General features: G+C 40.0%; 1 protein-coding gene across 1 annotated transcript; it reads left to right on the top strand.

Moving 5' to 3' along the window:
* Positions 1 to 15,355: 15,355 nt before the first annotated feature.
* On the top strand, positions 15,356 to 46,260 carry LOC122451224 (phosphatidylcholine transfer protein-like). Its single transcript, XM_043483917.1, has 6 exons — positions 15,356 to 15,487; positions 38,197 to 38,311; positions 41,830 to 41,909; positions 43,306 to 43,477; positions 44,468 to 44,535; positions 45,617 to 46,260. The coding sequence occupies exons 1-6, from the start codon at positions 15,356 to 15,358 to the stop codon at positions 45,680 to 45,682; spliced, it is 633 nt and encodes a 210-aa protein (XP_043339852.1). The 3' UTR covers positions 45,683 to 46,260.
* Positions 46,261 to 72,089: the final 25,829 nt, after the last annotated feature.

Genomic DNA, 72,089 nt, shown 5'->3' with positions numbered 1-72,089 from the left:
TTTATCTTTTCTTTCTCCTTGATCCCTCCAGGGACTGGAAACTCTTAGGTTTCCAGAAACTTTGAAAATCAAATAAATTAGGAAAAGAATCTCCTAACAGGCTCAGCGATCTCAAATTATTTTGGGCCTTTGAAAAGGGAGAAATTGACTCAAATCTGTAGTTAATACAGGTGAAATCTGTGACAAGGCTTTGGCATGACTTTCTTGGCCTTACGAGGCCTTTTAAAAATTCAATCTGAATTTCCGTATGAAAAGTTTTACCAAAGCCAGTTTCTAAAGGCCTGTATGATTACACATGTATAAATCATCAGGCCAAGTTTATTGAAACCAGAGTTATTTTGCAAACAAATTAGTCTTGTTTTGGTAGAAACGAAGGTAATTTTAGGGAGAAAAAGATTATGTTTATGTGGAAAGGAAATTCAAGTTGTGTTCATTGAAATCTTCATTTACTAAGACTTACTTCCCAGATAGCTCTGCTGTTACATTGTTGTAACTTTTAGTTGAATTATTAAAAGGACACTCCAGTTTGTTTCTGAAATGTCATTTATTAATATGTCTTTGGATGAAGATCTGGTGCCCCATGACCTGCAACCAGGGGATTATTCATACTGGAAAAGGTATGATTTAAAGGACTATCTCCAACCTAGATGGAAGGATTCTTATCAGGTACTCTTCACTAGCTCATGCATATTTAATCTGAAGGAAATTGAGGCTTTGATTACTGCTTTCACTTAGAGAGGGACCTTACAATGTACTGTACTATACACAGGCTACTGATCTCAAAATCACCTTAAAGCAAAGCTCACACAGAGGGCAAACTACCAGACAGGGTGGTAGGAAGAAGTAGACAGATGGTCTAAGATACCGAAGCAGCCCTGAAGACTGATTACTTTGGTAACTGCTCGTGCTTGCTTATGAAATGAATGCATTTCAGGATCTTATGTACAGACAAAAGTTAGTTGCTGCTGCTGCTGCTAAGTCGCTTCAGTCGTGTCCGACTCTGTGTGACCCCACAGACGGCAGCCCACCAGGCTCCGCCGTCCCTGGGATTCTCCAGGCAAGAACACTGGAGTGGGTTGCCATTTCCTTCTCCGATGTGTGAAAGTGAAAAGTGAAAATAAAGTCGCTCAGTCGTATCCGACTCTTCATGACCCCATGGACTGCAGCCTATCAGGCTCCTCCATCCATGGGATTTTCCAGGCAAGAGTACTGGAGTGGGTTGCCATTGCCTGAATTGTTGAGTTTATGGCCAATTACTTATTTCCAGTACTTCTAGATTAACTTGAGTGGGCTTCTTCACTCAAGGCTGTTAATGGATGACCCTTAGGAAATTATTCTAGAAGGAAGAAGCTATAGTTCTTTTGACATTGATATTGAATGAGATTCTCTCATTTGGCCAGTCAATCATAGCTGCTCTGATCATTGTCATAAATATAAAAGACCCTCCTCTTTATGCTGAGAACAGTTAAACAATAGTAAATATGACCAGCTTAATAGCATGAAGAAATGTGACTGGGTGCTTTATGAACAATGCCAAGATATCATTTCCTTCAAAGATAAGGAATGGTACTGAATATATTCAAGTCAGATGACCTGTGGATATACTGGATGGCACCTAATGGAAGTTCTTATCTTGAGTTCTTACTTATAACCTTACAGATACTACTAACTCTATTACTTATATTCTGCCTATTTTGTACTCTGATAAAACAATGATTAGGCGACTTGAAGCAGTTGATGAGACATATAGTTCTATATAAGAACAATAATAGTAATAGTGTAACTTTAAATATGGGAAGAAGCAACCAGAGGGAGTCATTTTCTAGACTGTAATGCACTAGTGAGACAGGTGGTCCTGAGACTAAGTGGTTGATAGGGCCTAGTGCAGCAACAGCACACTGAGAGGCCTAAGAGTGAAACCTTGGCCTGACCTAGGAACAAGCAATCCTAGCACTCAGACACAAAATACTCAGGAAATGCCTCCTAGGCTATGGTCCAATTTGTGACCATGAGAGGGCACTGCCAACTAAACCTTGGCACTTGCAACCTGTCACTACGAGTATGATGTCACTAGCCACTGCAGTTGGTGACCTTCCGCTCACCCTGAAAGGAGTTCAGGGCAGAGGTCAGGAATAAGGCACTCTTTTTTACTGAGAAATTCTGGCAGAACAGGCCTTCGGATATCCAGATATTCTCGGCAGAAGATTTCATCAGACCAATTTCTTTCATCCTCTCCTATCTAGACAATCACTGAAGTCTTCAACAGACACATCTGCTCCTCATGACTAATAGTAACATTTTCGTGACTGACAGGAACCTTCTGCCAACATGTGTGCTTGATCACATGTACCCTCCTTCACTAAAATCACATGCATACTGACCTCCCCTTCCACAAGCTCTTCAGAGCAGTTCCTCACAGTGATCTGAGTAACTTTCTCCAGGGCTACAGTCTTCATTTTGCCCCAAAGAAAACTTAACTCACACCTCTCATGCTCTGTATTTTTTTTCAGTCAACACCTTCAGACCAAAAATGTTAAATAAAATGTTCTCATTTTTGATAAGCAGCTCTACCACAATCTCTGATAGTCTACATAATTTAAGGCAGTAAAATCATTGCTCTAAGGTCTCTTGAGGGTTGGGTCAAAAACAATTCCAAAGTTTTCTGCATCCCTAAGTTTCCCCTTTCAATGGAGGATCATTTTGAAAAGTACACATAAAGGAGTATGACAATCTAAGTCGTGGTGTGTGGCACGTGCTCTATCACTAAAAGAAAAGCAAGATTCACCATAAAGCTTTGTGTCCACTTGTCAAATAAAGCTAGTTTTAGCTTAGTTTAATTAAAATAAGCATATTTTTATATTTTTCAGCATTAAGTACTTTTATTTTACCTGTGTTTGTTGAAAGTCATATAACTTCATATTATCTCTATCACAGAATCCATAGCAAGAAAGATAACAAGCTGGACTTCCCTGGTGGTCCAGTGTTTAAGAATCTGCCTGACAACACAGGGGACGTGGGTTTTATCCCTGTTCCAGGAAGATTCCCCATGCCTCTGCTCAACAGGGCATGTGCACCATGACTACTGAAGCCTCTGTGCTCTCGAGTTCATGCCCTGCAACAAAAACATGTGTGCTGAGTGTCTCAGTCATGTCCGACTCACTGAGACACTGTGGACTGTAGCCCACCAGGCTCCTCTATCTGTGGCATTTTACTGGCAAGAATCCTGGTGTGGGTGGTCATTTCCTCCTACAGGGGATCTTCCAGACGCAGGGATTCAACTCATATCTTCTGTGTCTCCTGTGTTGCAGGCGGGTTCTTTATCCACAGAGCCATCAGGCAAACCCATAGCAAGATAAGCCACTGCAATAAGAAGCCCACATGAACTGCAATGAAGTGTAAACTCACTCACCACAACTAGAGGAAGCCTGTGCAGCAAGGATTTCCACAATTTTGGGGGGACTTCCTAGTCTACATAATTGTGTGGAGTCAAATCCCTGTGATAAAGTTGAATTTGGATGAAGATTAGTCAAAACACAGAGAGAATTTCCTTTAAAATTTGGGGAAGTAAAAGAACTAGATTCAGTCAAAGCACAGAAGTTAAGTAATAATAGTGAAGGTTTACTTACCACTTTCAAAATGCCAAGCACACTCTGAACATTTCACTCATTAGAATGTTTCATCCTAACACATCTGTTAAGTATAAAGCCTGTAATAGAGCAGGGAACTTTATCTTGTTCCCAGCTATACACTCAATATATAGAACACACACAATTTTCAACTCTCTGCTGAATGAATGAATGAATCAAAAGTGGAACAACACGCTAAAGCCCTAGGATCTCAATCTGACCTTATGGCAGAACGATGGATATAAAAATATGCACTTTATCTCACATTCCACTTATTTCTTAACAAAAGAGTGAGATCTTAGAACAAATAAACTTTTAGAATTTTTAACAAATATATATATATTTTTTTGCCTTTTAGTTATTTTTTGCTTAGTTTTATTGATTAAAAATAAAAAAAATGATTCTGCATTCTGTTTGAACACCTTTGGAGGACGTATAATGACTGTCTAAAAGTTGACACATTAGAAGTCATCATTTTTGTAAATGGGGGAGGAGAGAGGCAAAACATTTCAAGAAAAGAAGTTTTTCATTTGCAGGCCAGGATGCTGGAAGTTAAGAAAATCTGATTCCCTCAGGGGCAGGTATGGAGGTTGGTGGGGGTGGGGAGCAGTTATCAAACCCATTTTCTCCTACCTATTTCACTTGATTCCTCTCTAGTGGTTCATAAACTGAGAAGAAGCCAATGAAAACCAAGCACGCCAAAAATGGTACTTAGAGCTCATTGAAGGATACACAGCAACTTTTCTTCTATGTCGAAAGCTTGGGAGGGGCCAGATCTGTTTCTAAGTGGTCCTGGTTTCTGCTTACCAATGAACACGGAGTTTCATTTTCCCAGGGAGAGTGAATAAACTCTTTCTTAGGAGCCTAATTTCAGGTCAGTGTTGAGTAATTGTTGGATTGCTGAAAGCATCCAAATAAGAGCTCCTGTTGGCTTCCAGCTACTTCAAGCTCTTGTAAACAGTATTTGTTTTCCATCACAAGCTAGGAAATGTGAATGTGCAACTAAGGTGCCAGCTCCCTGGAGAGGAGTGCAAGGAGGCTGTTTTCTCATGTCTCATTTTGGTTTATAACATGCTGCTGCTGCTGCTGCTAAGTCATTGCAGTCGTGTCCGACTCTGTGCGACCCCACAGACGGCAGCACACCAGGCTCCCCCATCCCTGGGATTCTCCAGGCAAGAACACTTGAGTGGGTTGCCATTTCCTTCTCCAATGCATGAAAGTGAAAAGTGAAAGTGAAGTCACTCAGTCGTGTCCGACTCTTCGCAGCCTGCCAGGCTCCTCCATCCATGGGATTTTCCAGGCAAGAGTACTGGAGTGGGGTGCCATTGCCTTCTCCCTGGTAGGGTTGAATAATCACTAAAGCTCCATGTCTTCCCATCCGATTATATTCCACTAATTTATGAAACACCCAGCAACCCGCTGGAGGACTAGGAGGTCAACCAGATGTTTCCTGATGCAAAGTCAGAGCACTTGCATCTCATGAGAGGGGAGGACTGATGGGCACACCCCTCCTGACATCACGGGGTGAGGCGGCCTGCAGGAGGTCTTCAAAGTAGAGAAGCTTGGCCAGGGAAAAGTTCAGTTGGCAGTTCTGAGCTGGGATTAACTCTCCCAGATAACTAGGAAGAAGGACTCAGCAATTTAAGCGTGTTTATTCTCCAGGAGGAGTTAGGCCCTGCACTCTCTGAATGTCGCAGGGCTCTAGGAGAACCTACGCCACAGCTCCCCGGGCACAGTCAGGATCACATTCACCATATTCCACCCCCCACCCCTCTTGTCTGTGCTGGACCTAGCGACCTGCTTGTTAAGAGCAGACCATGCTAGAATTGGTGTAAAGAAAAGCAACAGTGATGGGATGTCATCCAGAGATTAGACCACGAAAAACTGTGATGTCCTTCTTGCTCATTTTCTCTCTCTGGAGCTTCTCACTTGCTCTGATGAAGCAAATCACCATTTGTGATTTGGAGAGGGATGTGACAAAGAACCGAGGGTGGTCTTTTGACCGGCAGCCAGTCAGGAGCTGAGACTCTCTGCCCAACAGGCTGGGGGGAACTGCGTCCTGCCAGCAGTCTTCTGAGTGAGACTGAAGAGAATCCGTCTCTGTGCTGTCTGGCTTTGCAAGGACTGTGGTCCCAGAGGACCCCTGACTGCAGCCTTGAGAGATGCTGAGCCAGACACCAGGACCAGCTCAACCACACCCAGACTCCAGACGCACTGAAACTCCGAGATAAGAAATGTTGTTTATAGTCAATAAATTCTGGCTACTCAGTGATAGGCGACTCACTTCAGTCAGGTCTCTGCTCAAGTGTCTCCCTGTTTAGAGTAGTCTCTTGCCTCCTGAACCAAGGAGGCCAGCAAAACTGATCCCCCATTATCCTCTCTATCCTTGCTCATCTTCATTTTTCCTTATGGAAAATTATTGCTACTTACTTTTATATTACATATTTATTGATTAGCTGGCTTCCCTACTAGAATGAAAATCCAATGAACACCATGTCTGTCATTTTCTTGGTAAATAAGATGAATATATATTTGCCCCAATGCTGCTTAAATATATTCATCAAATATTTATTACAGGGCTAATATATACCAGGTCCAGTGATTATAGATTCCCTGGTATCTAGGTCAGTAAATGTCTAAGTAGATGTAGATAGACGGTAGATATCTCTACTGGCCTTAGTTTTGCTCTCAGAAATAATAAAGAACATATCAATTCTGTTCCACAAACCCAGTTCTAATTGTTCTGTTAACTCTACTTTTTGGGGTATAAGATCTCGTTATTAAATTTATTTTGTATGCTGTAGACTTATTTTGGAATTTAAGCATGGGGATCTTACTTTAGTATATTTTTTATTTTAATTGAGTTTGGTTGATTTTTAATGTGTTAGTTTCAGGTGTACAACAAAGTGAATCAGTTATACATGCACACACTCTTTTTTAGATTCTTTTCCCATATAGGCCACTGTACTGAGAAACGTTCTCTGTGCTATACAGTAGGTCCTTATTAGCTGCGTAATTTATATATAGGAGTGTGTATGTGTCAGTCTTAGCCTTCTAATTTATCCCCCCCATAGATGCTGAAAGTAAATCTACGTCACATTGTAGACGTTTAATGGATGTTTGATGTTTCCTCATTCGGTGTTCACTTTTGCCATTGAGATTCTGTTTCAACTCTCTGCTTCCTTAGAGGAGATGTGGGAGCTACTGCTGAGGCTCACTGTCTCCTGGCTTCCACTGGGATGGGGCGGGCTCATGGTGCCATTAACAAGACCCCCAGGGACCATCTCTCGCATCCCCAGACTGATGAACCACAGTCTGTCTGCCTGAAGCTCCCATGGTCACTCTTATCTTAAGACAGAGTCCTCTACCCCTGTTGTATGTGTGTGCACTGTCAGTGGTGGTTAATTGACCTGGCTACTTTCCTATTCTCATAAGATACACTGAGATAGACAACCTCTGAATGTGGATCATCTATGTTGCTCCATTTTTACAACTGACTTCTTTAAAGAGTCCTGACCTCTAGCTTTCTCTGCAAGCTTTCATCCATTTGTTGTCTGTTTCTGGACCACAAAGGATAACAATTCTTATGTTGAAAAACTTCTGTATATAGTTATGTCTGTATAAAAATATAAAATATGACTATATTTATATTTTACATACACATATGTATATGTACAGGTAGTCAACTTAGCTCCCATCTTGAAACTATTATCTCTACCTCACTTTCCATTGGCCCTTCAAGTATTTGAAGATCTTTACCACATCATCCCATATTCTCACTTTCGATGTCTAAAATTATCGTTTCTCTAATGACTCTATCTCCAATAATTTTGTTATGTTTTAATACCAAAACTCCCTTCTCTATTCCAGTAGATACGTTAGAGTTCATTCAATAGCACTATATGGCTGCCAACGTGAGAGGAATAGAGTACAGTGGGACTATTCTTCCTCATACTCTATTTTTCTGTTAGTGCTAAGTCTGATTTATCTTTTTTAACCATATATTTATACAACTAGCTCATAATAATCAAGTTAGTAGAGGAGTGTGCTATTCCTTGTCCATATTTTAAACATTAAAGTCTGCCAAGCAATAGCACACTCCTTTACTTCAGAATGAAAGACTTCACACTAGTCTCTACTGAGTTTTACCATGTTAGTTTTAACCTCTCACACCCTTTTGAAGAATGTCAGTCTATGCAAAAAGACTTCAGTTCGGTTCAGTTCAGTTGCTCATTTGTGTCCGACTCTTTGTGACCCCATGGACAGCAGCACACCAGGCCTCCCTGTCCATCACCAACTCCCAGAGTTTACTCAAACTCATGTCCATTGAGTCAGTGATGCCATCCAACCATCTCATCCTCTGTCATCCCCTTCTCCCACATTCAATCTTTCCCAGCATCAGGGTCTTTTCAAATGAATCACTTCTTCTCATCAGGTGTTTATTCCTGTCTTTACTAAACTGTCAATCCTCTGATATATTGATCCCTGGTGAACTGCTATTTCTTTAATCTATATGACATTTTTTCCTCTCATTAACTTATCAAAAGGCATACTATATTAGCTTTTTTAGATGTAAAGCCCATTTTTTACTCACTGGGATTATGTCATCCATTTATTCAATAAAGGTGTATCAAGGGTCAACTCTGTGCCAAGAGCCAAGATGGACATTGAATACACAGAGATCAACAAACAAACGTAATTCTTGACCTCATGAAACTTAAGCTTATTATTCACAGTTTTAGAACTGTTTGTTAGATAATACTATAATTTCTAAGTTTTTTATATTCAGAATTTTACTTTTTTTAAAGTACCAATCTTGATAAAGCAAAAACAGTGCAATGTTAACTGTAGAATTTATGTGGTGGATAGTTGGGTTGTTCACTGTATATTTCTTTCTTTTTGTTTAACCCCTCAGTCATGTCTGCCTCTGTAACTCCTTGAACTGTAGCCTGCCAGGCTCCTCTGTCCATGGGATTTCCCAGATGAGAATACTGGAGTGGCTTTCCCATCTCCTTATCCAGGGGCTCCTCCCCATCCCGTGGGGAACCTATATCTCTTGCACTGGCAGAAGGATTCTTTATTGCTGAGCCACCAAGGAAGCCCCATATTTCTTTCTCCTTTTATATATATTTGAAATTTTTCATAATAAAGTTTTGGGATAAATTTTACTTTTCTTTCGCAAGCCATGGAATTGTGCATTTCCTTTTTTGAAACTCCTTAGATAGCTTTACTTGCTTTTTATGAACTTCAGGGTACTACAGCCTCTGTCTCCCGGGATTCCTGGTAAAATTGTTACATAACGTAAAGAACACTCAAAGTAAAGATGGACTATGACTCAAACTAAGAACCTAGCATGAACTGGCTCTCTGCCCCTTGACAAATCACTTAATGTCTCTGAGCCTCGATTTTCTGCATCCCTAAAATGGGATAATATTAACAGTCTAAGCTGTTTGAAAAATAAGTAAAATTATGTACATAATCACTTAGCATATTTAAAATGCATCTACCAAACTTCTGCTACTTTCTGAACTTATACACCAGGCACATAACCATCATTTCCTTCTTTACAAATCTGAACTAAGCAGTTAATATCCATTCAAGCTTTCTTCTTCCTTTACCCTTTGAAAAATAAAATTCTTAGAAACTCATATTTTTAATGTGTTGTTAGATGATTTGGTTCACAAATATGGTGTCAGAAGAGGTAAAATTTTCTATCACTTTCAGTTCAGTTCAGTCACTCATTCTTGTCCGACTCTTTGCGACTCCATGGACTGCAGCACGCCAGGCCTTCCTGTCTACCACCAACTCCCAGAATTTACTCAAACTCATGTCCATTGAGTTGGTGATGCCATCCAACCATCTCATCCTCTGTCAACCCCTTCTCCTGCCTTCAGTCTTATACTTACCTACTGCACTTCTAACTGCTGCATTTCATTTCTTTAGGTATGTTCTATAATTTGTTTAATCACTCTCGTGTTGTGGGCTTTTAGGTGGTTTCTTCTGCTTTAAATATTTCTGCAATAATTCTCTTGTGTCTGTATGTACATATATATACACAGGCAAGAGGAGACATGCACGCTAGACAGTGAAGGACAGGGAAGCATAGCAGGCTGTAAGTCATGGGGTTGCAAAGAGTTGGACATGACTTAGTGATTGAATAACAACAATATGTGTGTGTGTGTGTGTGTTAATGTGTGTGTATATATATATATATTTATATGAGCCCTCATTAAAGATTTTTCTATCAATTCCTAAAAGTAGGATTTCTTCTGTCACAGGTTATATGCCTTTTAAACTATGAACAAAACTGACAAAAATACAGAGAATGTGAAAAGTTTTAATAGAAGAGCAAAAAACATTCCCACATTGAGGAAAATCACATAAATAAGGGTACTAAGAAGTGTAATTTGTATTCTTTTATTTCTCCCAAGAAGTCAGCATCTTGACCCTCTGTGTAAACTTGAATGACAAATTCCAGCTCCCACCAAGTGACCACAAGCTGTTTGTCAGTCTCTCTTTATTTTACTCCTGTCCCTTCTGTGGTTAAGTCCACAGAGGTTAAACAATCCTCTAGGAATCTCACCCCTAGAGCCCTGAAAACCAGTGTTTGCTGCCCTTTGGTTTTTAATCTCAGTAACTCCTCACCATACACAGACTCCTTATTGTGCTATTCACACTTTCCAGATGAAACCCAAGGTGTGACTCAACTGTAGTCAAAGAGAAGGAGTTCTGCACAATTTCACACACAGACATACACTAACAATCCATGTCACATCAGCAACTGAAACTTAAAATTGAGTGATCGTGACATGAGATCTTTAAAGAGCTGTCCCCTTGCCTTCAGTTTTATTAAAGGCACAGATGTGTAGTCACACTTAATGTGTTTACTTGGAAGCATATGATGTTTACTCTTGCAAATGTATTATACAGCCCTCAAGTTAGAGTGAACAAAAGGGCATTGTAACTTAATGTAGTCTGACTGCTTGCTTAAATTTAGGCTTGCACTCAAATGAGAAAAACCTTTGAGTATCAGTCATCTTGGACTTATTCACAGAATGTTAGGCTCTATTCACAAATGATTTATGTCTTTGCATAAAAGGGAGTGGGGACTTTGTGTGTGTTGCTCAGAGAACCACAACTGCCTCTCCTGAGGAATTTATATAAGATCAATATTTACCAACGTGAGCCAAGAGTTGTGCCATACTCCTTGAGAGCCAAATACTTCATTTTCTGTTCCTTCACCCATGGAAGGAGCACAGCAGACTGAAATGTTTGCACAAAGGCCACTTAAAGTGGTTCTCACTTAGTTTCTGTTGCTTTAGATACAGTGTGAGGTTTTGGCTGAAACTGCAGATTTCTGTCATGGATGTTGCTCATGACTAACACATAGTATTTATATATAGATATTTATCATATATATACAATGTATTTGTAAAATAAATGAGTAAAGAGATAAACAAACACCGTTTTCACTCTTCACAAAGAAAAAAGAGGATAGCCTACTGAATGTATCATTTTAAGTTATATTAACTGGACACCCGCCAGACATTTTCACCTTGAATGAGGACACAGTTGTTACTTGGAATGATCTTCTAGCCATGTATGTAAATAATTAAAAACATAATAATGAAAAGCCCTGTATTCTATATTAAAGGTTAAAAAGAATTTCTTGGAGATTCAGAGCAAGAATCAACATTCTGTTTAGAGAAATTTAAGAAAGATTAAGAATCTATAGGAGTTCAACAAGCTTGTGATGAATGAGGAAGGGAGTTTTAGAAAAAGTAAGGACATAAATAAAAGAAACATAAAAGATCTTCAGATTATAGAAATAGGATGTGTTGCCATGAACAATTAGAGGACTTGTGTCAGTAAGAACAGTCTAGTCTGAACTTTTCCATTCGAATTGGATTGTATAAGGCCTCATATACTCAGCTAGTGAGCTGTCACCTTCTTTTGTAAGCAAGAGATCCTCATAGACTTTTAAACATGGAAGTGACAGCATCAGATTTCCTGTAGTGCTGCATTTTTGGGGCAAGGGGGAAAGCAAATTCTTATGAGTAGGGTACAAATAAAGCATGGACTCTCAAGTAGGGCATGTGCAAAGAGCAAGAGAACAACCATCTTGACCGACCTGAGCATACACACTACCACTACACACCCTGCAGGACTTTTATAATCAACGTCCCCCCCCCTTTCTTGATATCTCTGGAGTCAGCTGTGTTGAGGTGCACTATAAGAAAACACCACAAATGCAATACAGACTCCTGCAGCTAAGACTATCAAGAATAAGCCAGGTGTTCTTATGTCAATTTTTCATGAAAGTCTGGAGGAGATCAACAGCATCGTTCTGTAGACTCTGCCAGCACACTCATGTCACAGTGAGACCGCCACTGTCACCCAACCTGTAGGGAAGTTTCCCTCCACTCAGACAGGGAGTGAAACATAAGATGCTTCACAGGTACAATCCAGGGGGAGACCATGAGCTTTAAGCAGAATACAAGCAGTGACAACATTCTGAGGTAACACCACCCCTGCCTGTAGTTTCTCTCTTGGCCTGCTGAACCATACTGCCGTCTACCCTCAGTCCCTGCAGCCAGGGCCAGATGCTGGGACAGTCTATATTATCTGCATACCATCTGGTGAAGGACAGAGAGGACAGGACAGGTGGGATTCCGCTTGTTTATCAAGTCTAGTGCGGTCTCTATGGACTGCTGCTTTGAGAAGGGCTTCAGAATTGCATCTGGACTCAGCAGGAACGTCTCCAGTAACAAGGAAACAAACTTGTCTTTAGTGTAAGACGGGAAAGTAGGGAAAGTGACAGAAGGCATAAGCTGAACTTTTGCTATCCTTGAGCTAGCAAGATTTTGGCAAGGTCTAGGTGAGAAATCATAAAAACTAAATAACAGCAATCTTAGTTTGTAAGTAAGAGGTGAAAGGAGCATATTTAAATATTTTATATTATAAATAAAATCTTTAATAGTAATTTACTGTATTTAGTATGTATAATATAATGCATTTAGAGGACTTCATGAATCATATGAGTTTTAAGATAAAAGAATAAAGGATGACTGGGAAAGACTGAGGGCAGGAGGAGAAGGGGATGACAGAGGATGAGATGGTTGGATGGCATCACCGACACAATGGACATGAGTTTGAATAAACTCCGGGAGTTGGTGATGGACAGGGAGGCCTGGCGTGCTGCAGTTCATGGGGTCGCAAAGAGTCGGACACGACTGAGCAACTGAACTGAACTGAACTGAACTGAGCTGAATAAAGTTTAAGATAGGAACCTGGCGAAAGCAATGGCCATTAATTAACACTTTTTTTTTCATTTATTTTTATTAGTTGGCGGCTAATTACTTTACAATATTGTAGTGGTTTTTGCCATACATTGACATGAATTAACACATTTTTGACTGGAAATTTTTTTTTTCAGAAACTAGCACCTGTGGCATTAATAAGTCTTTTGTCAATAATGTGTTAAGAAATGGTATACAGTCAGTTGAGACTGGTAGGGAGGTGAAATGGAAGATGATATCAGTATTGGGCATAAGTTCTAGAAGCAAAGAGGGTATTCAGAGAGGGTTGCCATTTCCTTCTCCAAAGGATCTTCCTGACCTAGAGACCAAACTCAAGTCTCCTGTGTCTCCTGCATTGCAGTTGGGTTCTTTACCAGCTGAATCATCAGGAGTAAATAAAACAGACGAAATTCCTTGCCCTCCTGGAGCTCACTTTCCAATGGATAAAGAAAATAGGAAAACATCGTCATCTGGGAGATATAATATTAAATTACTTGTTTTTAAAAGTTGGTTGCTGAGTTGGTCTCCTATATGCAGCTTAATTCCCTGTCAGACTTTTAACCCTAGTACTACAAATATTTATTCTATTTTGCTGATAAATTTTAACATCGACCTCTACTGTTATCTTGGATAGAATACATTGTCTTTACCGTTAAAATAATATCTTTTGTTCAAAGTTGAATCTTCTGAGAAGGAAAAGCAAGTAGATGCATCTTTTAAAATGTTTTCCCCCAAATAACTGAAAAATAGAGCTTGGGTAATGCTTACATTAATATGGAGCTAAAATTTCCTCCATGGTCATTTTTTTCCTTCTCTTTATCTTCTCATTATCAGATTTTTTTTATGCATGAGAAAGCAAAATCTGAAAATTAAGATATAAAATAGAATCTAATGAAAGAAATAACCCAGAACCTTGTATTTTTGCTTCAAGGCAAAAAGCTATTTTTCAGTCTCCTCTTCCTTCTATTTCTGCATGTCAATGTCATATACAAATTCGTTATGGTGGGAAGAGTCATTTTTAGTGGATTCTAGTCCAGGCAGTTATCAACAGAGCGCCTTATGGTACTCACTGTGGACACGTTAACAGGTATTATAGCTTTTTCAGTGCTACCTTAGCACCAGCCTTGCTCTCACTGCTTCTGAGTTCCCAGCTGGTCACAGCTGCTTCTGCTGATGCTCCCTTACCTTTTCAGGCTACCTTTTCAGATATTACAGGCTCAGCTCCCTTACCTTTTCCTGATTAAGATGAATAAGTCATCATGACTCCCATTCCAGGTTGGTATTATATTACCCTTGACCCCAAATTCATGACCCTAGATGACTGAGGGACTCCCACACTGCTTGCTGCTAATTAGTTCTGAGGTGTACTAGCAAGATTGGTTACTAGGAGGACTTGTGTACATTTGTGTTGCAGTTCATTTCTTCTACCTTTTTCCCCTTCATGCACCCAGTCTGCAATCTAGAACTGCAGTCCTGATGCCCTCTCCTTTTCCAAATGAGATTACACCTCTAGTTTACTAGTCAAGATTCTCGCTGTAGTTATCTAATTACTACTCTGGATGTTCTTGCTGTTAGATTGGTCAGTTTCCACCAGTCTAATTCTTGTTCCACTCACCAGATGCAATTCACTGTGAAAGCCATTTTGAAATTAAAGATGGAGATGGTACAGCCCTAGCAACACTGGGCATGACCTGACTTCTAACACCTCTGGAGTTGTCCCTTGTGTCACGCCAGGGTTCATTTTAAGCTAACAACTGCTCCATCCCCAGCTCACCTAATGATACTGTAGACATCAATGAAAAGTGTCTAAGGTTCAAATCTCAAGTGGGGATAATCTATAACAGGAGTTACCTCATGGTAGTGACAGATGCTTTTGGTGTCAACATTGTAGATCACATTGTCCCTGATCATAGAAATGGACAGATCTGGGTTTTACATTTATCCCAGTTTTCTGCAGAAGGTCAAGGCTTTGAAAGTAGGAGTAGCCTTCTCTGGGGCTAATTGAAGACCCCATTAGTCTTCCTTTGAGAAACACAGCTCTAGATTCTTTGGAGCACCCACAATATGGGATAGATTTCATATAATCACCAGTCCTTTTAATGTTTCCAGTTTTTTCTTTCATCCCTGTTCTAATGGTTCCTTGAAAAAAAAATTAACTTTGGGTGCACAGATAAATTTGTGAGTGGGAAGAAGGAATCTGGGAGAAAAGTGAAAGTGAAGTTAAGAAGCTTGTTTAGAGAACCAGATGGCTCTTAACTTAGGAAAGTAGGCTACATTGCCAGCAAGTGCATAGATAAGTTCCATCTTCTACCCTATCTCTTCTTTGCTTCCTGCCAATCACTCTTGGCCACACTCTTGCCCTGATCCTTAACACATACTAAGGCTGTGTGTGGCCTCCCTTGCAGGCAGAAGACTTGTGGTTGTGGAAGAATGGCCTCTTCCAGGAGTTTTTCTGAGGAGCAATTCCAGGAGGCTTGCGCGGAACTTCAGAATCCCGGGCTGTTAGGCTGGAATTGGCAGATGGAATCCAGGGGCCTTACCATCTACCGGAAGCTGAACAGGGTAGGGTTTCACCTGCTGGAGGCCACTGTGGGGCGGGGGGGCAGCACATAGGGGACACTGGGAAGCTGCAGCCTGTCCAGACCCCAGAGGTCTTCTGGAGCCAGGAGGGATAAGCACTGGGGTGGTGCCTCCAGCTGACTTTGCTGCTTTTGGGTCCTAGTGGGTGGAGAGGCCAACTGAATTTATTCTCATATCAGGCCTGCCTGACAGGGAAAGTGGTTTGTAAGAGGTTAATGGTAGACTTAACATGTGGGTGCGCCTGGTTCTCAGCCCCATGCACTTGCCTGTAAAAGATTTGGAGCCCCTCTCCTTGGCTGATGCCCGTGGTATTTGTGTGGCAAGGAGTATCTTAGGTTTGAATACAGGTAGAGAAGAGGCTGGACTTTTCAGAGCATGGGTGTGCAGGATGATGTGTGTAAAGAAACCCAATGACCTTCTAACTAGCTTTTTGGCCTTCCCCCACTCTATCCCTTCCATCCTACATAGTAGAACTCAGTCAAGCACCTGAGAGAGAGGCTGTGATCTATCGATGCCCTTCCTGTGGCACAGTTGATTATAGAATTATTCATACTAATAGTGACTGTAATAGCTAATGCATTGTATGCTTTCTTAGGCTCCAGGCATTGTTTAAATGATTTGCAGACATGAACTTATTCAATCCTCAAATCAATCCTAATATATGGTACTAGGATTGTCACCTTTCTACTTATATGGAAATGAATATGTGAAACAGTTAAATTGATTTCTCAAGACTGACTTGGCTGTCTACCTCCAGACTTGTGCCATACATGTGCTCTTTCACTGACTGAAAGAGGGCAATTGCTGTCAGGAGGGCTATGCATGTGGCACTAGGTGGTATATCTCCCACGACTAATCCACCTCCCTCTGCCCTCTAGTCAACACCGACCATTCCCCCCACCTCCTCCAGAAGGCTTTTTGCTCCTCTGTTTTTGTGACTTTCATCCCCTGAACTGAGACAGAGTGTCTGGCTTTGTACTGTATATTGTTTCCATTGTGTATTGATATGTAGCAAGGCCTGCCTCTCTCTTGGGGGGAGGATGGGTATTCAGAATGTTTCCTATCCTTATCAGCTATAATATAAGTCTTTTTTCCACCTGTTCTGGGCATGAGAGCAGTCATGGTTCATTGACGTAAGCTACAAGTCTCTCCAGAGAACTTCCAGATGTTGGAGGCCGTGTGGTCCTACGGTGTGCCCTTGAGCTTCAGCAGCTAGGTTGGAGGGCCACTCTCCCTTGCCACCATGATTGCCATTTGTGTTAAATATCAAGAGGCCCTGTTGTATCAGGTGCAAGCCTACAACATTTCCTACAGCCTTAGTCCACATCCAGTATTATATGCTGCCTGACCCATTCTGCTAGAGCCTCATTTTCTTTCCAAGTTGACTTCTATCCTTTGCTTTCCTCCTGGAAGAGAATTCCCTCTAATCTCCAGTTAGCAAATCTTGCCTTCTCAATACCACTCCAAATCAAAAGTGAATTCAGCTTGTCCCATACTCTCTCCAGGCCTGCACTTACCTCTTCTAAAGGCCTTTGCCCTTTTCTGTCTTCTGGGTCTGTGTGGTTTCACCTACCGTGTATGTTGTTAACATTAAGTCATTTTTGCACAGCCATGCACTTCCCTGCTTGGAGTCATTTTACCTATGCATATAGGTATGTCTTTTGGTCTCCAGGCTCTTGGCTGGAGGGCAAACAGAAGAGCCTGGCCCTTCTGGCAATGTTTACCTTGATTAACATACCAGACTATTATCTATAAAATTTCAAATCAAGTTTTTGCCATCTTTGCCATCTTTACAAATTCCTCCAGATAGCATACACAGAGTGGACTTGTTTAAGGTTTACTAATACTGAGGGAGAAGCAGAGGATCTCAATGATCCACCCAACTTTTTAAAAATTTATTTATTTTTTTATTGACGGATAATTGCTTTACAGAATTTTGTTATTTTCTGTCAAACCTCAACATGAATCAGCCATAGGTATACATATATATTCCCTCCCTTATGAAACTCTCTCCCATCTCCCTCCCCATCCCACCCTTCTGGGTTGATACAGAGCACCTGTTTGTTTCCTGGCCATACAGCAAATTCCCATTGGCTATCTATTTTATATATGGCAATGTAAGTTTCCATGTTACTTTCCATACATCTCACCCTCTCCTCCCTTCTCCCCAGGTCCATAAGTCTATTCTCTATGTCTGTTTCTCCATTGTTGCCCTGTGAATAAATTCTTTGGTACCATTATTCTAGATTCCATATACATACATTAGAATATGGTATTTATCTTTCTCTTTCTGACTCACTTCACTCTGTATAATAGGTTCTAGGCTCATCCATCTCATTAGAACTGACTCAAATGTGCTCCTTTTTATGGCTGAGTAATATTCCACTGTGTATATGTACCACACCTTCTTTATCCATTCATCTGTCAATGGACATCTAGGTTGCTACCATGTTCTAGCTACTGTAAATAGTGCTGCAATGAACAATGGGATACACGTTTCTCTTTCAGTTTTGGTTTCCTCAGGATTTATGCCTAGGAGTGGGATTGCTGGGTCATATTGTGTCTTTATTCCTGGTTTCTTAAAGAATCTCCATACTGTCTTCCATAGTGGCTGTATCAATTTACATTCCCACCAACAGTGCAAGAGTGTTCCCTTTTCTCCACACCCTCTCCAGCATTTGTTGTTTGTACTTTTTGATGATGGCCATTCTGACCAGTGTGAGGTGATATCTCATTGTAGTTTTGATTTGCATTTCTCTAATAATGAGTGATGCTGAGCATCTTTTCATGCGTTTGTTAGCCACCTGTGTGGCTTCTTTGGAGAAATGTCTGTTTAGGTCTTTTTCCCACTTTTTCACTGGGTTGTTTGTTTTTCTGGTATTGAGTTGTATGAACTGCTTGTATATTTTGGAAATTAATCCTTTGTCAGTTGTTTCATTTGCTATTATTTTCTTCCATTCTGAGGGTTGTCTTTTCACCTTGCTTATAGTCTCCTTTGCTGTGAAAAAGATTTTAAATTTATAATCAGGTCCCACTTGTTTACTTTTGTTTTTATTTCCATTACTCTAGGAGGTGGGTCATAGAGGATCTTGCTTTGATTTATATCATCGAGAGTCCTGCCTATATTTTCCTCTAAGAGTTTTATAGTTTCTGGTCTTACATTTAGATCTTTAATCCATTTTGAGTTTATCTTTGTGTATGGTGTTAGGAAGTGTTCTAATTTCACTCTTTTATGTGTAGCTGTCCAGTTTTCCCAGCACCATTTATTGAAGAGGTTATCTTTGCCCCATTGTATATTCTTGCCTCCTTTGTCAAATATAAGGTACCCATAGGTGCATGGGTTTATCTCTAGGTTCTCTATCTTGTTCCATTGTACTGTATTTCTGTTTTTGTGCCAGTACCATGCTGTCTTGACTGTAGCTTTGTAGAATAATCTGAAGTCAGGAAGGCTGATTCCTCCAGCTCCATTTTTTCTCAAGACTGCCTTGGCTATTCGGGGTCTTTTGTGTTTCCATATGAATTGTGAAATTTCTTTGTTCTAGTTCTGAGAAAAATGCCTTTGGTAATTTGATAGGGATCACATTAAAAACACAATAACTCAAAACCTATGAGATGCAGCAAAAGCAGTCCTAAGAGGGAAGGTTATAGCAATATAATTCTATTTCAAGAAATAAGAAAAACATCGAATAGACAACCTAAATTTACACCTAAAACAACTGGAAGAAGAACAAACAAACAAACAAAAAAAACCCAAAATTAGTAAAAGGAAAGAAATCATAGGGATCCAAGCAGAAATAAATGAGAAAGAAATGAGAGAAACAATAGTAAAGATTAATAAAACTAAAAGCTGGTTCTTTGAGAAGATAAACCAAATTGACAAAACTTTAGCCAGACTCATCAAGAAAAAAGACAGAAGAATAAAATCAACAAAATTAGAAATGAAAAAGGAGAGGATACAGCAGACAGTGCAAAAATACAAAGGATTTTAAGAGACTATTGTGAACAACTATGTGGCAATAAAATGGATAACATGGAAGCAATGGACAGATTCTTAGAAAAGGTCAATCTTCCAAGACTGAACCAGGAAGAAACAGCAATTATGAACAACCCAATTACAAGCACTGAAATTGAAATGGTGATCAAAAATCTCCCAAAAAACAAAAGCCCAGGACCAGATGGCTTCACAGAAGAATTCTATCAAACATTTAGAGAAGAGCTAATACCTATCCTTCTAAAACTCTTTCAAAAAATTGCAGAGGAAGGAACACTTCCAAATTCATTCTATGAGGTCACTATCACTCTGATACCAAAACCAGACAAAGACAAGATAAAAAAATGAGAACTACAAGCCAATATCACTGATGAACGTAGATGCAAAAATCCTCTACAAAATTTTAGCAAACAGAATTCAGCAACACATAAAAAATTCATACACCATGATCAAATTGGGTTTATCCCAGGGATGCAAGGATTCTTCAATATATGCAAATCAATCAATGTGATACACCATATTAACAAATTGAAAGATAAAAACCATATGATCATCTCAATAGGTACAGAAAAAGCCTTTGACAAAATTCAGCACTCATTTATGTTTAAAACTCTTCAAAAAATGGGCATAGAAGGAACCTACCTCAACACAGTAAAGGCCATGTATGTTAAGCCTACAGCAAGCATTATTCTCAATGATGAAAAACTGAAAGCATTCCCCCTAAGATCAGGAACAAGACAAGCATGTTCACTTTTGCCACTATTATTCAGCATACTTCTGGAAATCCTAGCTAAAGCAAGCAAAGGAGAAAAATAAATAAAAGGAATCCAGATTGGAAAAAAAGAAGTAAAGCTCTCAATGCTTGCAGATGACATGATATTGCATGTAGAAAACCCTAAAGATAGTATCAGAAAATTACTACAGCTAATCAGTGAATTTAGCAAAATTTCAGGATACAAAATCAATACACAGAAATCACTTGCATTTCTATATACTAACAATGAAAAATCATAAAGAGAAATAAAGGAATCAATTCAATTCACCATTGCAACAAAAAGAATTAAATATCTAGGAATAAACTCACCTAAGGAGACAGAAGAACTATACACAGAAAATGATAAGACACTGATGAAAGAAATCAAAGATGATATAAAGAGATGGAGAGATATTCCACGTTCTTGGGTAGGAAGAATCAATATTGTGAAAATGACTATACCACCTGACTTTTGAAAATCTACATTAAGACCTTTACTTCAGACCATCAATAGCCACATCAATCATCTTATTTCTTAATAATCATCAAAAGATTTCCACCCTGCTGTAATGAGTCCCTTGATTTTACTGTCTCTCCCCATTTTTGTTAATGTAAGACCTATAAGGGGAAGCTGAGACAGGTAATCAAATAAGGATTGTTGGATTGCTGGAGTTTGCTGCAGTAGGTTACCCTTGTCATCAAAGTTCTTGCCAAATGTTTGCTGAGTAAGGCGGATGTTCAGTGGATGAATGTCCTGATCATGATAATGGCAGTTCATCATGGCTTACATACAAATCATACCAGCTGCTTCATCAATGATTTATTATTTGGAATTTGTAGATTGAGAAGAATCAGAGAGTCCCCCTTCTCAGACTTTTCAGTGGCCTTTATCCAGTAGAACCAAGCTTGGTACTCCCTAGAGAATAATCTGCTATGAGTTTGGATCATATATAGCTATGTACAATTAGTTAAGAAGCCACAATGAGATGTGATCATGATCTAAATGATACTGTAAGAAAGCTACTTTTACATGAATTAAAAAGACTAAAATAAGAGTAGAGGCATTTGAAAGAGCTTGGAATGTAACAAAAAGTATGTATATTTTAAACTAAAACAGATTGTGGTTTTAGTAGATACAAATAATACTGAATTTTATTCTTGGACAAATTGCTACTTTGATAGACAATATTTTGATAATATTTTTATTTTCTCTTTCTATTGAATCAGAGAATTTTAGACTTAGAAAATCTTAGAAACCATTCTGTCCAACACCATCACATTTTCTTTTCAATTTTCTTTTACTTTCTTTTCTTTTTTCAGCTTCCCTCTTCTCACCTTTCCTTTTTTTCCTCCTCATGTTGTAATGGTAATAACTTATCTTTACATGGTACTTTAATATGCAAAATCTTATTGCATATACGTTTTCACTTATCCCTCTTCAGAATTCTAGAAGATAGACAGATATAGACTTCTTTTCCTACTTTACAGATGGTATTAGACCAACAACAAGGGTTGTTAAGTGAGCCCTATAAGACCTCATAACTAGTAACCAGACATGAACCAGTCTACTTTGATAAGCTCAGTACCACAATATAAAGCTTGCTTCAATTTAGAAGTATCTTCTCTTTCCCCAAACTAACCAAAACTAATGCAAAGCCGCTACGTGCTATTCCAAGTGGTATTGTGGGAAGAACACGGGTTAGAGTCAGATAGTCATTTCTGCTCCACCACGCTCGCACGCTCTCGTTAATTTACTCAGGATGTGGTAGTGTTTTACTTGCTAAGTCATGTCTGACTCTTGCGACCCCATGGACTGTAGCCTGCCAGGATTCTCTGTCCATGGGATGTTCCAGGCAAGAATACTGGAGTGGGTTGTCATTTACTCAGGAGATACTCATCAAATGCCTCCTATGTAGTTACCCTGGCAGGCACTGCCTCAGAGCAGGAAGTCCGAGCCGCTGCTTCAATGAATGAACGATACACCATATTCGATGATGAGAATAAACTAATAGTAAAGAGAGACTCAATTTCTAGATAGGTTGATAAGAAGTCTGGGGTCCCCGAGGAGGAGAGAGGGATCTGGGGCTCTCAAAGAGGAGATAGGGGTCTGGAATTCTCAAGGAGGAGAAAAGGGCAACCTTTTTTTTTTTTTCTTCTTCTTCTACACTCCTTAGTCTTAGTCAGGTAAAACATTTTTTTTCTTTAAGCCCAGAGGTGATGATTACACAACAAAACAACTCAGCTTAACTTTGTACTAAGGGTTATATAACAACAATGTATCCTGTTTGTGGACTGTTTCTCCTTCTTGAAAACCTTATGACTAATCCTGTTATCTTAAAATTTATATTATGGGAGTGAGTCTGGTAGTTCAGTTCAGTTCAGTCACTCAGTCGTGTCTGACTCTTTGTGACCCCATGGACTGCAGTACACCAGGACATTCTGTCTGTTACCAACTCCCAGAGTTTACTCAAACTCATGTCCATTGAGTCAGTGATGCCATCCAACTATCTCATCCTCTGTCATCCCCTTCTCCTCCTGCCTTCAGTCTTTCCCAGCATCAGGCTCTTTTCCACTGAGTCAGTTCATCACATCAGGTGGCCAAAGTATTGGAGTTTCAACTTCAACATCAGGTCTTCCAATGAATATTCAGGACTGATTTGCTTAAGGATGGACTGGTTGGATCTCCTTGCAGTCCAAGAGTTTCTCAAGAGTCTTCTCTAACACCACAGTTCAAAAGCATCAATTCTTTGGCACTCCAACTCTCACATCCATACATGAATATTGGAAAAACCATAGCCTTGACTAGAAGGACTTTTGTTGCAAAATAATGTCTCTGCTTTTCAATATGCTGTCTAGGTTGGTCATAACTTTCCTTTCAAGGAGCAACCATCTTTTAATTTGATGGCTGCAGTCACCATCTGCAGTGATTTTGAAGCAGAAAAAAATAAAAGTCTGCACTGTTTCCACTGTTTCCCCATATACATGACATGAAGTGATGGACTGGATGCCATAATCTTAGTTTTCCGAATGTTGAGCTTTAAGCCAACTTTTTCACTCTCCTCTTTCATTTTCATCAAGAGGCTTTTTAGTTCTTCTTCACTTTCTGCCATAAGAGTGGTGTCATCTGCATATCTGAGGTTATTGATATTTCTCCCAGCAATCTTGATTCCATCTTGTGCTTCCTCCAGCCCAGCATTTCTCATGATGTACTCTGCATATAAGTTAAATAAGCAGGGTGACAGTATACAGCCTTGACATACTCCTTTTCCTATTTAGAATCAGTCTGTTGTTCCATGTCCAGTTCTAACTATTGCTTCCTGCCTGCATACAGATTTCTCAAGTGGCAGGTCGGGTGGTCTGGTATTCCCATCTCTTTCAGAATTTTCCAGTTTGTTGTGATCCACACAGTCGAAGGCTTTGGCATAGTCAATAAAGCAGAAATAGATGTTTTCCTGGAAATCTCTTGCTTTTTGATGATCCAAAAGATGTTGGCAATTTGAACTCTGGTTCCTCTGCCTTTTCTAAAACCAGCATGAACATCTGGAAGTTCACGGTTCACGTATTGCTGACACCTGGCTTGGAGAATTTTGAGCATTACTTTACTAGCATGTGAGATGAGTGCAATTGTGTGGTAGTTTGAGCATTCTTTGGCATTGCCTTTCTTTGGGATTGGAATGAAAAGTGATCTTTCCAGTCCTCTGGCCACTGTTGAGTTTTCCAAATTTTCTGACATATTGAGTGCAGCACTTTCTCAGCATCATCTTTGAGGATTTGAAATAGCTCAACTGTAATTCCATCACCTCCACTAGCTTTGTTTGTAGTGATGCTTCCTAAGGCCCACTTGAGTTCACATTCCAGGATGTCTGGCTCTAGGTGAGTGTGAGTGATCACATCATCATGGTTGTCTGGGTTATGAAGATCTTTTTTGAATAGTTTTTCTGTGTATTCTTGCCACCTCTTCTTAATAACTTCTGCTTCTGTTAGGTCTATACCATTTCTGTCCTTTATTGAGCCCATCTTTGCATGAAATGTTCCCTTGGTATCTCTAATTTTCTTGGAGAGATCTTTAGTCTTTCCCATTCTATTGTTTTCCTCTATTTCTTTGGACTGATCACTGAGGAAGGCTTTCTTATCTCTCCTTGCTGTTCTTTGCAACTCTGCATTCAAATGGGTATATCTTTCCTTTTCTCCTTTGCTTTTCACTTCTCGTCTTTTCACAGATATTTGTAAGACCTCCTCAGACAGCTATTTTGCTTTTTTGCATTTCTTTTTCTTGGGGATGGTCTTGATCCCTGTCTCCTGTACACTGTCACAAACCTCCGTTCATAGTTCATCAGGCACTCTGTCTATCAGATCTAGTCCCTTGAATCTATTTCTCACGTTCACTGTATAATTTTAAGGGATCTGATTTAGGTCATACCTGAATGGCCTCATGGTTTTCCCTACTTTCTTCAATTTAAGTCTGAATTTTGCAATAAAGGAGTTCATGATCTTAGCCACAGTAAGCTCCTCATCTTGTTTTTGCTGACTGTATAGAGCTTCTCCATCTTTGGTTGCAAAGAATATAATCAATCTGATTTTGGTGTTGACCATGTGGTGATGTCCATGTGGAAAGTTGTCTCTTGGGCTGTTGGAAGAGGATGTTTGCTATGACCAGTGCATTCTCTTGGCAAAACTCTACTAGCCATTGCCCTGCTTCACTCTGTACTCCAAGGCCAAATTTGCCTGTTACTCTAGGTGTTTCTTGATTTCCTAAATTTGCATTCCAGTCCCCTATAATGAAAAGGACATCTCTTTTGGGTGTTAGTTCTAAAACTCTTGTAGGTCTTCATGGAACCTTCAACTTCAGCTTCTTCAGCATTACTGGTTGGGGCATAGACTTGGATTACTGTGATATTGAATGGTTTGCCTTGGAAATGAACAGAGATCATTCTGTCATTTCTGAGATTGCATCCAAGTACTGCATTTCAGACTCTTTTGTTGACTATGATGGCTGCTCCATTTCTTCTAGGGATTCCTGCCTGCAGTAGTAGATATAATGGTCATCTGAGTTAAATTCACCCACTCCAGTCCATTTTAGTTTGCTGATTCCTAGAATGTTGACATTCACTCTTGCCATCTCCTGTTTGGCCACTTCCAATTTGCTTTGATTCATGGACCTAACGTTCCAGGTTCCTATGCAATATTGCTCTTTATAGCATTGGTCCTTGCTTCTATCACCAGTCCCATCCACAACTGGGTATTGTTTCTGCTTTGGCTCCCTCTCTTCATTGTTTCTGGAGTTATTTCTCTACTGATCTCCAGTAGCATATTGGGTACCTACTGACCTGGGGAGTTCCTCTTTCAGTATCCTATCATTTTGCCTTCTCATATTGTTCATGGGGTTCTCAAGGCAAGAATACTGAAATGGTTTGCCATTCTCTTCTCCAGTGGACCACATTCTGTCAGACCTCTCCACCATGACCTGATCATCTTGGATGGCCCCACATGGCATGGCTTAGTTTCATTGAATTAGACAAGACTGTGGTCCTGTGATCAGATTGGCTAGTTTTCTGTGATTATGGTTTTAGGGTTTCTGCCCTCTGATGCCCTCTCACAACACCTACTGTCTTACTTGGGTTTCTCTTACCTTGGATGTGGGGTGTCTCTTCATGGCTGCTCCAGGAAAGCACAGCCGCTGCTCCTTACCTGGGATGAGGGGTATCTCCTCATGGCCGCCCCTCCTGACCTTGAATGTGGAGTAGCTCCTCTCGGCCCTCCTGCATCCGCACAGCAGAGAACTATTCAAAACCCTAAAGGATGATTCTATCAAGGTGCTGCATTCAATGTGTCAGCAAATCTGGAAGACCTAACAGTGGCTACAGGACTGGAAAAGGTCAATCCTCATCCCAGTTCCCAAGAAAGGTAGTACTAAAGAATGTGCTAACAATCAGACAATTGCACTCACTTCCCATCCTGTGTGGATCACAACAAACTGGAAAATTCTTAAAGAGATGGGAATGCCAGACCACCTTACTTGCTTCCTGTGAAACCTGTATGCAGGTTAAGAAGCAAAAGTTAGAACCAGACAAGAAACAATGGACTGATTCCAAATTGGGAAAGGAGAATGTCAAGGCTGTATATTGTCATCCTGTTTATTTAACTTCAATGCAGAGTACATCATGCACAGTGTTGGGTTGTGTGAAGCACAAGCTGGAATCAAGATTGCCAGGAGAAGTATCAACAGTCTCAGATATGCAGATGACTCCACCCTTATGGCAGAAATGGAAGGGGAACTAAAGAGCCTCTTGATGAAAGTGAAAGAGGAGAGTGAAAAAACTGGCTTAAAAGTCAACATTCTAAAAATGAAGATCATGGTATCCAGTCTCATCACTTCATGGTAAATAGATGGGGAAGCAATGGAAACAGTGATAGATTTTATTTTCTTTGGCTCCAAAATCACTGTACATGGTGACTGCAGCCATGAAATTAAAAGACGCTTGCTCCTTGGAACGCAAACCTAGACAGCATATTAAAAAGCAGAGACACTACTTTGCAAACAAAGGTCCATACAGTTAAAGCTGTGGTTTTTCCAGTAGTCATGTACAGATGTGAGAGTTTGACCATAAAGAAGGCTGAGCATCAAAGAATTGATGCTTTTGAACTGTGGTGTTGGAGAAGACTCTTGAGAGTCCCTTGGACTGCAAGGAGATCAAACTAGTCAGTTGTAAAGGAAATCAGTCCTGAATATTTATTGGAAAGACTGATACTGACTCTGAAGCTCTAATACTTTGGCCACCTGATGCAAAGAGCCAACTCATTAGAAAACACCCTGATACTGGGAAGCATTAAAGGCAGGAGGAGAAGGGGAAGACAGAGGATGAGATGATTGGTTGGCATCACCAACTCAATGGACATGAGTTTGAGCATGCTCCAAGAGATGGTGAAGGACAGGGAAACCTGGTATGCTATAGTTCATAGGGTCACAAGGAGTTGGACATGACCGAGCAACTGAACAACAACAACTTATGTTGAGACTCCTGGTCCAGGGACCAGATTTGAGGACAACTGATGTATGAGGGGCCTCTAGCATGGTTCTCAAGAAGGTTCTGAGTTTGGAAGCAGGAGTTGATAAACAGTGGGGACTGAAAGATAAAAGTGAAAGTAAAAGAGTATCTGAGACAAGGGCAACATCCACTTTAAGACTCACTCTCTCTGATTTCTAAAATAGTCGCCAGTTGGTAGTGCATGAGGTTCCCTGAACAATGTTGAGAAATTCTCCTGGCAGAGCAGGGCCATGGGTCACTTACAAAAGCTTTCCCAGGGATCTTCAGTCAGGTCTCCCTGGAGCTTTAGGTTGGTTCCCGTGCCCGTAGAAATGGTGACATGACAGCAGATCATGTGAAACCAGCGTGCAGATCATGTGCAGCAAGCACATCATTGATTTAGGCCAGGGAAATGTTGGTATAAAAAGATCTGGGGAATTTCCTGGTGATCCAGGGGATAGGACTCCGTGCTTTCATTGCTGGGGTCGCAGGTTTGATCTCTGATAGCGAAACTGAGATCCCACAAGACCTTCAGTGCAGCAAAATACAAAGGTTTGGCTGATGGTTTGACTTCTTATGCTTTTTTAGATGTCTTTCATTGTGAAGTAAAGCTGCTTTTAGCCTTTCATAGATCTTCTAATCAGTAAGTTTAGTGAGGAGCAGATCACACTTTCCCAGGGACTGTTCTTACCTTTGTTTTTAACCTATTAAACTATTAGGAGCCTGGCCTCTCTGGGAAAACTCTGTGGTTCGCCAGGCTGGGCTGAGAGGAAGTTTGGCCTTTCAGAGGGAAGCAAATATGTAATTGCCATTTACCCCCATGAAAGAGAAGCTTCCACTCTCATTCTCCAGGTAGAATCATAATCTGATAGCATCATTGTTTTCTTTACTTCTGGATAATGGGACTATTCTTCTCCCTTCCCCCACCCTTCTATGTACCAGCATGATTCATGGAACAATTTTTTGCACGCAGGACACTTATGGAGCCTATTTACTCATGGGTAGGGTCACCAGGTTTAAAACTGAAAATCATATGCAGCCTCCTCCTCCTTCCTGCTACTGATTGAGGCCACCCCCCTCTGCGTGTCTCTTTCTGTCCTATTCCACCATCCCTGAGGACACAACTGGATAGACATGTCAGAGCCTCAGTTCTCCTTCAGCTGGGAGGTGTGGTAGGAGGCAGTATGAAGATGCGGGTCCTAAGATGTGGCTTTGAGGAAATGAAGTGAGAGAGCTGAGAGGATTCTGCACATTTGTCTGCAGGTATAACTTTGTGCTGTCACTCTGCCTTTCCCTACATCCTTGCATCAGATCACACCAGGTGGCTATTAATCAACCAGAGCTTTTATTATCACTGGGCCTTGGGACACCTTGACAGTTAAGGTGACTTGTTGGAAGGAGCTAGACATTCTGGATCTTTAGAAGTGTTATTACACCAATACCTGGGCTAATCAGGGCTTGAACTGGGGCAATGTCACATAGAAAATGGCTCTTGTTTGGTCTTCCAACCTGCCTTTAACATCAAAAATCATCACCTATGAGCAGAAGGAGAATTCTATCAGGCTCTCCAGTAGGGGTACTTTGTTACTTCACAAGCTCACCACTCCCGACACTATTTTGGCAAACTATTTTGCTCTCCGTGGAAACCATGCAGATGAATATATTTTTGTAAGAAAGGGAGAATCATGTGAATATAGAACTTTGAATTTTAGCCTGGGACCTTTAATGTGTTGTTAAGATATAAAAAAGCTAAGAAATATAATACAACTTCCTTATCTTGGCATTTAGTGTAGGAAATACATCTTTCCGTGTCTGCCTTTGGGTTGTCTGAATATACTCTAGTGAGAGAAAAATTCAAGAATATTGGTTCATAATCTATCGAACCAGTCTTTCAGGACCTATTGTATGCCAGTATTTTGCTGAGCTCCAGTAATGCCTGATGAACAAGACAAAGTCCATGCCTTCTAGAAACTGTAAGGCTAAAACAGGCACTTTTTATGCTATGTAGATCTGAGTTCCTGACCTAAACTATTTTTTTCTCCCTGACAAACTTCTTTTAGCATTTCTTTCAGAGCAGGTGATCTGCTGCTTGCTCAGTTTTTATTTGTTTGAAAAGTTTTTTTTTTTTATTTTTTCTTCAGTTTTGAAGAACACTTTTATTGGATATAAAACACTAGGTCGGTGACTTATTTCTTTCAAAATGCTATATATTTCATTCCATTCTCTTTTTGTCAGGTTTCTGATGGGATGTCTGCTATAATTTCCATCTGTATTCCTGAATTGATAAAGTGCTCCCCATCCTCCCTTCCATGGCTTCTTTCAAGATTTTATTTTTCTCTTTGAATATGATATATTTAAGATTTTTGGTATTTATCTTGTATAGTTTGCTAAAGATTGGCATATTTACTTGAAGGGCAGCCTGAACTTAAATAAAAAGCTTCCATGTGATTCAAAATAAAATATAATATATTTGGGACTTATGACACAGATTCCTCTCCTGTATGTGGAATTGCAACATGACTCTAGTAATTCAGAGCTTTCCTGGGTTGTTGTTTTAGAATGGATGGTGGCAATCATCTAAAGCCAAGATTGTCATTTTTTTCCCTGTAAGAGCCAAATAGAAAATATTTTAGGCTTTACAGGCTAAAAGGCAAAATGATGGTTATTTTGTACAGACTTTTATAACTATTTAAAATGTAAAATCTATTCTTAGATTGTAAACTGTTCAATAATAGCTAACATGGCAGATTCAGCAACCCCCAGTTTAAAGTGTAGTTTTGTTGCCAAGTTGCTCTGTCAGTTAAGGATTTATGAACCTAAAACCCTAGCTGAGTCTATAAAGTGGAAAGAAATCCTTCCCTGCCAAATTTGTACAGGGATCCAATTGGAAGATACATTTTGAAGTACCTAATAAATTAAAAGGTGTTTGGCTGTGAGCTATAGCTAGAGTGATCTGTGTCCCAACATATCTACCATAGGCTTAGCTTACCCTTTTCCTGTTGAAAAATATAATAACACCCCTGTCATTTGAAAGAGTTATGGTTGAAATGATAAATTATAAGGTACCCTGGCTGTGGCTGAGTGCACTCCAACTGCTTATTGTTTACCTAATAATATGTTGGAAGAGGTCAGTGACTCTGAAAGCAGGATAATACACTTTGATCTCTGCCATCACATCGCTGTCTATAAGTCTAAGTTCTGCTGCAACTAATGAACTTCAAGTCAGGTTCCTTAGTTGTGTGACATTGGGAAAGTTTCATAATATAATTAAAAACCTTACAGACTTATTAAGTCCTATAAATTCTTTTTCATTTAAAGTGCACAATTCAATGATTTTTAGTAAATTTATGATGTTATGCAACATTCACTGGAGTTTAAGTTTGGAACTTTTGTGTAACCTCCAAAGACATGTCTTGCTCATTTACAGTCCCTTGCTGTTCCCATTTCCAATTCCAGACAAACACTAAGCTGCTTCTTATCTCTATAGAACTAACTTTTCCGAGAATTTCTCAGAACTTCTTTAAACCTCTTTCTTGTTGTCTATAAATGAGTTTACTAATGGTCTATACCTCATGTTTTCATTGTATACATTAAGTGAGGGGACCCCTGTAAAGCACTCAGCCCAGGGCCTGGTATTCAACAAGGATGCAGTAAACATTAACTATCAGTGTTATTTTACCTAGTTCTCTGCAAGTCCTTCAGGATTAAATTTGCCATGTGTTTTTGGAGAGATATCAAATATTGAATCAGATTTAGTCAGCTGTCTTTCTTCTTAACTGTCATGGTACATACTCCCCAGTGGCAGCTGCAGCTTTGACACCTGCCATTAGGAGTGATTTTCCTTAATGAAAAATGTCTATTTTTCATACCTTCTGAGCCCGTTACGTGCAATAGAAGGTTGGTGTTGTATAACTGCCACAGTGGTAGATTTGAGAGGCTTCCTGGCCCATGAAGAATGGAAATGAGCTCTTCTAGGAGAGGCAAAGGAAATTCAGTGCACACTCAAGTGCATATTGACAGGATTAGAGAGATGTGATTTATCAAGGCTGTCTAGTAGTTAGTTATGTAAATGCAGATAAACACCATAACTGAGAAGAATGAGTGATACCTTTCTTTAGGTCAGGCTGCAGGGTATAGGAATGGTGGGGATTACGCCTCTGTAGAAATTGCTCCTGTGCAGGAATTGCAAATGTCAAATGCAAGCTTTATGACATTTGGACATTTCTCATATATAAACACATTACCTGTTACATAATTTATTCTGCTGAGGATAAATAAATGTACTATAGCCAGTAGTGTTTAAGTATTTTAATAGAGTATTTATATTTAAAGTATTTAACAGTATACTTTAAAGTCAAAAAAAAAAAAAAAAAACCTTTCACTTAGTAAGAGGACTTTCATTCAAAACGATTATTTGCCAAGGGTTGGGGATTATCATAGTAGGGAGAAAGCTTTGACCATAAACTTCAGAGTGTCCCAGGAGTGAGGCAGAAAGGTCTTTTTTAAGTCAGCAAGGCTGAAGCCACATGTGCGGCAGTGAAATGAAGGTGATCTAACTGGAGAATGTAACAGAGAATTTCTTACCCTGGAGCCAATCTATTCTCAATGGTGGCTGGATTTGATGCTGCTCAGGCTGAGGCTGGGCCAAGTTTAGGGGCCTGGAGGGAGGACAGACACTTTAGTTCAGCTAACAAGCATTTTGCTACTATTGGTCAGTAGAGTAAGCAGTTTAGCTGATCATTAATGGGACATAGAAAGGGAATTTAGAGGCATTGCGTCTGGCCTTGTGACAAGTGAACAAGGGGTTTGTATATGACTCTCATCCAAAGCCTGGGGGAAAGGTGGTTTGTTAGTGGTAAGCTGTTTTCTGGAACACAAAGGGTGAGTGAGTTTCTTTACTGTTTTCCAGGATCACAGAACTGAAGTAAAATTCATCACCAGTAAGGTACACTTGCAATAATTAGAATTGCTTATTCCATGGTGGCTCAGAGGTTAAAGTGTCTGCCTACAATGTGGGAGACCTGGGTTCTATCCCTGGGTCAGGAAGATTCCCTTGGAGAAGGAAATGGCAACCCACTCCAGTATTCTTGCCTGGAGAATCCCATGGATGGAGGAGCCTGCAAAGAGTCGGGCACGACTGAGCGACTTCACTTTCACTTTTACTCATTGCTGCAAGTAAAATAAAACTGAATTAAAAATGACAATCAAAGAGAGGTTTGTTTTTCTAGCTAACAAGTAGTTTAGAGGTTAGCAGTTGCTGATTTGGATCAGCTTATCAATGTGGCTGGCAAAACTCTTTGAATCTTTTCAGTCCACATCCTCTCGTCTCTTGTCACAAAATAGCTTCTGCAGATGTAAATATCATGTGTATATTCAAAACAGAAAGGAAGTGCCATATAGCCGCTTCTACCTGCATAGGAGACCAGAAAATTTACTAACTATGCATATGACCATAGGGTTTCTCTCTGCAAGAAAGATAGTATGTGTTCTAACAATTTTATTTCTTCTACTAATTGTGTTATACACTTTATAGTCACTGATTCTCTACCATTGAAAAATTTTCCAGATATATGAAGTGTAGCAAATGAAATATCCTATAAATGGAGCATAGAAAATCATGCAATGTGTTTTACTTTAAGAAAAAATGAGCTATTCTTAGAACTGGTTTTCTGGAGGAGCTTTAAGAAAAGCCAAGAACATCTTGAGTAAACTTGTTTGAAGTCATTGAAGTGCTAATGTGGTTGACAAGTACAGCAACAAGTTTGAAAGAGTTTATATAATTTGCAAGAGACTTACACATCAATACTAAAAACATTGCCCAAATAAACTGATTTATTCTCTTTTCTTCTGTACAAACAATGGTACCCAATCTTGATGAGATGCTCCTTTGATACTGGTGACTGTATAGAGAAAGCAACTATCTTAAAGATTTATGAAATGTATAAAGACACTTCAAATATTAATGTCCTTTACTCTAAAATTTAGCTCTAATAAAACTTACTGCTTTCAAAATGAAAAAATGATAAATTATGGACCAGGCTTATATGGAATAATTATTTCATAATATTCACATTTGTAAAATTGTTTGGAAACAATTTTTCAAATAACTTATGAAGATAAATTGGGCATGATCTTTCCATAGCTTTAAAATTGTATTCTTTAAAATAAGAACAGTCAGTCAGTTCAGTCACTCAATCGTGTCCAACTCTTTGTGACCCCATGGACAGCAGCATGCCAAGCTTCCCTGTCCATCACCAACTCCTGGAGCTTGCTCAAATTCATGTCCATTGAGTCTGTGATGCCGTCCAACCGTCTCAGCCTCTGTTGTCCCCTTCTCCTCCTGCCTTTAATCTTTCCCAGAATCAAGGTCTATTCTAATGAGTCAGTTCTTCTTGTCAGGTGGCCAAAGTATTGGAGTTTCAACTTTAGCATCAGTCCCTCCAATGACTATTCAGGGCTGATTTCCTTTAGGATTAATTAGTTTGATCTTGTTGCAATCCAAGGGATTCTGAAGAGTCTTCTCCAATACCAGAGTTCAAAAGCATCAAATCTTTGGCACTCAGCCTTCTCTATAGTCCAGTTCTCACACCCATACATGACTACTGGAAAAACCATAGCTTGTCTATACCAACCTTTGTCAACAAAATAATGTCTCTGCTTTTTAATATGCTGTTCAGCTTGGCCATAGCTTTTCTTCAATGGAGCAAGAGTCTTTAATTTCATGGCTGCAGTGATTTTGGGGGCTAAGAAAAGTCTGTCACTGTTTCCATTTTTTCCCCACCTATTTGCCATGAAGTGATGGGACCAGATGCCATGATCTTAGTTGATGACTGAGTGACTTTCACTTTCAAAATAAGAACACCACCCATTTATACCATGTTACTTTCATTTTGTAACATATGTTACAAATAATTATTTATTTACTTAAAAGAAATATGTCTCATTCCAAAAAAGCATAATACACATTCTTTTCAAGTGCACAGGGAACATCCTCTACAACTGACCACATACTAGAGCACAAAACAAGCCTCAACAAACTTAAGAGTTATAGAAATTATTTCAAGCATCTTTTCTGACCATAATGGCATGAAACTAGAAATCAATCCCAGAAAAATGAAAAAAAGAAGAAACAATTACATGGAGACTAAACAGCATGCTACTAAAAAGTGTTCAAATGATAAAATCAGAGAAGAAACTAAAAAATACTTCAAGGAAATTGACAACAAATACAGAACTATACAAACATTGTGGAATGTGGCAAAAATAGTTCTCAGAGAAAAGTTCATAGTGATACAGGCCTTCTTTAAAAAATAAGTCTCAAGTGAATAATCAAACTCACCACCTAAAATAATAAGAAAAAGAAGAACAAACAAAACTTCAAGGAAGCTTAAGGAAGGAGTTAATAAAGTTCAGAGAGGAAATCAATAGAGATAAAAATAATGGAAATGGAAAAATCAATACAACCAAGACCTGGTTCTTTGAAAGGGTAAATGAATTTGATAAAACTCTGGCCAGGCTCAGCAAGAAGAAAAGCGAGAAGACCAAATAAGCAAAATAAAAAGTGAAAGAGGAAAAACAACTGATACTGAAGTTATATATATAAAACTATGAACAATTATATGCCAACAGATTTGACAAATTAGAAGAAATGGACAACTTTCTAGAATCATACAGCTCACCAAAACTGAATCAAGTAGAAATAGATTGCTTGAACATACCAATCACTAGAAGTGAAATAGAATCTTTAATTTAAAAAAAAAATCTGTGCAAATAGAAGTCCAAGACCAGATGGCTTCACAGGCAAATTCTCCCAAACATACAAAGAAGAAATTAGACTGATCATTCTGATACTCATCCTAAAGTTTGAAGAGAATTAAACCATAATGGAAAAGACTATGGAAAAGAAGATATGTATATCTATAACTGAGTCACTTTAATAAACAGCAAAATGTAATACAACATTGTAAATCAACTGTACTTCAATAAAAAGTTTTAAAAAGAAAAGAAATATATCATGTACTGCAATTAGGTTATTTGTGGATTTTAGCGTTACATCCCAATTACATTTTCTTCACATTTTATAATTTTTCTTAATGAATATGAATTATTTTTATAGTTATAAAAATTCACTTTATTTTTTCAAAGACAAAATGAAGTTGTGAATATGTTTGCTGAGGGCCTCTTTCAGAGGAAACGATTCTTTGATGCAAGAATTTGGATGGGGTTGCTAAACACCTGAAAAGAACATTTTGTTGATGGACAAGGAAAGCTGTCATTCCACAATTTGTCCTCTGGTGTTCTGGCATTTCTCAGTCCTGCTATGAAGGGAGTGTTTAAAGAAAGTTGTCATAATAGTTCATTCTTGGGTATTCACGTAAATCACATTGTTTTATTTTTCTCTTCTTTGAGGGCTTTCTTTTTTCTTTTCTGTAGTATTACAGGACTGAAGTTGCTAAGGGCTAAAATTATCAATACATTCAGGAGGGATGGGAACAAGTTCCAGGAAGCAGTTTGTCTTCATTCATCCAGATAACCAAAGCTAATCCATGTGAAGTTGGGGAAATCATAATCTCTAAACATAGCTATCCTTTTGGTTACTGCGTATAGAAAATGGGGCTGCAGTGTTCCTGAACAGAAGTTTTCTTCCCAAGCTAACTAAAACGTGTGTGGGTGTAGATGTGTGCTGGGTATAAAGCCTCATCTTCTTCCCATCTGTGAACCTGATGGGAGGAGACAGGAGAAGGAGGACTTTTCTCTTGAGTCCTGTCCTTCCTGTGGGGCCTCCGTGGCACAGCACGCATGGGGGTCAGACCTACCAGCTTCTCATTTGCTGGTTGGAAACACTTGGTATAATGCCACATACTCTTAGAGCTGAAACATCCTTATGAATTCAGTTTCAATTTTACTTCCCATTTTCTGCCAGGTACTTTCACAGACATCTGCGATTCCTAAACTGACAATTATTGTCATGCCACCTAAGTCAGGAGACCCTTAAAGCCTCAGGATCTCTAGAAAGATTTCCACATTTACACCTTGACTTCACATAAGTTCTTGGAAGTGTTTAAGAACGTGGGTTCATTCACATTTGGTTAGCCGATAGGACTCCGTTAGCACCTGGAAGTATAGGTACATGTAAAAGGTTCGTTTTTGTTTGTTTGCTTTTGTACTGGAATTAGTCATTAGTTTAATCTTAAGAAAGAACCCTTTGGCAAGAGGGTCAGGAATTGTACAATAAACCTTTTGGCAGTGGGGTTAGGAATTAGTTGCCATTGTACAGAGAGTGAAGTGTATCCACTCCAGCCTACATCCTCGCAGAATATGGCTTAACATGAAAACAGGAAAATCTCTTGTACTTAGAAATCTAGAAATGATCTTTTTTTTCTGAATAAAAAGGACCAGTATGGTTTGAAGCTGGTGTTTTTTCCCCCATTTCGTTCTTCTTCTTCTTCTTTTTTTTTTTTTTTTTAACATTTTTCATTGGAGTATAATTGCTTTACTATGTGGTGTTGGTTTCTGCAACACAACAGCATGAATCAGCTTTAACTATACATACATCCCCTCTCTCTTGTACCTCTCCTCCATCCCTCCCCCATTTCATACCACCCTTCTAGGTTGTCACAGAGCACTAGGCTGAGCTCCCTGTGTTATATAACAGCTTCTACTAGCTTTCTATTTCATATATGTTAATGGATATGTTTCAGTGCTACTCTCTCAATTTGTCCCACCCTCTCCTTATTCTGTTGTATTCAAATCTGTTCTCTATCTACATGTATCCCCTTTTCATTCTTTTATACACAAGTTTTATAGAAAAAAAAAAGCAGTTGCTGAAAAATTTCATCTTGGAATTGGTAAAACAATAATGTTTTGGGTTTCATTATGGCCCATGGTTATCTAAAATAGTCTAAACTCTGCCTATGTGACATTTCCACATGAGTATTTAATAACTCAACTCAACATGCTCAACACTTCAAACTCGACATGCTCAAAGTAGAACTCTTGGTCAGCCCACAGATCGCCACCTCTGCAAGCTTTCTCTCTCTCAGAAAATGGATCTCCCATCTACCTGGCTGTTTAAGCCAATGTTACAAGATTTGTTCTAGCTATCTCTGTCTCTACAGCCAACCTGTCAGCAATATTCTGTTGACATTACTTCCAAAATGTTTCCGTAAATTACTGACTTCTCCCCATCAGTATCATTACCTCTCTGGCCAATCGCCAACCTCTCTTCTCTGGATCATTGCCCTGGTCTTCTTACCCATCTCCTTACTCATTTATTATCTATTTTCTACCAAGAAGCAAGAACTATTTTTTTAAAAATCATTTCCCTATTTTAAGTTATTGACTGGCTTTCTATAGCTATTAGAATAAAATCTTTTTGCCCATTGCCTTGGCTCACAAAGCCCTTTGGACCCAGCCCGCACTACCTCTCTGACCTCAGCTCCTATCACTTTTCTCCATCACAGTTCTCTGGTCTGCCTGACTTTCTGTTCTCTGAGTAAGAAAATCCATCAGTCTGTGGGCCCTCTTCCTACCAGAAATTGACTTTTCTCATCTTCCCATGGCCAGTTCCTTCTAATACTCAGAACAAACTCTTCTGATGAATCCCTCATAGAGACATTCCCTAAACACCTGATAATATACAACAAACCACCAGCCCGCCAAAACTAAACACCAGTTATCACATAACCTTCTTTTATCCTACTTAAATTACCTGGGTAGCTAATCACCAGCACCTGTGGCAAAGAATAAATAGAACTATGACAGCAAGATCAGGAAGATCTTCACCTGTTTTTTTCACCATTGCATTACCAAGACTGCAGAGGTGTTCAGTAGTGATACTGCACAAGCAACTATTTTCCATATGCTGTGTGATAGCAACTTGGGAATCAATAGTTTGTTTCTACCTGTTCTCATTTTACAGCCAACTGGACTTTATGAGTATAAGCTCATTGGTACTCTGAGAGCTCCACCAGATCTACTTGCAGATATCTGTATGGATTTAGGCTATATAAGACGGCAGATCCCACAGGTTACAGGTGAGCAACATATATTCCTTCTAAAAAATCAATTAGAAGGTAGAATCTATTGCTATTTTATCTAACCAACAGAGATCAATAGGTTTAGTTTCTATCATACTATGTTCCATTTTAAATTTTGGCTTAAATATCTGAGGTGCTGGGCTGAAATATGCCTTCAATATTTCTAGGACTTCCTTTTTATACTTTAATAGATTCACACACCTGTTGAACTTACTACAAGTTTGTTGTCTTGAGTATATATATATATATATATATATGAGATGTATACAACTGGAAGAGCATAGAAGGCTTCTTGGAGGAGGTGGTTTCTGAGCTTTGTTTTAAAAATTGAATCAAAGTTTTATAAACAGCAAGAATATACACACATGGTGAGGTGAAAAGTGAAGGGTGAGTGTGTTAAGGACATTTGGTCCAGGGAACAGTATGAGTAAAATGAGGAAGGCATGAAACAACATGAATTTTTTTTTTTTTTTTTTTTAATCTGTGAGCAGTTGGGTGTTTTTGGGTTGTTGGGGTAGCAGAATCTGGAATTAGCCTGGGAGGAGAATCCAGAGACCCAAGGGCCTAGGCTGGCCACCTGACTACACTTCTTAGATTTTTCCCTAGAAATGATGGAGAGTTATGAGTGGCATTAGATAGGGGATCTTTCTGGCACTTAGAGTGGGGAGTGGTCTCTGCGGTCCCAGGCACAGTAGAATAGATACAGCTAGCCCAGGGGCCAGAAACCCTGCCGGGCACTTGCTGTGATTAGGAATCTTGGTTGCAGGGAAGAAAAGCTAACAAATTGCAGTGTAATGAAGGGAAAAAGTGTTTATTGGTTTGTGATGTTGTAAATCCATGGGTGTCTGGTTTCCAGGATAGCTGCACACAATACTTCGTTTCTCCAGCTTGACTCTGTTTTCTTCTGAATTGACCACATTCTCAGGCAAATTCCTGTGTCATGCAGAGAGGCCACCAGAAGATGCAGGCTTACATTCTAACCAAGTACACAACCCCAGAGGAACAGGAACTTTCCTACTGATGGCATCCAGAGTCTCAGGATTGGCTCTTATCGCCTCAGCCTGGATCATATATTATTTCCTTGGGGATGTTTGTCATGGTTTAGGGCCACATACTGTTTTCAAATACTCTTACTTTATGGGGAATGATGGTGATATATATTCAAGGAAAAGCCAGCTGTTCTCTGTCCATCTCCCTACCAGTTATGGTTCAGTCATGTGCTGTAGCCATTTACAGAGCCTCTGATGTGTGGTACTTGATATCAACAGTCCACACTATGGAGTATGCTCCAGAGGCTGCAGTAGGTTGACTTCTCTGGAATAATCCTGAGGTTCGTAACCTCATTCTGGTCCTCCCAGATCTTCTATAAGCTGCCTGAGAACCTTTACAAAGCCACTTTTGGGCCTAAACTTGCTAGAGTGGGAAGCCAAGATTCTGTCCACATATGCCTTCCCTAATCACTGTGACCATGTTTTGCTCATTTTCCCAGCCCTGAAATTAACACTGAGTCAGTCTGGGAATACCAGACCACCTGACCTGCCTCTTGAGAAATCTGTATCCAGGTCAGGAAGCAACAGTTAGAACTGGACATGGAGCAACAGACTGCTTGCAAATTGGGAAAGGAGTATGTCAAGGCTTTATATTGTCACCCTGCTTATTTAATTTATATGGATCAAGCACAGGCTGGAATCAAGATTGCTGGGAGAAATATCAATAACCTCAGATATGCAGATGAAACCACCCTTATGGCAGAAAGTGAAGAAGAACTAAAGAGCCTCTTGATGAAAGTGAAAGAGGAGAGTGAAAAACTTAGCTTAAATCTCAACATTAAGAAAACTAAGATCATGGCATCCGGCCCCATCACTTCATGGCAAATAGATGGGGAAACAGTGGAAACATTGGCTGACTTAATTTTGGGGGGCTCCAAAATCCCTGCAGATGGTGATTGCAGCCATGAAATTAAAAGACGCTTACTCCTTGGAAGGAAAGTTATGAGCAACCTAGACAGCATATTAAAAAGCAGAGACATTACTTTGACAACAAAGGTCCACATAGTCAAGGCTATGGTTTTTCCACTGGTCATGTGTGGATGTGAGAGTTGGACTGTAAATAAAGCTGAGCGCTGATGAACTGATGCTTTTGAACTGTGGTGTTGGAGAAGACTCTTGAGAATCACTTGGACTGCAAGGAGATCCAACCAGTCCATCCTAAAGGCGATCAGTCCTGGGTATTCATTGGGAGGACTGATGTTGAAGCTGAAACTCCAATGCTTTGGCCACCTGATATGAAGAGCTGATTCATTTGAAAAGACCCTGATGATGGGAAAGATTGAAGGCAGGAGGAGAAGGGGATGACAGAGGATGAGATGGTTAGATGGCATCACTGACTCAATGGACATGAGTTTGAGTAAACTCCAGGAGTTGGTGATGGACAGGGAGGCCTGGCGTGCTGCGGTCCAAGAGGTCTCAGAGTCGGACATGACTGCACGACTGAACTGAACTGAACAGCCCTGTTTAAAGCAAATAGTGGAGAAGGATGGAAAGGATGATGCCCTGAAGGAGAATGAGATTCTGGTGCAAGAAGGGGAGAGTCATAGCAGACCAGGCCAAAGCAGCAGATGTCCACTCATTCCCTTCCTTTCAGGTCATCGTCAACTCTTGTAGTGATGGACTGATACATTCTTTACTCAGTGGTCTGCTTCTAATAGGTTTTCTTTCTTTCAAAACCTGAATTAAATAACACATTTCTGTGCCGTCAGCACCTTCTCAGAGGCTTCTCTTGGTTCCTTCAGAAGCTTAGGCTTGGCTCCTTCTCTAAATGGTTTGTTAGAAGCTTCCCACACAGCTTGCAGGCAGATGCTGTATACTTCATAGCATCGCTTTGCTCTCTCTCTCCAAGAGCTGATGCTGCTTGCACACAGTAGCATGGTGGATATTAAGGAAATTTGGTCCCTGTAACTGTGACATAAAGCAACGTGGGAGTGAGACAAGAAACTTAGAGTTAACATAGTTAAGCCACTTTCTAGCTTTTTAGGAAGGACAGTAACCTCTCTGGAAACTTCATTTCTAAACTGGGTTGCTCAGTTCCAGGATACCTATAATATGTCACAAAATTTAAGATGAGGAGAAAGGTCACAACAGGAAAAATTATTGGTACTGTAGTGCCATCTGACGATTACCAAGATTTTAGAACTTGAAAATTTATTTTTGGATGCCTAATTTTGTTTCACTGTGTTCTGTCTTAGAATGTTGTTTGTGGTATACAATGAACTAGTTTTGTTGGGTTCTTTTATTTTTACTGTGTTTTTATATCTACCAGACACTGTCCCTGGGCAACAAGATTTCAGTGGTTCTAAATATCTGACTTTCTCTAAAATTCAATGCCTCATGACTTAGTGATTTATTACCCTACAGGGTTGTTGTATCAAAGTTTCTTGTTAATTGAAGCCAAAGGGACTTCCAGATGCAATAACATCTTTTGTGTTGTTGGTTTTTTTGCTTTGCTTTGTTTAATAGAAGCCTATGAAACAGACTGCAATGGGGAAACAGTGATCTACATGAAAATGGAGTTCCCTTTTTTATTGTCCAGAAGAGACGTATCCTTTTCGAACACATACTATTAGCTTTCTAAGTGTTTTTGTTCCCCATGGCCACTACCCAATGGCGGTATATCCAGAAGGTGTGGACAACATGATCTTTGACTCTTGCATAAGCAACTGCTAAAGCTCTTGCCTTTTGTGTAGCTTTCAGAAACCTCAGAGTGTGATTTCTAGGTCAGACTACATGGAGCATCTATAACCGTGGGAAGGCAGCTCATACTTTCCTGGGAATTTTCCTAGAAAATCCTTGTACCACAGATTTGGGGGCCTGAAGACAACTTTTCCTTAAGGGTATTCAATACACTCCCTCGGTCTGTAGAGGAGGAAGCTGGGACCCAGAGAGTTAAGGTCACACACACACTCAGGCGGTTAGCAGCCAACTCGGGGATGGAGCTCAAGCCCCACATTTCCAGCTCTCTCCACCTCCCCTCCTCCCCCAGCATTGGCTCTGGGCCCTGTGTGTGTGTGTTTCTTGCTCAATTTCTTCAAATCTAATTATCTTCCCTGAAACAGGGCCATAGACATAGTGGCTGGTCTGTGAATCTTTATTGAGGTGAAATGATTATATTACTCTTGGTGAACCAGAACCAGTGAGGACATATGCCTACTAATATTTGGGTATCCACATATCTTCCTATGGTCACCAGGTGTAAGTAACCTTGCCTGACGATCCTCTGTGCACAGAGGTCAATGATTAGAGCTTAAGGGGAGGACAGAGAGTGATGACTCCACTGTTTCCTGAGTGAGATTCTGCTCCAGTCTTTCTCCAATGCCCCCACCAAGCCTGTCTACAGGCAGTGTTACCCCTCTTTTCTTGCACAGTGAAGCTGAATCTCAGCAAAATTAAGTTGCCCAGGATCACAGCTGATAAATGACCAATCCTCTGAGATCTCATTGCTTTACTGGAGAAAGGAGGAGTGAGTTCCCCTCATAATTAGAGCTGCAAGGAATCATTGACAGGCAGGTAATGCACGTTCTTGAGCTTCCCAGGTGGTTCAGTGGTGAAGAATCTGCCTGCCAGTACAAGATATGCAGGAGCTTTGGGTTTGATCCCTGGGTCAGGAAGATTCCCTGGAGGAGGACATGGCAACCCACTCCAGTATTCTTGCCTGGGAAATCCTATGGACAGAAGAACCTGGGGTCAGAAAGAGTCAGACAGCAGTTGGGAACTGAGTATGTACACAATGCCTGCTATGAAGAGAAAACACCAGGTGGGAGGCCACAGGGTTTTGCAGGGAAGTTAGGCAGACCAAGTAGGAAGTGAACTGACAGTTTAAGAGAGCAAACGCCACGTGGAGGCAACAACATAATTTCCTTTTGCTTCTGACTTGTGGGCTTTCCTTTTATCCATCTGAGGGGCTTCCCTCTTGTCTCGCCTTGACCGGCAGTGCAGTGCGTCTATGTGCAGCAGAGGCGAGAACTGGACTTCAGGGGGCGGAAGGTGCAGGTGTTCCTGGCCAAGACCACCTCGGTGCCACAGTTCCCAGAGAGGTCAGACTTCATCCGCGTGAGACAGTGCCAGGTGAAGCTGGCCGTGGAGAGCAACGGCAGTAACCGGAGCAAAGGTAAAAAGAAGGCATCTGTTGGTGTGCTGCTGCGCCCTGTGAAGTATGAGCAGTCCCTGTGAGGTACGTAAAATGCATGATGCATTTTCCCTGAGGTCAGAGACTGGGCATGGGTTCAAAGGAAACAGAGGAGACTCAGTTCACCCCTGAAGTTTGGCTACAATGCAAGGTGGATGTTTAAATCTGATCAATCTATTTTTTACTTACTCTTGCATTGTCCAGATGAAATCAGAACATCGAAGTGAACCAAAAGGTTTAGGAATTCACTTCAGGCTGCTCTTGTATGGCACATTCTGGCAGGAGATGGGCAGGAAGGCTAGTGGGACCATCTCTGAGGAGGTGCCTCTCACTCAGCAAAAGCTGAGAGGCTCAGGACCTGTCTGCCTTGAGTTCCATACTCAGGAGAGAATCTGGGAGGGGTTTATGTGGCCACCTCCTGGACTGGAAGGGGTGTGGCCTTGAGACTGCGGTAAAATCTGAACAGTAGTTCTGATGTGTGTTAGATCTGCCACCTTGGGTGCATCACCCCACTCTTCTAAGTCTCAATTTTATTGTTTATAAACCAGAGTTTAATTTTATCAATTTTTATAATTAAGATAATTGAGAGAAATAATTAAATGAAATATATATCCAAATATCTAGCACTTATGCTATGCTATGCAATGCTATGCTAAGTCACTTCAGTCATGTCCAGCTCTATGGACTGTAGCCTGCCAGGCTCCTCTGTCCATGGGGATTCTCCAGGCAAGAATACTGGAGTGGATTGCCATGCCCTCCTCATCTAGCACTTGCCGCGGGTTTAATAAATAGCAGCAGAATGTGCCTTGGCTGTTTGCCAAAGTGTGTGCATAAGTCTCCCATAAAGGAGATGGGAGAGTCCACTTGAATTGTGTGTTACCTCCTTCCTGAATTCCTTGGCCTGCATATAAACCTGGATGTTTGCTGCTGTATTTTTCCTCCTTTTGAACTGCCCTTCCTTTCCCTCTCTAGTGTTCATTTACTGCTTCATAAACCCTGGTGGCCGTATTCCATCCTGGATCATCAACTTGGCTGCCAAGGTGAGACCCCCCAGTGGCAGGAGGGGAAGTGAGCCTGACAGATGTTGACTGAGCCTGAGGGGCTGTCAGACTGAAGAGACATACAGTCTCGGGCCTCACGATGCTCTTTGATGAAGCAGCATGGTTGACTGACTTTGGTGAGGACTGGGGTTGCCAACACCTAGGGCCGAGGTTGGGACAAAAGACCAAAATCTTTACCTGGAATATCAGCTCCACGCTACTTTCCCACCAAGATCCCGCCAGAATCAGTCTGGAACCTTTGGATAATAACCTGCTCCTTGTGGGAAAAGGGTGCCTGTGGATGCTGTATCTGCTTATGGAGGAGTTAGGCCAACATGGCTTGGGAGACAATGAGATACGTTCAAGCCTGGGGAAGCCTCCAGTTTTGTTTTTGTGTTTTCTTTCTATAAGGAGCAGGGGCTTCAGTGGTATGCAGATCACTCACGGAGACCATTCAGTCTGCTTTGTGAGGTCCTACTTATAGGCTGGTGGGCTCACCAATTCCCAGGGAGAGTGAAAAAGTACACAAACTTGAGTAAAACACATCATGCTTTGAATTCTGGTCCTACTTCTGACTATGTAATCTAGGGAAGCCATGGGGATGGATATTTCCACAATGTGTAGAAGGAGTAACCAAAACAACATTTGGGGAAAGTCTGGCCAATGTTCAACACTAACTAAGGGATGACATATCCTGCCTCTTGCTCCCAATTCTTACCAATTTCTAATTCTGTAAAGCAAGTCCTTTTTTTTCATCTTTTTGGAAGAATCACACAGCCCAGCCCAGTCCCATTTCCTGAGTTTTCTATTTCTTTTCAAAAACAGTGTCTTAGAATTATCTTAGATTTCTATTAGCAAATGCTAAAATATGCAAGGTCTGACAACTGTGGCCTCTACCTTACCTGTGCCCTGAGTCTTACCTTTTTCATCATCAGTGACAACATTCTGTTGAAATTTTATCACGAGTGCTATTGTCATATTTATTATTCCCCAAGGCATCTTCCTTCACTGTTGCCACATCCTGATAATCAAGAGTAGTTGCTGTGAGGACAGAGTAATGACAATCTCCTTTTCTTTGCAGAATGGAATTCCTGGCTTCCTTGCTAACCTGGAGGATGCCTGCCTGAGGTACCAGAGGAGAACCTGAGAGATTTGGGAGCTTTTTGTTTATGAATGATGTTCCTGGAAGTGCCACAACTACTGATGCTCAGCATATCTGTCATTTTTCCATCTCAGAAGCCTGCACACTCTCCAGAACCTTGTGCCCAAGTGTGCCAGCCTGATGCCTAGCTTCCTTTCCCATCCTCCCCACTCTGGGACACACCGCCTTGTTTCACTGTAGAATATGGTTCAGATTCGGAAAACCCTTGCTTGTTTATTTTTTAAAAGGGGAATCCTCAGGAGGGAACCCAGTCATTCCATTGTTCCATTCTAGGGGGATGGTGGGTGGAGGACTGATAACACTGCCTAAGAGTAACTGACCCGAGCAAGTTGTCTCCTTCCCATGTGTGAGTTTTTGCAACACAAGAGGGTGACTTCTTCTTGCAGGTGCATGACCTTCAGAGTTGACTCGCAGTACAGCAAGAGTGGAAGACTCATGTCCATGTCCCTTTGGCTTTGCTGACTTGATTTGCCTGACTTGAAATGATAATCTTCCAAGCCCCTCCGCATTTCTATTTGTAGAGGATCATGAGCAGTTTCGATTTCAAATCATTTTGAAAAATGTTGCAGACCTGAATACGTGTATAGGGTGGTGACAGTTATCTCAGTACTGGTGTCTGGGTTTTTCTCTGCCACTGGAGAAGGCTGTCTGTACCTCATTAGCTCTGAATTTCTGGACACTGAGGCATCGAGACAGCTCTGGCAGTTAACAGAAACCAACCTGTTTTACACACAGCATTGAAAAAGTTGTCTTTTAGGCAAGAAATGGATTTCTCTTCTAGAATGTTTGGAGATGTCAGAGGGATAATTCTTGTTGTTGTTTAGTTGCTCAGTCATATTTGACTCTTTGCAACCCCATGGACTGCAGCATGCCAGGCTTCCTGTCTTACACATCTCCCAGAGTTTGCTCAAACTCATGTTCATTGAGTTAATGATGCCACCCAACCATCTCATCCTCCCTGTTCTCCTCCTGTCCTCAATCTTTCATAGCAGAAGGGTGTTTTCCAGTGAGTTGGCTCTTTGCATCAGGTGACCGAAGTATTGGAGTTTCAGCTTCAGCATCAGTCCTTCCTATGGGTATTCAGGACTGATTTCCATTAGGATTGACTGATTTGATCTCCTTGTAGTCCAAGGGGCTCTCAAGAGTCTTCTCCAGCACCACAGTTCAAAAGCATCAATTCTTTGGTGATCAGTCTTCTTTATGGTCCAACTCTCATATCTGTACATGATTACTGGATAGAAAACATAGCTTTGACTGGACAGATGTTTGTAGGCAAAGTGATGTACTACTGTCAGGGCATCTCGCTGGGTTGAGAGTGGCCTGCAGGTTCCGGGGCACTGGCAGCAGCAGCCCTGGGAGGCACAGCAGGCATACTGGCCTAAGTCCTTTAGGAGGAGGCTGCCATTCCCCCATCATAGAGTCTATAGCCTACCATAAAGACTGCAAACTCTAGGACGGGCTGCCTTAGGCCAGGCTACAGGGAGGGAGCACAGCCCCACCTACCAGCAGAAAATTGGATTAAAGATTTACTGAGCATGGGCCTGCACACCAGAACAAGTCCCAGTTTTCCCCACAGCCGGTCCCTCCCATCAGGAAGCTTGCACAAGCCTCTTATCCTCATCTATCAGAGGGCATACAGAATGAAGACCACAATTACAGAAAACTAACCAAAATGATCACATGGATCACAGTCTTATGTAACTCAGTGAAATTGACCCATGCCATGTAGGGCCACCCGAGAAGGACAGGTCACGGTGGAGAGTTCTGACATGATGGAGAGATCTTTCTCCACTGGAGAAAGGAACGACAAATGACTTCATCATTCTTGCCTTGAAAAGGGATAATAGTTCTCTTATTATTGAATTAGTATGGTGGTTGACTCTACAGTTTTCTCTCAGGAATTCTACCTAAGTTATCCACTTCTCCCACCACCAGGACACTTTCCATTTTCTACTTTTCTCTTGAAATTTGGAAGGAAAGATATTCTGTGTACAAAGGGACAGTCTTAAAATCTCAGGTAACATTTTAATTACTGTGTGTGATGGTACCAAACCTTGATTGATGGGCATAAAATTTCAGCATTTAATTCCCAGAAGCAGCAAATTTATTAATGGGACACCTCAGATTTTGTCTTTTCTCTTTAGAAGGGGAAGTGGATTGAATACCAAATAAATAGTGACTTATACTTGTCCTGTCTTCAGTCTCCTTCCTGCTTTGTTCCTTTTGTGTGAATGCATCTGTTAGGTCTCTTCAGTTTGTAGGTCACATCCTATCTAACTCACGTATTTGAATATAAAAGATATTTTAGACTCACTTACATGTAAGACCAAATGTAGAGTGGTCTCAAGTAGGGGTTTATGGGTGCTTAAAGTGGCATTTGGAATCAACTCTGTCCTTTAAGCTTTCTTTAATGTTAGGCTGTTTTTGCTGGCAGGATCACTTCTGTTAGCAAAGGGTTGGCCTGCATCTTCCCAGGTTCATAGCAAGCCAATAAAAGACAGCATTTCTCTCCAGTAGATCCAGAACCATCCTATGCTTCCCTCTAAAACATATGCCAATCCCTGCTGCAGTCACTGTGGTCACATGGACAGAACTGTGCAAATTAACAATTACTTCATAAATGTGTCATTAAAATATCACTATCAGTAAGGTGGCTGGAATTTAATTTTAGGTAAAGTAAATGTGAATGTCTCATGTAATTGAGGTCAAGTTACCAGTCATTTGTCATTGAAAGACAAGTACTAAAATTATAGCCTTTGAGTAGAGAGGTGACATGAAATGCTGTCAGGCAAACTGTATATTTAAACAGTATTTTATGATCTGCTAAAAACACTGAGATTACTAAGAATACTAACATTCTAGGTAGGAGATTTTTTATTTTTTAGGAGATTTTTCAAAAGTCACTAAGCTTGCTCTGATTAGTAGAATTAAGGCCCTTTTGACATTCAAGATTTCTGAATCAGGGAAGGCAGTCCTACATAGCACTGAAACTTGAGGTTACATGGGAAACTGAGAACCCCTGAGCAAACAGTAAACTTCTTGTTGCTCAGTCACTAAGATGTTCAACTCTTTTGACCCCATGGACTGCAGCATGCCAAGCTCTCCTGTGCTTCACTATCTCCTGGAGTTTGCCCAAACTCACATCCATTCAGTTAGTGATACTATCCAAATATCACATCCTCTGTGGCCTGTTTCTTCTCCTGCTCTCAATCTTTCCCAGCATCAGGGTCTTTTTCAATGAGTCAGCTCTTTGCATGAGGTGGCCAAAGTATTGGAGGTTCAGCATCAGTCCTTCAAAGGATATTCAGCATTGATTTCCTTCAGGATTAATTAGTTTCATCTCATTGCAGTCCAGGGGACTCTCAAGAGTCTTCTCTGGCACCACAATCTGAAAACATCAATTCTTCAGTGCTCAGCCTTTTTTATGGTCCAACTCTTACATCTGTGTATTACTACCAGAAAAGCCATAACTTTGACTATATGGATTTTTGCCGGCAAATAATGTCTCTGCTTTTTAATACTCTGTCTAGATTTGTCACTGCTTTCCTTCCAAGGACCAAGTATCTTCTAATTTCATGTCTGCAGTCACCATCCACAGTGGTTTTGGAGCCCAAGAAGATAAAATCTGTCACTGTTTCCACTTTTCCCCCTTCTACTTGCCATGAGGTGATGGGACTGGATGACATGATCTTTGTTTTTTGAATGTTGAATTTTAAGCCAGCTTTTTCACTCTGCTTTCAGTTTCATCCAGAGATTCCTTAGTTCTTCTTCACATTCTTCCATTAAAGTAGTATCATCTGCATATCTGAGGTTGTTGATATTTCTCCTGGCAATCTTGATTCCATCTTGTGCTTCAACCAGCCTAGCATTTCACATGATGTACTCTGCATAGAAGTTAAATAAGTGGGGTGACAATATACAGCCTTGGCATACTCCTTTCCTAATTTCGAGCCAGTCCATCTGTTCCATGTCTAGTTTTAGCTATTGCTTTTTTACCTGCATACAGTTTTCTCAATAGGCAGGTAAGGTGGTCTGGTATTCCCATCTCTTTCAAAATTTTCCAGTTTGTTGCGATCCACACAGTCAAAGGCTATAGTATATGAAGCATAAGTAGATTTTTTTTTTTCTGGAATTCCCTTGTTTTCTCTATGATCCAATGAATGTATCCAGCTTGTATATCTGGACATTCTTGGTTCATGTATGCTGAAGCCTGGCTTAAAGGATTTTGAGCACTACCTTGCTAGCATGTGAAATGAATGCAATTGTGCTGTAGTTTAAACATTTTTTGGCATTGCCCTTCTTTGGGGCTGAAATGAAAGCTGACTTTTTCCCATTCTGTGGCCACTGCTGAGTTTTGCAAGTTTGCTGCCATTGGGAGCAGCACTTTAATAGCATCATCATTTAGGATCTGAAATAACTCATGTGGAATTCCATCACCTCCACTAGCTTTGTTTGTAGTCATCCTTTCTAAGGCCCGCTTGACTTCACACTCCTGGATGTCTGGCACTAGGTGAGTAACCACACCATCGTGGGGGTCCGGGTCGTTAAGGCCTTCTTGTACAGTTCTTCTGTATAGTCTTGCCACCTCTTCTTAATCTCTTCTGCTTCTGTTAGGTCCTTACTGATACCTTTCACCCTGTAGAACTCATCTTCCAGTGTCAAATCTTTTGCTTTTTCATGCCATTCATAGTGTTCTTCAGGCAAAAATACTGGAGTGATTTCCCTTTCCTCCCTCCAATGGACCTCATTTTGTCAGAACTCTCCACTATGTCAGAACTCCCCACCTGTCTTGGGTGGCTCTCCATGGCATGGCCTAACTCAGAGCTTCATTGAGTTATGCAAGTCCCTTATGCAAGACAAGGTTTTGATCCATGAATGGGGCATATAGCAAATGTCAGGGGCCTGAAAAACATAGAACTAGTGTTTTGGAGGTTGACCTGTATTCCTCAGGGTCTGCCTCTCCCTTAGGGGCTGAAAGTGTCATTTGGAGCTCCTTTCTATTGCTAGGATGGATGCAGCCAATTCTAATTGATTTTTGCTCAAACAAACTCTTAAAAATCTTAATACTCTTCAGCTTATCTTTTAACAGCTCTGGTGTCAGAAGAATGAGCTGAGCCAAAAGGACCTCAGCAGCACAATCAAGGATACTTGGATGTCTGCTGAGTTTTTGAGCTCACTGTTCTCCCACTGCTTCTGGAAGTGGTGAGCAAGCCCTTCTCAAATTCTAGCTCTGCAGTTTTACATGAGTGTTTGTACTTATTTTAGCATTTGTTTCTCTGGACTGGGGCCCCAAAGTTTTCCAGAAAGAGACTAAATCTGACTTAGAAATTGGTCTGGGTCTCAGATTGGACTTGGTCCAGCTTAGAAACTGGACTCAGTCCAGAGTCAGACTGGGTCTTATTTAAGTTGGACTGAGTCCAGTGTGAGGCCTCAGGAGAATAAACTTTTGTTTTAAGGCTGGACAAATAAGCTACCTTTACCAGAAGTAATCTTGATCTTGGTGACCACAGGGGAGAAATTTTACCCCAGATTTCCTTATCATTCATGATATTATCTAGAACAAAAGTGATCTCAGTCAACTACTCATGATAAAGGGTAGAGGAAAAATGATTTTTCCTTCTCTAAAAATTTTTGGTGATCAGGATGGGACCCATTGGGACATCCTTCTTACTCCAGAGCCTGCAGACAGCAAAGGTAAGGGTTCTTACCAAAGTCAGCTCTCTCATCTCTGTCTCCATCTGTGGTGCTTATTTAACAGAGCAAGATTAAATTGCACTTTCTCCCTTCCTTTCCAAATTTAGATTGACAGGGAGAAAACATTTAAATGTATCAGATCTTTGAACTGTGACTCTCAAATTTGCTTTTGAGTCCACTTTCATTGTAGATCCCTTCTACCCCAAAGACAGTCATTTCCTTCTTGTTTGTCTAACTATTGTCGTGAGAACTTGGCTTAGCAAAAGCCAGGTTGGGATCCCCCAAAATTTTGACTTGGAAGGACCGTGGGTTGCACTCCATGAGCAGCTGTGGTTTTATCCCTGTTGCCAGCTCTCAGCCTTTTCTTCATTTTGTTTACTCTTGGGACTTGCTCTAGATCTTGGGAAGATAATGTCTTTTGCACTCTCTTTGGGGACTTCTCTTGTTCCCATGGATTGTTCAATACTACCAGAAATATGTACTGTTTGTCCAGCTCAAACTTTTTTTTTTTTCCCCAGATCAAACTTGACAATATATTTGGCAAGGTTCTCTTTTTTTTAAATTTTTTAAGTAGCTCTTTTGTAGGGAACTGGCCAAATATGAAGCTGATAATAAGTGCCTGATGGGAATTTGTTTTTAAGCCTTCTCCACCAAGCTAAAATTAAACTTTACACCATGAGGGCAAGAAAAACTGAAGCCTGCATGATGGACTTACCAAAACACTCCAAAGACACACAATTCTAAATCGAGAACATAAGAATCTTTTTGTATATATAATTTATTTTCTTATTAAAGGATAATTGCTTTATAGAATTTTGTTGTTTTCTGTCAAGCCTCAACACGAATGGTGTGTGTGTGTGTATATCTATATATGTATATATATATCTCCTCTCCCTTTTGAACTTCCTTCCCATCTCCCTCCCCATCCCACCCCTCTAGGTTGAGAACATAGGAATCTTGATTTCCATCTTAGTTGAAGATCTCCTCCCTGATGTAAAGAAGCAAACAGGATAATAAGGATGGATGGGTGGGTTGGCCTCCATATTATTCAAATTGCCACTCAATTCTTTGAGGAACTAAAGAAACCTATATTATCTTACAAACCACGCCTTTATTATAACTGAAAAGGAGGCTCTAGGAAGAATTCAAAGCCCACTTGTCCTTTTTACCAATGCCCAAATGTACCCTTTTCATCTCAAAATGTTTGCAGATATTCTAAAAGTTATGGACTTACGGAACAAAAGTCCTTGGTGCAACTTTCATTCTTTCTTTGTGTCTTTGAGATGTAAATATTTTGCATAGTCTTCTCTAGGATACAGAGGAATTCTCATAAGAAGAAGAGAAAATAGTTCATTTTGATAATTTGGAGAAGGAAACATCTTAAAAGTCTCACTCAGAAATATTAGTAAAAACCTATCTGAGGATATAACCCTAATTTGCTCCATCTTCCAGAATCACAATGGACCCAAATCTTCTTTTATAAACCACTGAGTTTCATATTATCATACCTGTTTATTTATTTCTCTATCTATATCTTATAGTGAATTTTTTGTACTTCTGAATTATATTTCCAAAATTATTTTTAAAGGCTCCAGTAAATTGACTTGAAGTTCAATAAGAAATATACAAATCAAGTGTACTATCAGAAATATAGAAACTAACCCAAATGTTTTCCAGATACATGTGATCGAGGATAATATTTGGTAAATAAACCTATCTTACAAGGACAATTGAGTGGTGCTACAAAAATAATGGAAAATTCCCTCATTTTAATCTGGTTATATGCCCAAACTTCTAAACAAGAAATGGTTCAGCTATAGGAGCCAATTAAATTACTATAAAACATTCCTTCATCTATAAAACACATCTTTTTTTCCTTTGCCAACTAAAAATTGTCACTCACCACCTGGCACTGCAAGAGTGATGTCCCCAGCTACTGCAGTCACTGACCTTCAATAGACCTTGAAAGGAGTTCAGGGCAGAAATGAGGAATGAAGCATTCAGTGCTCTGGGAAGTTCTGGCAAAAAGGATTTTTGCATAGTTGAATATTTTCAGAAGATTTTAATAGCCCAATTTCTTGCTTTTTCTTCTATCTAGAAAATCACTAAAACTATTAATGGACATCTGCTCCACATGAATGGCAGCAATCTTTCTGAGACGAGTGGAAACCCTCTGCCAAAATGTTTGCTTGACTGCATGTATCCCCCTTCACTAAAATCACATATATACTGACCTCCCCTGCCCACTTTTCAGAGCAGTTCCTCAGAGATATCTGAGAGGCTGAACCCTGGGCTATAGTTCTCATTTTGTCTCAAGTAAAATTTAACTCACAGCTCTCACATTGTGCTTTTTTTGTTGACAACTTTGGCAATCAACAAAGAGACCCAGAGCAGACTTGTTGCCTTCTTCTGAACTTTATGAAGAACCAGAGGTCGGTACCAATAGAGACCTCCTGTGCCCATCCACCTTCTCAGAGTTCAGATGAATTTAGAGTGAGTCTCTCTTGGTTCTTGCATCTCGCTTATAGGTTGGTGATCCTGAGTTCTATTTGGTGGTCTATAACAGGTATCTGGCCCCCAGTTGAAAGATACTGGGGGAAGCAGGGCAGTTGAAAGACACTGGGAAAATTTCCCACCCAGTTGAAAGAAATTAGTTTGCTCAGTTCAAAGACACTGAACGACCTGAGGCTAAGTGGCAAGATAGGAGGCTGATCTGACATATTTTCTCAATTTGGGTGCCTTAATAAAATTTACTCGGATAAAGTGAAGATATAGATGTTATTTTTTTTTTTTTTTACAAAGAAGAGTGACAAGATTCCTCCCAGTTAATTATGGCTTTCCAAGGCAACTGAGAAATTTACAAGAGTGCTGGAGGCAGAGTCCTCATACCTTGCAGTAGTACCATAGGGAAATCCATTCATTAATAAAGAGACTTGATCATCTAGGGATCATGAACGAGAATTGGCCATTCAGTGATCTGACCACCCATGATAAAACCAAGATCTAAGCACCAAAGGAAGACACTAAGATGCTTTAAGAGGAAGCGAAATAACTCTGGGGTGATGGTTAATGGAGTTAAGCTCATAAGCAGCACATCAGCCCATCACACAATTTCATTAGTAAGTTTTATTTCCAAACAAATTCAACTTTAAAATGGGAATTAAGCTTACCAAACAGAGAAATGCAGGGTGCCAGAAAACCAGCCACTGACTAATACCCAGACAGGTTTACGTATGTACAAAACTCTTACTTACTCAACTAGGAAGCAAAGGACAATTTTGCCCTGAAAGTGGATGATATGGGCTCTTTTATTTTGTACAAGTTGCTGGAGAAAGTTGGCCTGATTAAACATCTTTTTTTCAGAATTCTGATTCTGAGGGAACAAATCCCTCTAGGAGATTTTCCCTCCCTGTGTCTTGAGATGTTTTGTTCTACCACAGTTTCCAGGAATGCTTATCTTATCTAGAACATCTTGAAACTGAGGGGCTAGAAAAGGGGAAAAGAGGACTTTTAAAATTTACCATATTCTAATTGCTATTTATAAAGTAGAGAATTTTATATTGTAATACTGGTTCATGACTAGGTTTACAGAATGAAGCTATGAGATCTCTGGTTGGGTCTGTCTTTATACCTATGTGTGCAATATTATCAAAATTAATTTGCAAATTAATTTTACTTAATTAACTTAAGGGCTTCCCAGGTGGTGCTAATGGTAAAGAATCCACCTGCCAATGCAGGAGACATAAGAGATGAGGGTTCAATCCCTGGGTTGGGAAGATCCCCTGGAGGAGGGCATGGCAGTCCACTCCAGTATTCTTGCCTGGAGAATCCCATAGACAAAGGAGCCTGGTGGGCCACAGTCCACAGGGTCACAAAGAGTTGGACAGAACTGAAGCAACTTAGCACGCACAATTGACTTAAAGGGAATTAAGTGCTTGCATAAACTCTAAGAAATATGAAAGAAAACTGGACAGAGTGAATTTTAGGTTCATATGAACTGGGAAATAGTCGGTATTAAATTAATGCCTGTATTAAAGTTAAAGTTTATTGATTTAATTAATATTTGCATGTTTGTAGAGTCATCAACTTTCTGTATAATACTTTTATTTTTCCTAGGTTTAATAGAAGTTAAATAACATCTTATTATATCTGTTGCAAATTTTCTAGCAAAAAAAAAAAACTTGGTATGATGAAATGTTTATAAGTAAATTATCTCTAAATGGGGTAAAAGTTGTGTGAATTCTTTAGGAATAATTATGCTTTAGGAGTATTTAGTTTAAAATAACCTCTACAGATTTTGGTAACTAGAAATCTTAGAGTTGTGCTAAATTAAGTTATGTGATAGAAGTTTATGGTATAGCAAGGTCATTCCCAAATAAGATAAGACACTGAAACACTAATTACTGAACAATTGGTTTCCTTTTACAAAGAAACTAAAGGTATTTAGTACCGTTAATAAATATGTTTAATGCTATACTGAGATTTTTTATAAGAAAGCACATGTTTTTAGAAATTATTACTGGTATTTATGTTTACTTGTCTATAGAATGCTAATGTAAAAAACAGTTCATAATTGTTTGTGTCTTAATTTTTACTAGAAATGAATGTTTTTTTAAGAACTGAGGATTCAAATTTAAAATATGCCGTTAAAGCTACTAGAAAAAAAATTAGAGAATTATTTCAGTGTACAGTAGCAAAGTAGGATGTGTGTTTTCATAAAGAAGATATGAGGAATGGAATATGTTTTATTAAGAGAAAAGTAAGTAATATAGTCTTCGAGCTAGTAGTTTCTGGATATAAAAAAATAAGTGCCAAACTAATATTATACAGAAAGTTATGGAAGGTTTGTGGAAAAGGAGCTCTGAGAAAAGAGTTTTGTACATTGTCAGAATTAGTTATGTTTAGAATACTTTTTTAATTCATTTATTTTTAATTTTAGCTGTACTGTGTCTTCACTGCTACACACAGGCTTTCTTTAGCTGCGGCGAGTGGGGGCTACTCGCAAGTTGCGGTGCGTGGGCTTCTCACTGCAGTGGCTTTTCTTGTTGCAGAGCATGGGCTCTCGGGTGCATGGGGCTCGGTAGTTGGGATGCTTGGGCTTGATAGTTGAGGCTCATGGGCTCTAGAGTGCAGGCTCTGTAGTTTGTGGCATACAGGCTTAGTCGCCCCCATGGGCAGGCTGGAATCCTCCTGGAGGAGGAACCTATGTCCCCTGTATGGGCAGGGAGATTTTTAACAACTGGGTCACTAGAGAAAGCTTAGAATAAATTCAACTGAGTAAACTTTAGAAGTAGGCTGGTGCAAAACCAGAATTTGTTTGTTTTTTTTTTTTCCTCTGTTAAGAGAACAGTTTTCTTAAAATATTGGTCTGCTTGTGATAACAGATTATAAAGCTTATTTTACCTTTAACCAATAATCTGTTGGGGCTTCCCCAGTGGCTCAATGGTAAAGAATCTGCCTGCAATGCAGGAAATGCAGAGAAGTAAGTTCAATCCCTATGTCAGGAAGATCCCTTGGAGAAGGAAGTGGCAACCCACACTAGAAATCTTTCCTGGAAAATTCCACAGACAGAGGAGCCTGGTGGGCTACAGTCTGCTGTGGCTGCTAAGTCACTTCAGCCGTGTCCAACTCTGCGACCCCATAGATGGCAGCCCACTAGGCTCTGCCATCCCTGGAATTCTCCAGGCAAGAACACTGGAGTGGGTTGCCACTTCCTCCTCCAGTCTATTGAGGTAGCAAAAAAGTTGGATACAACTGAGCCACTGAACAAGAACAAAACTGTAATCTGTTAGAACTTTCTAATTTTGCCTTTGAAATCTTTTGTTGTCACTCTGGTTGGTTAAGTGAATACATATTGATTCACAGTGATCTGTGATCCTATTTGAGCAAGTGTTTTGCAACTTTTTGGTATCTTTGACAAATTCCACAAATCAAAATCTAATGAAGTTCTTTTGACCTCTAGCTAATTTTATTTTTTTTATAAACTTATTTATTTTTAATTAGAGGATAATTGCTTTACATTGTCGTGTTGGATTCTGCCATACATCAACATGGATTAGCCATAGGTATACATATGGCCCCTTCCTCTTGAAACTCCCTCCCATCCCATCCTACCCCTCTAGGTTGTAACTGAGCACCAGATTGAGTTCCTTGTGTTATGCAGCAACTTCCTATTAACTGTCTATTTTACATATGGTTACATATATGTATATATCTCAGTGCTACTCTCTCAATTTATCCCACCCTCTCCTTCCCCTGCTGTGTCTGTAAGTCTGTTCTCTATGTCTGTGTCTCTACTGTTGCCCTGCAGATAGGTTCATCACTACCATTTTTCTAGATTCCATATATATGCGTTAATAAACAGTATTTGTTTTTCTCTTTCTGACTTACTTCACTCTGTATAACAGGCTTTAGATACATCCACCTCACTACAACTGACTCAAATTCGGTGTTTTCTTATGACTAACATTTCATCGTATATATGTACCACAACTTCTTTATCCATTCATCCAATGATGGATATCTAGGTTGCACCCATGTCCTAGCTATTGTAAATAGCGCTGCAATGAACACTGGGGTACATGTGTCTTTTAGAACTGTGCATTTCTCAGGGTATATGGCAAGTAGTGGCATTGCTGAGTCATGTGGTAGATTTACTCCTTGTTTTGTAAGGAATCTCCGTACTATTCTCCATAGTGACTGTATCAATTTGCACTCTCAATAGTGGAAGGTTTCTCTTTTCCACATCCTCTCCAGCATATATTGTTTGTAGATTTTTTGATGATGGCCGTTCTGACCAGTGTGAAGTGATACCTCATTGTAGTTTTGATTTGCATTTCTCTAATAATAAACAATGTTGAGCATTTTTTCATGTATTTATTAGCCATCTGCATGTCTTCTTTGGAGAAGTGTCTAAGTCTTTTGCCCACTTTCTGATTTGGTTGTTTGTTTTTCTGATATTGAACTGTATAACTTCATGAGCTTCTTGTATGTTTTGGAAATTCATTTACAATTATTTTCTCCCATTCTGAGGTTCATCTTTACATCTTATTTATGGTTTAATTTGCTGTGCAAAAGTTTTTAAGTTTAATTAAGTACCTTTTTTTTTTTTTAAATTTCCATTACTCTTAAGAGATGTGTCATAGAGGATCCTTATGTCATAGAGTGTTTAGCCTATGTTTTCCTCTAAGAGTTTTATACTTTCTGGATTTACATTTAAGTCTTTAATCCATTTTGAGTTTACCCTTGTGTATGGTGTTAGGAAATGTCCAAATTGCATTCTTTTACATGTAACTGTCCAGTCTAGCTAATTTTAGAATGCTTCAAAGGACCCTTAAATATCCCAAAAAGAGATATTAAACTAATTAGGTGTATTTGCTATGTTAAATTACATGGGAAGCCTTGTCAAATGAGTAATAAATCTCCTTAGGTTATATTATATGAGTAAATATTATTAATCTAGATATTCCAGAAACTAAATGGAACTCCTAAAACTCTCATATTTCCTAGTAGAATATTATTTGTCATAATTCTAGTCATTATCTAAAAATGTTGTATGTCACAGCAGTAAGCAAGTTTCTTTGTCGGTTGCGTTGTGAACAGGTCTTCACCCACACCTTCTTAAATAGTCATTCACACAGTTATTGTTTTATTTTGATGCTTTTGCGAAAGTGCTTCCTCTTCAAGAAGACTCTTAGCAAGGACTTTTTGACTAGTATAAGATTCTGACAACTTTCTGATCATACCACTGAACTGAGTAAGAAATTAAAAAATTGTAATGGAAAATCTGATAGCCTTATAAAGTTGTTAACTAAAAGGATCACTTATATAGGACTGTGGGAACTGGTGAATATCATTATAAAATTTATGGTTTCTGTGTGAAATATTACTGACTTTTAATCTGTGTTTTCTAGATATAAAGAGAGTTTTCCTCTCAAGCTAGTTATGACTTATAGCAATTTGGTAAATTATACTTTTGTAAGCAGAATCGAAAGTTTTGTCTTTTTTATGTAACTGATCCTTCCTTTGATTGGAAACTCTTATGTTCCCAACAACTTTAAAAATCAGGTAAATTAGGAAGTCCATTTCCCAACAGGCATAAGAATCTTAGAGCATTTGAGGTACCTTGAAAATGGAGGAATTTGCCCAAATTTGTAGTTATCTCAGGTGAAATCTGTGACAAGCCTTTAGTGTGGCTTTCCTGGCCTTGATAAACATTTTAAAAACTCACTCTGAGTTTCCCTGTAAAAGATTCCCACAAAACCAGTTTTAAAACAGCCTGTATGATCAATTACACTTTTGTAGCTCATCAGGCCAGGTACTGAAACCAGAAATATTTTGCAGAAAATATCATGTAAATTTGGCTATATTTGGTAGAAATTAGGATTACTTTAGAGAGAAAAAGATTATGTTTCAGTGGATATTAGATTCAAGGTTTTTGAATTGGGGATTTTTGGTGGTTGGGGGGAGGGGTATGGACAATTTACTTTGTGTTCTAGAATCCTCAGTACTTTTCAAAACTTCCACAAAGAATTGCTTTCACAGGAATGTTTCAAACAAAATCATGAGAAATGTCAAAGCCTTGGAGAGACCCCATGGATGCATGCACCCCACTGCCCCTCCCCTTCTCCCACTAATCTCTGTGGTACCTTTGAGAGGAATAGGGTGAAGGAGACATTGTAAGGTCTCCAGGCCTCTGCCTTACCCACCCACATTTGCCAGCCTGAGGGGAAGCCTGCCAGTCACCTTCCCTGCCCTTGGCTGCAGCAAGCAAATCTTAGATGCGAGAAAGGCTGGGCTCCTCCCTGCCTCCTCTGTCTAATCTATCCATTGAGCTTACTGACCTGAAAGAAAAAGTAGTCCAAGTTTTTGTCAAGCAGCCACCTGGCTGTTTCTTTCCTTTTACACCTTGGTTCAAAGAGCTAGCAGCTAAACTTTGATCACCTCCCAGCACCTGGTACCATGCTGAACATTCAGCACCAACTGATGCTTTTAAACTTACACTGATCTGGTGACATCAGACTGTCAGGACCACTAATTTGCAAATGCCACACAGAGAAGGCACAGAGCCTGAGTACATGGAAACCAGAATTTGAACCCAGACCACAACTCCATCCAAACACCAGACATTCCATGACTTTGTTTTATTTGCTTCAAACATGTGTTCTCTGAATGATATTTCTTCTTTGCTTCCAGTGGTCTCTTGTTTATTGTTAAGATCTTTATCTGTCTTGTTCACTGCTCTGTACCCAGTGCCTGGAAGAGTCTGGCAAATAGCAAGTACTCAATACATGTCTGGAGGATGAGAAGATATTCAAGTGAATTAGCACATGCCTGTTCTGCCCAAGGCTGTATACTGTCACCCTGCTTATTTAACTTATATGCAGAGTACATCATGAGAAATGCTGGGCTGGAAGAAGCACAAGCTGGAATCAAGATTGTTGGGAGAGATACCAATAACCTCAGATATGCAGATGACACCACCCTTATGGCAGAAAGTGAAGAAGAACTAAAGAGCCTTTTGATGAAAATGAAAGAGGAGAGTGAAAAAGTTGGCTTAAAGCTCAACATTCAGAAAACTAAGATCATGGCATCTGGTCCCATCACTTCATGGCAAATAGATGGGGGAAACAGTGGAAACAGTGTCTGACTTTATTTTTCTGGGCTCCAAAATCACTGCAGAAGGTGATTGAAGCCATGAAATTAAAAGACACTTACTCCTTAGAAGGAAAGTTATGAGCAACCTAGACAGGATATTAAAAAGCAGAGACATTATTTGCCAACGAAGGTCCATCTAGTCAAGGCTATGATTTTTCCAGTGGTCATGTATGGATGTGAGAGTTGGACTATAAGAAAGCTGAGCACCAAAGAATTGATACTTTTGAACTGTGGTGTTGGAGAAGGAGATCCAACCAGTCCATCCTAAAGGAAATCAGTCCTGGGTGTTCTTTGGAAGGATTGATGTTGAAGCTAAAGCTCCAATATTTTGGGCATCTGATGTGAAGAGCTGACTCATCTGAAAAGACCCTGATGTTGGGAAAGATTGAAGGCAGGAGGAAAAGGGGACAACAGAGGATGAGGTGGTTAGATGGCATCACCAACTCAATGGACATGAGTTTGGGTAACCTCCAGGAGTTGGTGATGGACAGGGAGGCCTGGCGTGCTGTGGTTCATGGGTTTGCAAAGAGTTGGACACGACTAAGCAACTGAACTGAACCGGACTGATGGCTTTGGTATGACCTACCTGCTAATGTGTAGGGTTGTGCTCTTGTTCTGCTGCTGTAGTGGCATGGGGCATCTGGCACTGGAGCTTGCTGCCCTTTGGGTGGGTCTTGAGTGTTGAGATGGAAGCCTTTGGGAGAGCTCTCATTGATTAATGTTCCATAGGGATCAGGAGTTCTCTGGTGGTTCAAAGTCTTGGACTCAGGTCTCCCACCTCAAGTGTCCAGGCCCCATCCCTTACTGTAGTACCAAGATATTACAAGCCACACAGTACAGAAGACAAACCCCAAGACTACTGGTGAAAGCAATCCTCAAGAGCCCAGAACACTCAGAGAAACTCACACTAAAGTCCTCCGATATTTCTAGGAATATTTTTTCTTCTTTCTAGGAAGAAATATTGTGTGCCCCTCTCGTGGGCAGTTTGAAGTCTTCTCAGTCATACATCTGGCCTTACTCTGGCTTGTGTGTGCATTCTAAGCCATTTCAGTCACGTCTGACTCTTTGTGACCATATGTATGGTAGCCTTCCAGGCTCCTCTGTCCATGGAGATTCTCCAGGCAAGCATACTGGAATGGGTTGTCATGCCCTCCTACAGGGGATCTTGCTGACCCAGGGATCGAACCCGTGTCTTCTGTGTCTCCTGCATTGGCAGGTGAGTTCTTTACCACTAGCGCCACCTGGGAAGCCCACTCCAATTAGTACATGCTCCCAAACTCCACAGTTGCCCCTAACATCCATTGTCACACTACTTGTGAATATTTGATCTGCTGCACCTGCGGCTGCTGGAGCTGATTCTTTTTCTCTTCTTCAGTCACGCAGTCCCTGGTGTTACGCTTTGGTTTTGGGCCCAGCTCTGCTTGTATGTCATCCTCCAGTGACTGTTCCCTGGCCAGACATGAGGGGGCAAAGGCTTATTAGGGCTCACTTGGTCAATCCGGCTAGGGAGAAGGAGGGGTATGGCAGCCACAGATGGGATGTACTGGGGAATGCTTGTGCTGGTAAAGACCTGCTGGATGTTGCTACAGTCTGAGGGGGTCGGGCTCTCTCCCAGAGGAATTGGCCCCTGGCCATGGGTCCCTAGAAAGAGCCAAGCTACGCAAGCTCCCAGTAAGGAGTGGTCAGCAACTGTGCCTGCTCACAGCCTGGTGATAGCTGCCACCTCTGGGGTCAGGACTGCATCAGTGATGTTTTGTCCACTGCCTCAGGCGCTTTGTCTGGCTTTGGCAGTGGCTGAGGCTTATGCTTCTCCTTCTGGGACTGTAAACCACAGTGTCTAATTCCACCCACTGGGACTCAGACCAGTTTTGCCAGTTTTGGGTTTTGAAGTCCACTGCTGGGCACTCAGCTGTCTGCTAACACAAAGAATTAGAGTGTCACAGCAACAATGACCTCTTGCCATTCTGGGGTTTCCAAGTCTTTTCCCTGCACCTTCTCAGCTGTTGCACTGGTCCCCTCAGAGTATCCTCCTGGCAGCCAACTCTGGTCCTCTCCCTGGGGTCTGACACCAACACCTGAGCCTTGACAACCGCTCCCATCCTCTGCAGGAGGCAGAGGGACAAGAGTCACTTTTTGAGGCAAAGTGCTGTTCACAACAATTTCTATAGTGATTTCTCTCCATTTTGCCTTCTGAGCACCTGTTGTTGCTCTCCCCTTTGAGGTTGCAAATGTCCACCCTGACCTGACCTGTGAAGGGATTTCTGAGGGTGTGGAAACTGTTCCTCTTTCATGACTCCCTTCCTGGGGTGCAAGTCCCTGTCCTGAAATCCTTTGTCTCCTTTTTAGCTTTATCTTTTGCCCTGACTCATTCAAGCAGACTGACTTGCCTGTTTGGAAGTCTACTGTCTTCTGCTAGCATTCAGACATTGTTCTGTAGGAGCTGTTCCAAATTTAGATGAATTTTTGATGAACCTGTGGGAAGGAAGGTGATCTCCCTGTCTTAGTCACCCAACATCTTCTTCATTTCCATCAAATTTTTAGAATTTTTAGCAACTAGAATTGTTTGGTCTTTGTTATTTTTGCTTAATTCTATTACTTAAAATTTTTAAGGAAATTATTTTTGTTTCTTCATTCTGTTTGAACATCTCTGAAGGACTTATACAGGCTGTCTAGAAGTCCACACAGTAGAAAGGTGTTATTGATGTAGCTACTTAAAGGGAAAGAGGCAGGAGGTAATGCAGGATAAGAAGAAAGGAGTTTTTGTTTGCAGACCAAGATCCTGGAAGTTAGGAAAACATGATTCCCCTATGGACTGATATGGAGGTTGATAAGCGTGGAGACGGTGATCAAGCCCATTTCCTCCTATCCACTTTACTTGATTCCTTTCTAGTTCATAACTTTCTAGTTCATTCCTTTCTAGTTCATAAACTGGGAGAAAGTCAGTGGAAACCAAGCAGGATAAAAATGATACATAGAGCTCAGTGAAGGACACAGAGCAACTTTTGTTCTATGTCAAAAGCTTAGGAGGGTCTATTTCCAAGTGGTCATGAATTCTGCTTGCTAATGAATGTGGAGTTTCATTTTCCCAGGGACAGTGCATAGCACTCCCCGTCGGGAGCCTGATTTCAGGCCGGTGTTGAGTAATTGCTGGGTTGCTGAAAGCATCCAACTAGGAGCTCTCCCTCACCTTCACTACTTGGCTCCTCTCTCCTCCCAGCTACTTCAAGCTCTTGTAAACAACATTCATTTTCAATTACAAGCTAACAAATGTGATTGTGAAGCCAAGGTGCCAGGTTCCTGGAGTGAGACTGCTAGGGAGGCTGTCTCCTCACATCTCATTTTAGTTTGTAACTTGCCGGTGGGGTTGAGTAATCACCGAAGAACAGATCAGAATGCACCTGGTGTAAGAAGAGACACAGTGATAGGATGTCACTCAGAGAATAGGTTGTGAGAGACTGTGATGTCCTTCTTGCTCACTCTAGCACTCCTCACTTGCTCTGATGAAGCAAGTCGCCATTTCTGAGCTGCTCTCTGGAGAGGGATGTGAGAAAGACCTGAGAGTGACCTTCTGACCAGCAGCCAGTCAGGAGCTGAGACCCTCTGCCCAACAGGCTGGGGTGAATGGAGTCCTGCCAACAACCTTCTCAATGAGGCTGAAGAGAATCCTTCTCTGTCCTGCAGTTTTGCAAGGACTGCAGTCCCAGAAGACCCTGACTGCAGCCTCACAAGGGTTGCTGAGCCAGATACCAGGACCAGCTCAACCTCACTCAGGCCCCAGACAAGCTGAAACCCTGAGATAAGAAAGGTTGATACATTTGGTACAGAGTGTAGGTGGATAATCCTCCTCCTCACTTCACTCAGGTCTCTTCTCAAATGTCTCCTAACACATCCAAAACCAACCAAACCCACAAAACTGATCACACATTATCCTCTAGCCCCTTACCCATCTTTATTTTCATTCTGGAAATTATCACCACTTACACTTTTGTATTTATTTATTAGCAGGATTCCCTACTAGGATGAAAATTCAATGAATACCATGTCTGGCAATTTGCTGGTAAAAATAAAGATTGTGTATTTGCATTGATGGTGGTTAGATTTATTTGAAAAAAAAAAGTTATTGTAAGACTACTTTATACCAGATCATTGACCCTAGGTTATCTCTCCCTTTCCCCTGGTATCTGGGTCAATTAATTTAGTCTCTTGGCTAATTATTTTTCTTGTTATTGTTACTAAATTGCTGTTTCTATGCCTTTAGCTGAATTTTTAATTAAAATGCCAATATTTTGTCAAGGCCAGAGCTTACATGTGCATTCTTAATTGAAGTCCAGCATAGGATGATCATAATTATTTGAAAAGTTCTTATCTTGCTTTGTGATGAAGTCTAACTTCCTGCTACTTTCCTCTATTGGCCTTAACATTTTGTTCTCAGAAATAATGATAACATATCTATCCAACTCCCACAAGCATAGTTCTTTTGTTGCTGTTTAGTTGCTAAGTCGTGTCCCACTCCTTTGCGACTCCGTGGGGTGTGGCCCACCAGGCTCCTCTGAGCATGGGATTTCCCAAGCAAAAATACTGGAGTAGATTGCCATTTCTTTCCCCACAAGCATAGTTCTAATTGTTCCATTAACTCTATTTCTTTGTGTGTAAGTTTTGCTTATTGAATTTTTTGTCTCTCTTTTAAACTATAGACTTATCTTAGACGTTTGATGTTTCCTCATTTGATGTTCACTTTTGCAAGTGAGATTGCAATTCAACTTTCTGCTTCTTTAAAGGAGGTGTGGGCTCACTGTCCACACTGAGGCTCCCTGTCCGTGGGTTTCCTAACTGGGAGGGGCAGGCCCACAGCACCACTAGCCAGGTCTCCAGAGATCATTTCCTACATCATCTAACCTAGAACTTTCCTGTGTGTCTACCTGAAGCTCCCACAGTCACTCTTCTCATCTCCAAGAAGATGCTTCTACCTCTGGGGTACATGTGTGTGTGTGGTCAACAGTGATTAACTGGCCTGGCCACTTTTCTGCTCTCATGAGAGACACCAGAGATAAACTCTGAACATGGATCATCTGTATTATTCTTCCCATCTTTACAACTGGGTTCTGACTTCTAGCTCTCTAGAAGTCTAGCACAGGAGTCCTGACTTCTAGCTCTCTCTCAAATCTATCTCATCCATTTGCTGTCTGTTTCTGGCCCACAAGGGGTAGCAATTCTCGTGTGAAAATCTTTATGCTTTAATTCTTATGTATGCATTTAAGTGCATATATTTTACAAATATAAAATAAGACTATATTACTATGTATACATGTGTATATATAATCAGCTTAGCTGCCATTTTTGAAACCAATATATCTACTGCCTTTCTTTCAGCCCTTCAAATATTTGAAGATAATTATCATCTTCCCCCTTATTCTCGCCCCCTTAGTCTAAAAATATCATGTTCCTTTAACGATTCTAATCACCAGTGATTTTCTGACTTTTAATCACCTCCCTCCTCTATTCCAGTAGACACATAAGATTCATTTAGTAGCACTATATAGATCCCAGTGCGAGAGGAATACTCAGAGTACAGTGAAACTGTTCCTTCTTGTAATGTAATATTTTTCCTATTACTGCTAAGTCCGGTTTATCTTTTTTAACTACATATTCATACAACTGGCTCATAATAATCAATCTCCTTCCACTCTTCTTCCATGTTTTGAATACATAGACTCTAACAAGTGACAGCCCCCTTTCCCCACCTGTGTAATTGATCACTAGCTACCATGAAAGACTTTACACTGATTTCTGCTGAGTTTCACCACGCTAGCTTTAACCTCCTCACACTCTCTTGAAATGTGTTGGGCTATGCAGAAACACCAGCTTAAGTTTATTCTTATGTTCACTCAGCTGACTATATCTTCTGATGAACTGATCCCTGGTGAATTGTTTTCCTTCCATCTACAGGACATGTTTTCCTGTCTTACTAACCTTTCCAGAGAGCATACTATACTAGCTTCTTCATCTGAATCCCACTTTTGCTCACTTGGATTAGGTCATCCATTCATTGACTAAAGATTTATCAGAGGCCAACTCTGTGCCCAGAGTCATGCTGGTCACTGGCTATGCAGAGATAAACAAACAAACATGGTCTTGACCTCATGGAACTTATGGTGTGATACTCATAGCCTTATAATTTTGGTGGACTTGATATTATACCTATAGTTTCTGGTTTTTATACAGTCAAAATTTTATTTTTAAAAAATATAACCATGTTTATAAAGGAAAAATAGCAAAATGTTAACTGTAGCATCTAGATGGTGGATCGATGTACATTCTATTTCACAGTACATTTCTTTCTACTTTTCTATATTTTGGAAATTTTTCATGGTAAAATTTTGGGAAAAAACTTTGCCTATCTTTCACAAGCTTTATTTCTTTTATAGCCCTCAACCATGGGATTGTACAAATCCCTTTTTAAAGCTCTTTAAATAACTTTTCTTGATTTTATGAATGCCCAGGTATCACTGCCTTGCTCTCCCAGGGTTCCTGGGAGAAGCAGTCATGTAATATCAATAGAAAGAACACTCACAGTGAAGATGACTGAAACTCAGAACTCAGCACCTCTTGGCTCTGTGCACACTGACAACATCGCCTTATGTCTCTAAGCCTTGACTTGTCTCATCCCTTAAATGGGGTAATGTTCACACCCTACATTGTTGTGAATTAGAATATTTAAAATACATCTGCCCCTCTTCCACCACTTTCTCTGCTTAGCCACCTTGGATGTAACCACTATTTCCTTCCTTACAAATCTGAATTAAGTAATTAATGCCCATTCATGTTTTCTTTCTTTCTTTAACTTTTGAAGAATAAAATTCTTAGAAACTCACATCTGTAATGTATTATTAGATGTTTTTGTCTAGTAAATAATATGTCAGAAGAAGTGAATTCATCTATTACCTTCAAATTTATTTTTGTTCAGGTATGGGATTGATATTAAAGAAGTGCCATTCATACCTAAAGCAGGTGGTCTGAAACTGCTGCTGCTTTGTAAAAGCTTACTGCCGATGGCTGTCTTAGTTTAACATGTTTATACTATTGTTTGTGTTTTGATTCCTCTGTCTACAGTGTTAGCTTTTCTTTCTGAGACTACAAAAGACTCGCACTTCTTCAGGCTGAGCTTAATGTCACATCCTCTAGGGAAAGCTTCCTGAGTCCCTTCCTCCAGCTTTTACTCATGATGTTTCAACTGTATTGTGTCATATCTTGAAATACCTTACATCACTTAATACTAGATGGTCAGCACCATGTAGCCAGAGGAAAGTAGCCTTTTATTTCTCTGTTCCAAGTTATAAGACTGGGAACAGCCAGTAGGCATTTGTTAGAGATGAATGCTTGTGAGGAAAAATGACTGGAGTCCATTGTCCTTGAGCATCAGGTTTCATCCTCTAAGAAATGAGAGCGATATCCAGACACCTTAAAAAGCATATTTGAGCACCAAAATGCTATGATTCTTAGACTTTGTATTATTGTTTAGTAACTAAGTTATGCCCAACTCTTTGCAACCCCATGGACTGCAGCATGCCAGACTTCCCTGTCCTTCACCATCTCCCGGAGTTTGCCCAAACTCATGTCCATTGAGTCAGGGATGCCATTCAACCATCTCATCCTGTGTCATCACCTTCTCCTCCCACCTTCAATCTTTCCCATCAATGAGTCAGCTCTTCGCATCAGGTGGCCAAAATATTAGAGCTTCATGTTACATTACTCAAATACAGTACACATTTTCTTAATTTCAAGTATTAATCTTAATGCCAGAGTTTTCTGTATGGTTAGAAGCTTCTTGATATTTAAGCAACTGGGATTTGGATGTGCATACAGCCCTTTTATCTGACTCTTTGCCTGTAATTTCATCAAGAATATGACTGAGTTGATGTATTTACAACTCCTGACATATCCCCCACTCCAAAGGAATAAATTTATTCTCATCATCACCTTAACCTCCATCTCCTGGGTTACCTGCCTTAGAACACTCCTTCTGTCTTGTGTTCTAATTCTGAAGAAGGTTGAGTGGATTCACGTATCCTGGAGGCTGCCGGGTCTCTACAGAAATATTACAATGATGTTGACTTTCTGAGCCTCAGACCCTTTAATCCTCCAACTGTTGCTGTTTTCTGTTGCTTGGAAAACATTTAAATTTTAGTCTAAGATACTGTGTGTTCCCACTCATTATTGAGGAGAGTCAGCAACATTCAGTAAGAATGAGGAAGCATGTCATTAAGGTTTAAAATCTCATATTTCATCTTCTTCTCACCTTTAAATTCCAGCCTTGCCAAACATACCAAATATTCCCAATGCTCTGCACTGTCATTCAATTATTTCCTCTACTTTGCACATTCTTTAAATCCTCTCTACCTTCTTTGTCTGCTAAAGCAGAGTCATATTCTGTGTCTCATCTAAAAATATCACCTCCTACAAAAGTCTCCTGATTCTCCTATTATAATACTTGATATTCTCTTCAGCAATTATTTGATTATACGTATGTTTTCTTCACTTACCTATAAATTTCATGGAAGAAGATACCGTCTCTCTTATTTATTGTTTTATCACTAAAGCTCACTAAAGTGCCTGACAGGAGTACATTGTTGCTGTATCCACTGAATGAATTAATGAATCTAGGAGACCCTGCTCTCATAGGAGCTGAAATGTTATAGGATACAAAAGATAAGCACACAAATAAACAGTATATTCATGCCTACTGCTTACACTTCCCAAGTAATCTGTGTAGTTAGCATTGTTTCTCCTATTTTCACAGAGGAAATTTTAGACTTAGAAGATGTGTCACTTACCAAGATGACTGTACAGGTAGAAAGTGGTCAAGCAAGGAGTTGTACTCTAGTCTTCGATAGCAAATTAAGTGCCCCCTATATAATGTTGCAGCAATACATATGAAGCAAGTGTTACTGCATTTTATAAATGGGAGAATTCACTTCTAAATGAGATGACATTTGAACTTGAACCCAAAAGATAAATAAGCTTTATTCTTAAAGAATTATTTTCAATTATGAAAACATGATCAGAGAATCCTTATGTGTTATAAGTTCAATGAATACAGACATATTTAATACAAAAGTCAAGGTTCACCTCATTTTTGCTTTAACTACATTCCTAAGAAATAACTATCACAAACCATATCTGTGTATATAAACATCACATGTTGGTTTTATTTGTTTTAAAAGAAATCACACTATGACTACTGTTCTGCAGATTTTTTTTTTAACTTCAGTGCCACTTAGACAAACTTCTATCTGACATATTTATACTTACCTACTGTGCTTTTAACTAGTGCATTTCAATTTTTTTGGTAGGTATTTTGCATAATTTTCTTAATCTGCTATTTAGATGACTTTTTATTTCTCCTCTAAAAATATTTCTGCAATAATACTCTTGTATACACATCTCCTAAATTTCATTAAAGATTTTTTTCTCCATTAGTTCCTAAGAATAGAATTTCTTGTGTCATGTGTTACATACCTTTTAAATTTTCAACAAAACTGACAAAAATGCAGAGAATGTGAAAAGTTGGAATGAGAAGGCAAAAAAAGGTATTCAAGCTGGGGAAAGTCACATAAATAAAGGTACTGAGAAGCATAAGTCACAATCCTTTATTTCTCCCAAGAAGTTTCAGCACTTTGTCCATTTGTGCGAGCTCAAATGACAAATTCCAGCTCCTGGCAAGTGATCACAAATTATTTGTCAGTCTCTCTTTATCCTCCTCCTTTCTCTTCAGGGATGAAGTCCCCAGAGGTTAAACATTCTCATTAGTAATCTTACCAGTATAATCCCTGTAAACCAATGTTTGCTGCCCATTGTTTTTTAATCTCAATGACTCCTCACCACACACAGACTCCCATTGTGCTATGCACACTTTCCAGATGAAATCAAAGGTTTAATTCAGCTGTAGTCAAAGAAAAATAATTTTGCAAAATTTCACATACATACACACTCTAACAGTCCAGTTTCCGGCATCTGAAACTTAAAAGTGAGTGATCACTTAAAAGCTGCACCCTTGCCTTCAGTTTTATTAAAGGCACAGATGTGCAGTCACACTTAATGGTGTTTACTTGGAAACACACAGTGTTTACCCTTGGAAATGCATCTCTCACCTTACCGTGAACAAAAAAGCATTGTAACTTCATGTAGTCTGACTGCCTGCTTAAATTTAGGTCTGCACTCAAATGAGAAAAATGCTTAAGTATCAGTCATCTTGGAATCCAAAGGACTTATTCACTGAGCATGTGGGGCTTTATTCACAAATGATTTATGTCTTTGCATATAACGGAGTGGGGGCTGCTTGTGTGTTGCTCAGAGAACCATCAACTGCCTCTCCTGAGTAGTTTATATAATATCAATATTTATCAAAGTGAGCCAGAAATTGTGACATACTCTCTGAATTTTAAATGCGACCTTTATATTAATAGTTCCTTCACCCATAGACGGGAACACAACAAATTAAGACGGTAGTGCAAATCTAAAATGGTTCTCTTCGTCTCTGGTGCTTTAGGTACAATGTGAACCTTTGGCTGAAATTGCTGATTTCTTTTGTGGACATTGTTCATGACTAACACATAGCAGGTATTTAAAAATGTATTTGTGGAGTAAAGAGAAATAAGCAAACATTGCTGTCACTTTCCACAAAGGAAAAAAAGGTTTTCTCACTGACTGTATTCTTTTAAGATATATTAATTGAGTAACCACTAGGCATTTTAACCTTGAATGATACAATTATCATTTGGAATGATCTTCTAGCCATATATGTAAATAATAAAAGACATAACAATGAAAAGCTCTGTATTCTCAACTAAAGGTTAAATAAAAGTGTTCTGGAGATCCAGAGGAAGGATCAACTAATTCTGTTTAGAAAGGATTAAGTTTGTAGGAGTTCAACAAGCTTGTGGTGAATGGAGAAGTGATGTCACAAACAAAAGAAACATAAAAGACCTTCAGATTGCAGAAATGGGATGTGTTGCTATGAATAATTAGATAACTTGTCAGTATT

This window comes from Cervus canadensis, chromosome 1, assembly GCF_019320065.1.
Source record: "Cervus canadensis isolate Bull #8, Minnesota chromosome 1, ASM1932006v1, whole genome shotgun sequence".
Classification (NCBI taxonomy): domain Eukaryota; kingdom Metazoa; phylum Chordata; class Mammalia; order Artiodactyla; family Cervidae; genus Cervus; species Cervus canadensis.
Note: the sequence above shows the minus strand (reverse complement) of the source record. Positions and strands in the feature narration are given on the sequence as shown.

What these genes read in the sequence shown, in the direction of transcription:
- LOC122451224 (XM_043483917.1), top strand. Translation starts at nt 15,356, where the DNA reads ATGGCCTCTTCCAGGAGTTTTTCTGAGGAGCAATTCCAGGAGGCTTGC. An exon ending in TCTACCGGAAGCTGAACAGG is followed by an intron (nt 15,488 to 38,196) that starts GTAGGGTTTCAC and finishes CTCATTTTACAG; the next exon opens with CCAACTGGACTTTATGAGTA. An exon ending in GCAGATCCCACAGGTTACAG is followed by an intron (nt 38,312 to 41,829) that starts GTGAGCAACATA and finishes TTTGTTTAATAG; the next exon opens with AAGCCTATGAAACAGACTGC.